At 39.4% G+C, this 57,049-nt stretch overlaps 1 protein-coding gene across 3 annotated transcripts; it reads right to left on the bottom strand.

Moving 5' to 3' along the window:
* Nucleotides 1-6,765: 6,765 nt before the first annotated feature.
* On the bottom strand, nucleotides 6,766-46,268 carry zmiz2 (zinc finger, MIZ-type containing 2). Of its 3 annotated transcripts, none has more exons than XM_032569809.1 (20): nucleotides 45,757-46,268; nucleotides 33,338-33,439; nucleotides 32,390-32,507; nucleotides 30,925-31,127; nucleotides 28,349-28,511; nucleotides 25,602-25,820; nucleotides 25,266-25,478; nucleotides 24,899-24,982; nucleotides 24,560-24,737; nucleotides 22,034-22,175; nucleotides 21,209-21,287; nucleotides 18,563-18,694; nucleotides 18,338-18,443; nucleotides 16,160-16,317; nucleotides 16,001-16,068; nucleotides 15,850-15,918; nucleotides 12,882-13,123; nucleotides 12,660-12,781; nucleotides 11,818-12,021; nucleotides 6,766-10,208 (listed from the first exon to the last, which is right to left on the bottom strand). In XM_032569809.1, exons 2-20 carry the CDS (start codon nucleotides 33,385-33,387, stop codon nucleotides 10,101-10,103), a joined length of 2,658 nt encoding a protein of 885 aa, XP_032425700.1. In that variant the 5' UTR covers nucleotides 33,388-33,439; nucleotides 45,757-46,268; the 3' UTR covers nucleotides 6,766-10,100. The 3 variants fall into 3 exon arrangements, with proteins under 3 accessions (XP_032425700.1, XP_032425701.1, XP_032425702.1); XM_032569810.1 differs by having other exon boundaries at nucleotides 46,190-46,263; XM_032569811.1 differs by lacking the exon at nucleotides 45,757-46,268 and adding an exon at nucleotides 38,222-38,244.
* Between the last annotated feature and the right edge of the window lie 10,781 nt (nucleotides 46,269-57,049).

Raw genomic sequence — 57,049 nt, 5'->3', positions numbered from 1 at the left:
TAAACCTGTCACAGACACATAACCGCGCACTAAGTAAGAATGACCGAAATAAAACTCAGGAAATATTAACACAGGAAAGCTAAAGCTGCTGTGGCGGCAGTGCCCAGCTATGGTCCAACACTTAGCCCTCCTGGGTGCATTTTTTTCACTCATATGTATTATGGATTCTTTAATTAAAGATGAGTTGTTCAAGTTCATGTGTGTATCAGACAAATTAGTCATCAGAGTCACTAAAGCCCTTAAACTCAAAAAGGTTGGTGACCTATTTTACCAACCTTTTTGGCAGGGAGACACTTGAGTTTAAATGTCTTATTCAATACCACTACAGTGGTGTTGTGATGTATCTGATAAGTCAGATCAGATGTAATGTCCAATCAGTAACTGTTATCCAACAAGGAGATGATTTAAATTAAAGTTTAATTTCTATTGTAGTTTGACTGCTGTATTTTTTAAGCCTATTTAACACAAAATTTATGTCATTCAGCTGTGGTGGGGGAGAGAAAGAAGAGAAGATGATGAAAGAGGAATAATCAGGACAGACAGGGGAAGGCAACAGGTTGGTCTAATGCAGGTGGAAGTGAGGGAGCAACTAGTCCATCTCAAGCACAAATTTTTAAACATTATTTTTAAAAACGGTAAGATCTGTAATTTTTACAACTAATAATGCTTTTTTGACCATATGACTTAGTGGAGAACACCACAGACAAGGGATGAAGGAGACAGACATGAGGTCAGTGATAGAGGAGACAAGTGATGAGATCAGGTAGGCATTAGGAAAGCAACAAAAACCTACATACCATGATGGTTTGAGTTTCTGATGACCATCTTTGATTGTGTTCTTTTTTTGGGAAAATTAGTGCAGGCAGTCATGGTGAGTCAACCACGAGAAAGGAGAATGAGAAACAGAAAGGTGCAGATGAGGGAGAGGAAGAGCAGAGAGGACTAGATGATGAAGAGAGAGAGAAGCACAGAGCTGCGGAGGAGAGAGCCGAGACAAGGCTTTATTCAGAAGAACCATCTGAATGGCCTTTACCACACAAAATGGGGGACACATTTAGGCAGTATATGGTTGTAAATGGTCCACAGAAAGTTTCTGATGGTCCATATCCAAGATCAGAGAAGAATAAGAGGTGTTTTTCCAAAGCATACTGTTTTCGTTTACTGTCTAATGGAGAGAAAGTTGAACGAGATTGGTTACTGTATTCTAAAAATACTAACAGAGTCTATTGTTTTGCATGTAAGCTTTTTGGTGAAGCTAAAGTTCTTGACACATGCCTTGTGGAGAGGTATAATAACTGGCGATGTCTTTCAAAAACCCTGAAGCACCATGAAACCAGTAGTTCTCACATAAATGCTTATCTGACGTGGAAAGAAATGGCATCTCGCTTACGCCTAGGTAAGACTATTGATAGTGAACTGCAGAAAACCATGGCAGCTGAAAAAGCACACTGGAGAAGTGTGTTGACTAGAGTCATCGACTGCATACTTTTCCTTGCAGAGAGAAACTTGCCACTAAGGGGGAAAAATTCTCAGTTAGGAAATCCTAAAAATGGAAATTTTCTGGGAATCCTTGAGCTCATAGCACGATATGATGCAACACTGGCAGAGCATCTTAGAAAGGCTGCCTCCAAACAAACCACTGGATATCTGACATGGTGCACTCAGAATGAATTTTTAGATTCAATATCAGAGTGTGTTTTGAGTAAAATATCTGCCAAGATCAAGTCCTCTAAGTACTTTGCAGTGGAACTGGACTGCACACCTGATATTTCAAAGCAAGAGCAGGCCTCAGTCATCATTCGATATATGGGGGGGCGCCGAAGATATGTTCACATCCACCTCAAAAATATGGAGTTGCGCCCCTGGCTGGCGGAGAAACTGTGCGGCTTGGGAGGCAGAGTGTTGCCTTTCAAAACAGCAACCGCCGTCAGGCGCTCCCGCTCTGCCTCCTCCTGCAACTCCGCCAGCCCCAGGTGCGGAAGTCGCGGGATCCAGTAATCCAGCATGATCACCAAGCGTGTGGCAATGTTCAGGCGGTGACGGGCGGAGTATGGCCTTGCCACCTCCTCGACATAGTCCTTCATTGTTCTTCTTAATACGGCTGGATCCATATTAACAGCGAGCCTCACCGATCGGTTCTGGTTGGGTCCTTCTGTCATGAATTGGTGGATGAGGTGGTGAGGCAGACGCTTGAGACTCGGGTTGAAATGAGAAGATGATGGTTTAATGGTGATAATCCAGAAAGTAACAGTCCAAAACAAGTCCAATAACACAGGCAGCACGACTGAGCGGAAGCCAGGGCTCAACGCCGGTAGCAACTGTTTTACGGCTGGACATACGAAGGACTGAACGCACATTAGACAAGGACCCGACAGAAACGCAGACACACAGGTGGCATTAAATACACGGGAGGGTAATCACAGAAACGAGACACACCTGGGAAACAATCAAGGGGGAGACAGGACAACAGGAGACCCAAAACACAGGAAACTCTAAATAAACACAGAAAAACACAGATCCTGACAAGTCTCTATTGTTCACTTATATATACACTGCTCAAAAAAATAAAGGGAACACTTAAACAGGTGTTTAACACTTAAAGTGTTCCCTTTATTTTTTTGAGCAGTATATTTTACTGAAGCCTGATCCTAATGCTGTGAAGCATTATATTTAGTATCTGGGTTAAGGTGTAGATTAAGTTTAGACTGAGGTTAGGAGTAGTTTTGTGTTCTGGTAATGTCAAGGTTTGGGGTTGTCTAAAGGTGCGTTCACACCAAACGCGTTACGTCAAAAATGTGCCCAAAGCTTCAAGTTCGACGCTTGTCCACTTTGCTGCGTTCACACCAAACGCGTTTTGAGCGTCAGGCGCGTCTGGTTAACAGTCAAAGTCTATGTGGAGGCTCGTCGAAGGCCGTTGCGCGTTTTGAATCGTTTGGAGCGTTTGACGCGTCAAGGTCGCCCAACGGAAAACAACGGCTAGAGCTGACGTGCCCTTGACGCGCCTCCACATAGTCTTTCAATGTACACCAGACGCACCAAATGCTAGTTGTCAAGCATTTGGCATCAAGCGTCTGCATTCAAAGTGCACAAGCGTCGAACTTGAAGCTTCGGAGGCGTTTTTGATGCAAGTAACGTGTTTGGTGTGAACGCACCATTAGAATTCAGGCACTTGACGTTTTGCTCTACACCTATCGTTTTGCCCATCTGGTTTACATTCACAGTCTATATGGAGGCGCGTCAGACGCATCAGCTCTAGCCGCTGTTTTCTGATGGACGCTCCGATAATAGCGTGTTTGGTGTGAACGCACCATTATGGCGCGTTTACCACGAGGCAATAAACCACTTTAAATATACAAGATTACAGTCCTGTTACCACTAAGTTACTGGTATGACTTTCATATGTGTATTGACACATTTCGAGATGAAAAACAGGGCTTGCAAATGTCAGCAGGCTAATAATTTGCTGTGCCAAAATAAGCATCCCTGCTAACATAGGAAGCCTTTCTGCATAATCACACCTATTCTACAAACTACTGGTATGAGTTTCATATCAATAAGATTATACACTGCCTGACCAAAAAAAAAGTCGCCACCAAAAAATGGTCACACTCTTTAATATTTTGTTGGACCGCCTTTAGCTTTGATTACAGCCCGCATTCGCTGTGGCATTGTTTCAATAAGCTTCTGCAGGGTCACAAGATTTATTTCCATCCAGTGTTGCATTAATCTTTCACCAAGATCTTGTATTGATGATGGGAGAGTCTGACCACTGCGCAAAGCCTTCTCCAGCACATCCCAAAGATTCTCAATGGGGTTAAGGTCTGGACTCTGTGGTGGCCAATCCATGTGTGAAAAAGATGTCTCATGCTCCCTGAACCACTCTTTCACAATGTGAGCCCGATGAATCCTGGCATTGTCATCTTGGAATATGCCCGTTCCATTTGGGAAGACAAAATCCATTGATGGAATAACCTGGTCATTCAGTATATTCAGGTAGTCAGCTGACCTCATTCTTTGGGCACACAATGTTGCTGAACCTAGACCTGACCAACTGCAGCAACCCCAGATCATAGCACTGCCCCCACAGGCTTGTACAGTAGGCACTAGGCATGATGGGTGCATCACTTCACCTGCCTCTCTTCTTACCCTGATGCGCCCATCACTCTGAAACAGGGTAAATCTGGACTCATCAGACCACATGACCCTCTTCCATTCCTCCAGAGTCCAATCTTTATGCTCCCTAGCAAACTGAAGCCTTTTTTTCTGGTTAGCCTTACTGATTAGAGGTTTTCTTACGGCTACACAGCTGTTCAATCCCAACCCCTTGAGTTCCCTTCGCATTGTGCGTGTGGAAATGCTTTTGCGTTCACAATTAAACATACTCCTGAGTTCTGCTGTTGTTTTTCTTCGATCTGATTTGACCAAACGTTTAAGTAATCGCCGATCACGATCATTCAGGATTGTTTTCCGACCATATTTCTTCCTGGAAGACGATGGTTCCCCACCATCCTTCCAGTTTTTAATGATGCGTTGGACAGTTCTTAACCCAATTCTAGTAGTTTCTGCAATCTCCTTAGATGTTTTCTCTGCTTGATGCATGCCAATGATTTGACCCTTCTTAAACAGACTAACGTCTTTTCCACGACCACAGGATGTGTCTTTTGCCATGGATGTTTAAGAAATGAGGAGTTACTCATTGCATCAGCTGGGGTTAAATAACTTGTTGCCAGCTGAAAGATAATTGCCTATGCAGTACTTATCCAATAGGAGGCTTGTACCTATTTGCTTAGTTAAATCCAGGTGGCGACTTTTTTTTTGGCCAGGCAGTGTATATTGTAATAATATTAGTATATAACTTATTATTTAGAAGGTGTGAGACTTTTTAATTTTAATTGTCATAATTAAAAGGCCTCACACTTTTAATGTCATCATTATATATATATACAGTATATATATATATATATATGTGTGTGTGTGTGTGTGTGTTATGTGCTTTGGGCACATTCTAATTATTTGAGGTTATTTTTGTCTTTCTAGATTGTTTTGTACTGACTTTAGTTGAAAGACTTTCGTTTAACATACGTTGGAGTTTGGATAATTCCTGTTTGGTTATTAACTTGGTCTCGTTCATTTGTGGCGCTGTTGGACCGCCTAGAAATATTCTGGGTTAACACATGTTTGGAGTCGGCTCTGGCTCTACCGCCCTTCCGCTCGCTCCACCACCGCGGATGCGTCCTGACGCGGTGCGCGCACGTCTTCAGTAGCTGTCGGCCGCAGCTGACGTCTCCAGCCTGCCATGCGGTAGTTTCTGTCAGCCTTTGTTTGCTCGCCATTGTTTCGTTGTGATTTTGGCCTGGTGGGACCGGTTGTCCTGTTTTCGATTCTTTCTTTGCTGTAGATTCTTTTTTGCTAGTTCGGTACTAGTAGGGGCCTCAACGGCCCAGTAAAGGGTTGGCCCCCTGCTGCACCGTTTGGTTCTTTTTGATTGGCTCACCAGGTCCACCTTTCTGTTAATACTTTTGGGACTTTTGTTTGTTCCTTTCCTCACACAAAAATTCAAAAATTGACAAAATTGAGTATTTCTTGACCGCTCCTCAAATTCGTATCTTTCATCAGATTTCAATAAAACTTCTCTACCAAAGATAAATTAGGCTGCTGAATAATATAAAGTCATCCATTTTGGCCATCTTTAATAGTTTCATTGATGTCGGTGGTAGGAAATAGGGATTTTTTGTTTGTTTTTTTAAAATATCTAATTTTAGGGAATTTTTGACTTGCACCAAAATGTTTATTTTTTTATGCATTCCATTGAAACTTCCTTCTTTTATGTCAATTAGGCTGCTTCATCAGATAAAAACATTCATTTATGGCTATCTTCAGTAGTTTTTTTTTATTTTGCTGACTGAAAATAGAGATCATTTTTTAGATTTCTTTTTTTATGGAAAATTCCCAACTACCCACCATCTGAAAAAGTGCCAAAGAAAGTACAGTTTTTCATAAAAGGTGTCCAGAATATATTATTTCAGTATAGATACAGTCACTTCATCATGCTGCCGCCCACATGATGACGCCCTGGGCGGTTGTCCATGCCGCTAGCAGCTATTACTGATAGTCGTTTTTTTTATTACCTGCCTTCATCATTGCTCTCATGAAGTCTTCGCCATTCTTTAGTTTTATGGAAATGGCTTTATACTGGACTCTAGAAAATGTTAGAGAAATCAATCCTCTCCTCTTCATATGTCTGAAAATCAGCCTCTGTTCCCTTTTGCTCTGTCGTGAGCGGTTTGACTGGCAGACCTGTGTCTGTACTGCGCAATTAACAACAACCACTCAAAGACTTTGTCAATATATTTAGTGACTTTACAGGCAAAAAAAACCCCAAAAAAACCTGTGTATCGGCCAAAATCTGAATCGGCAGGTCAAGCTTTATAAAGATCAGCAGCGATCGGCCAGAAAACTGCAATCGTTGTTTCTCCCTAACAGCAACAATTGCTTCTCCAGGGCTCAAGTTAGCTCCACAAAGCGCCGATTCAAAGAGGCGGTTGCACTTCCTGGTGATGATTTGATCAAGTGCTTGTGATTAACAACACAATTTCAGTTGTTTTGGACCAATAGGAACTTGGATTTTGACCATTTTAACTCCACCTTTGTTTAATCAATAATGAAAGTGTTCGGATTAAAAGACTGCCATGAAGAAAGTCCAGCCAAGTGGATCCCAGTCACGCGTGACAAGAAGCGTTTTCAATAAAGATGAAAGATCGAACAGTCTTTGCCAAATAAAGTGACTTTTAATTTAGATTCAGAGGTGGGAGGGGCGGGGGAGACAAAGTAAATGTGGGTACAATGATGATTATGATTAAAAAATAAATAGAAAATAATGGCAATTACAATGTGCTACAAAATATGTGGAGTAGTTTACATATTTAAAAAAGCTTTTTCTTCTTCTTCCTTTCTGGCAAATTTGCAGTTAAATAGTCCATCGTTTCCAAATATAATATCGCTGTTGCTCAAATTGGCAAAGAACATTTTTGCTGTAGTTACCTCGTTAAGGCAACGCTGGACCACAAAGGGTACGGTTGCAAAACTGATCATAGAAAAAAAACAAAACAATAAAAAACAATAAACTTCAGCTTTACAAAGTAGAATTAGGAACCAACCGTTGCATGTTTCACTGCCTGACCTAGTGTCAGATGACTAGTTTCTGTCATACATGCGTCATGTGCCTATGTGTGAAGTTTTTCTTTTTTCTTTTTCTTACAACAGCTTTATAGTTTTCTAACATATAGAATGTATACAGTGCCAACAATGATCCATTATCCAACTAATGACAAAGTTACCATGATTAACAATTCTTTTGATACACACACGTTCTCTAATGAAAACAGCTGATTATACAGTACATAAACCCGCGTCTGGATGGGTTATACATGTCAAACCATTTAAAAACATACAATGGCAGAAAAGGCCATCGCACACACAGCTCTGAAAGCCCCGACAGAGGGAAGGAACGGTGGTGGTGCTGGTGTGGCGGGAGATTTAAAATTTTTTATTTTCCCACAGTGCTGAAGCACGTCGCAGACAGTGAACCTCGGACAACAATGATGCTGCGATTGCACCAAGTGTCATCAGAACTGGTCAGTTTTTGTTGTCTTAGTTGCATCATTTTCTAGTAAATGACATAGAAAGCAAAACCAACAGTGTTAGTGGACTGATTTCATACGTCCTACGATGGAAATTCAAGAATGCAGCTAAGGTGGTTGATGCTGACGGAGACTTTTTGCTTTTCAATTAGGGCCAGTTTTTTCCCCGACTTATTAAAGTCTTCTCACAATGTAAATGTCAGGATAGCAAAAAATAAATAACCGTGATTTTATAGCATTCTCATCGTTTCTTTCTCCAATCAAGGCCAAAAGAATTTGGAAACTACAACAGCATATTTTGGGTCTCAGAATTTTCTAGAAAAATTAGAACATTTCCAAAAATCCCAAAATTATTACTTTTGAAACTCAGAAGCTTTTTCTAGCAAATTTTCTACCTTACAGGCTCAGAAATGTCCTTGTTTTTTCTAAAACATATCTGCGATTAATCCCGACATTTTCTGACTTTTTGGGTGTAAATATACTCCTTTTTCTGTTCTTTCTAAAATGGCCCTAATACATCATCGTGGGAAACTCAACGCTTTTATTTCAATGGGATAAATGCGCAGTTAGCTTTGGATCCACAATGATTTGCGCTTCCGTTTGCTAATATACATATGACTTATTTTATTTATTTTATTAAAAATATTGAATGAATAAGAAAATAGTGAATGATTAATTTAAAAAAAAAAACAACTTTTCTCAAAACATTTGGACCCCATTATTCTAGATCATTTTTTTGCCAGCTTCATCTCAAAGGTTCAGGATTCAGGTGCTGATGGAGGAAGAAGAGGTAGATTGTTGTGTGCGGTGAACGGCTTCTGTCGATTTGGCAGAATGTTTTGGATGTTTACATGCTGCTTCTGCAAGTCAACGACTCGATGCAATGTGCTGGGTTTCCCTAGAAAACATTTTAAACTAATTTGAATAATAAACTGAGCTCACTGCACTGTGTGATAGCTAGGATCAATTTGAACAGATGTGTGGAGGAATTGTCAGAAAAATATATCTTTCAGTACGATACTAACCACTGTTGGCCAAAAGTGGCACTGCACTTCAAGGCACTTTCTTGTTGCTTTCGCTTCTGACACGGATTCTAAATCTGATACACAGTCTGGACAACATGAGCTGCAACTTAACAGCAAATTCTATTTATAGAGATTTTTTGTAAAATTGTACTCAGAGTATAAAATGTATTGACTTAGATCTATTTAAACTAATAATACCAGGAAGTTACTTTTGTGTTGTGTTCAGATTCCCAGTCCTAATTCTTTCTCTCCTTCATTCAGAGAAATGAAGAAATAAATCATTTAAGGATTGACAAAGGGATGATGTTGGTTTTGATTTTTATGTCTTTGATGACATAAAAATATTTTGAAATACCATAAAAAAAAAAACTAAAGATCTTCATACATACAGATGTGACGAGGTTTTTCCCAAGTAGCCATTAATGTTATCTTTAAAAATCGCTGTTTGACCACCAGACTAACTTTGGGCTGTGAGAGGAATAAAAACCAAACAATAGTAAAGTGAGGCTGATAAACAGATACATTTCAGTTATATGTTGTCACAATATTGCTTGACTCTGTATGTGTGAGGACCTTCAATCTTCTAATATAAGTGACATCACATAGCTGTGTTTCCATTACAAATGTGCGCAAAACTTTGTCAATATTCCGCTAATGTCGACAAAAAACTATTTTGCAATTGTGCTGTTTCCCTTCAGTAAAAATCGAAATTAAAATCGCACATCAATAAGTTTGGTCACACAATAACTCATTAAAAAACATGCCAACTACTTCCTGTCGTCTTCTTCTTTGTGGTTGGCGCCAGAGGCAACATCCAGTTGTTGATCCATGAGGCTGGTGTGATGCGGGAAAAGTGTTTTGCTAAGTAAACTGTTATCCATATGACCAAAAACCAAACCATCAAAGCGGCAAAACGCTTTATCACGAAATTAGTTTTCAAAATTGGTGTTTATATTCAAAATGTCAAACGGCGCAATTACATGGTCACTGGAAACACAGCTACTGTGTCACACTGAGCAGATTTCTTTTGTAGTTTGGTTGCACTGATGTCTTCGACTTACAGATGGGAACCTGCTCCTTTCCACTAAATATTTCAAATGCGTATGGCAACATGAAGCAGCTACAGTAAAGTTAATGTGGGCATCCTTCAGTTTCCATCATCTTCCTCATACACACCTCCTGCCCCCCCAAACCTTCCCTCCCCAGTCTGAGGCTTGTGCTTGAAATGCTGGCCTGTGGAGTCGGTGCCTGTTAGGCTCTTTTTGTACTTCACTCACCATGTTCCTTCATGCACCTCCACACTGCACTGAAAGGACCTCAGAGTACAGTAGGACACTTAAAAGACAAAAGACGAACAAAAACACTGGTATGCACGCACACGCTGAAGTGGGTGCAGACGGGGAGCCGGGCGGCGCTCTTCGGCTCAGTCCACAAGTCAGTTGTTTTCGAACAGCGCCAGCAGGTCGTCGTTGCTGTTGTTCGGGAGGTCGGGGGGGCCCAGGTACGACAGCAGCTCGTCCGGGTTGGTCAGCTCGGGAAGAAGCTGCAGGGCAGACAGAAACAGTGTGAGTTGCTGAGGGTTCTGTACATTAAGTACAACTATTTCTGTTTTTCATGGCTTTGCTGCTCCAAAGAAAGAAAATAAACTGATTTAAACTGCAAGCTGCCTTTTTGCACAAAGAAAACACGTACCTGCTGTGTTCCCACGGGCCTTAGAATTGCGCAAATTGGAATTGCAAAAATAAATCTGCTTAATGGAAACAGGCCAATTTAAAAAAAATACTTCTCATATTTCAAAACAAAAGGTTTTTGTGGTGTTTTAGAGCTGTATCGAAGTCGGTGTATTTCGAAAAACTACAGTGGAAACGCTTGTGATTTTCTCATCACACGAGTCATGTGATCAACAACCGGGCATTTCTATTGGCAAAAAACACAAAGAGGACAACAGGAAGTAGTTGAAGAATCATGGCATGGCATGCCTTTTAATGACATCCCATCAACAAACTTACTCACGTGTGATTTTAATTGTGTTTCTCATTTAATGGAAACTGACAGAATATTGACAAAGTTTTGCACACATTTTTAATGGAAATTCAGCTACTGAGATCACATGCACAAACATGTCATAACCTACTTTTACTGCCGAGCCTGAATCATTCAAATACCTCACGCCCAGATGTACAGAAATACCTTAATGCTGAAGTAAAACTCAAGGCCACATTGTGAATTTAACAGGAGGCATCACTCATAATTTTTAATAACCACGACTGCACAAACTGATTCCAGTCTATAATTACCAGCTGCCTCTCCAGGATGTCAGGTATTGTCAATAAGATATAGAACTTTATTTCAGTTATTTAAATCAAAAAAATTAAACTTACATACTATGTGAATTCAGTGGGAAGCCGCGCTAACCCTAAAGCACTGGTCATAAATATTAGTTACCTTAACACTAAAGCGCTACATAAGCATGGCGTTTTGTAGAAACTAATGCTGAAGTGCTAAGTACAACTTATGTCAATGATGAAACATGTACAAAATCATAGTACATCACTGCACCAGAGTCAAATTTGGCATTACACACGTACTTGTGCACTTGCAGTACAGGAAGTGATTCTTTGGAAATAACTTTTCACTAAGAGTTTCAGTTTTATAGCTCTTGAGTATTGCTAACTCTGTTGCTGCCAGTATTTCTAACTCTGTTGCTAAATTTTGACTAATTGACCGCAGTAGGACTTCGATCAGAAAGCATGCAGGACAACAGTAGATTAGAAACTGCTTTAAAATTAAGCTAAGCATGCTAAGCATTTTCAAAGTTAGCGTTTCATAATGCAGTATATATAATATGAGTTTCCCTTTTTTACATGAAATGACTGGAATAAATGATGTTTTCAATGGAGGTCTCTGGTTTGTTTGAGGTAAAAAAGCTACTAAAATATGGACTGTTGTACCTCGTTATTAATTAGAAAACAACATATTAGCTGAAAGATTTTGTTACTGCAAAACAAACCTGGATCATCATCTTGCCGCCATGTTTCACAGGTCATCTCATCTGACCAAAGAACTGTTCTTCACAGTATTTTTCTTAAAAGCCTTCCCAAACAAGTTGCTCACTGTTTGTTTTTCCTTGTTCTTGTCTGACTGTTACTCACATCCAGAGCGTGATCGCCCCCCTCCCCTGCAGGGCCTCCCAGACTGAAGGAGCCTTCACCCTGCAGCCGTGAGTTCTGTGTGGCTGAGCTCCTCTGTGCTAGCGGGCTGCTAGCCTCGCCAAGACTCTGGTTGTTGTGGACCCCCGATACGTGCTGCTGGAGGATGCTGCCATGCGAGTGCTCCATTCCTCCAGAGTGGGCCGCCTGAAAGCAATTATAATATATTTTTTTTGCAATTAACTATACATTCTATAGGTTTTCTCCTACAATTATGTATGTGATATTTGAGGCCTAGTAGACATGTAAGTGGATATCTGGGAAAACAAATTCATTTTTATGAGTTTTAGCCTTCCATCCACTAGAAAACTCAGTTTAATATCACTAAAAACATTAATTTATAAAAACTCAGACTAAAGTTCAGATTTGAGAAAACTGTATTTCTGTTTGTGTGTCTACATGGGAAAGCTGACAGAGTCCCATGCATTACAGTCTAACTTTCTGATCAACATCGCCTTGTGTTTTATCAAGTGTGTATTCTAATGCGTTATTTAAAAGTAGTTCAACCTCAATATCTGTCCACACAAATGGACCTCCTGGCACCATGTTTAATTTCTAACAGAAAATTGTGGTTGTTTTGAAGCAATCTGATTGGCTGACAGGTTTTAGCTTTACTCTACACTGCCCCCTGTGGGTTTGGCATGTTTAAAGCAACTCCCAGGTTCATGTGGATGAAAAGTTTTCTGAAACCGATTCTGTGTGTTCGATATTAGGTTTTTAAACAATGTGGTGTAGATATTGGTTTGTGTAAAGAGCTGGCTGCCTTTGGCTTTAATATGTCTAACCTGCTCAGACTGGTAGGGGAGGGGGGGCGGCGGACCGGAGGAGGTGTACTCTCCGAGTGTTGGGGTCCCAGGAGTGTTGGGGAAGTCTGTAAATCCTGTTTGTCCGGAGAATCCCTGGCTTCCTGCAAGAGCAAAACAAACCAGGCACAACTTCAGTTCAGCATACCGTATGTCAGGGGTTTCTAAATATTTTAATCACTGGGGCCAAAATCGTCGAGCTACCTGGCCGGCTGTAGTCAGGGGTGTTCCTGCCCCCTGCACTCAGACTCTGGTATGGGGACGAAGCGGGCCCCAGGGCCGCGATCATTTCCATCACATTCGGCAGGACCATGTGACTCGGACTGACAGTGCGGCAGCGCTTTAGGACCGGACCGTCGGGCTCCTCCTTTATGTGGAGGTCGGGTTTGATCGGCACGGGCCTCCAGCCGCACACTGGGTCGATGGTGATCTCCTCGTAATCAGAACTGAGAGAGGGGAAACAGAACCGCAACATTAGGATACAAAGCTCTTAACCAGTGGTGTATAAACATTCGTTTGTGCTGAGGACCAAAATCAAGTTGAAAGGAATTGAGGGGCCAAAATAGCTTTCTTCCAGGTTAAAAACGCAAAAAGATTATTGTGAATTTTTTGTCTTTTACTCATGATGGTGTATTAGAGTCACTGTAGATAGGGAGAAAAAAATGGGTACTTTTCTAGAAAAGAAACTCGAAAGTTTTCAACTTTTGAAACTCTGAAAGTTCCAAGTTTTTTCTAGTAAATTTCTGAGATTAATCTAAAAATTTCTGTTTTTTAACTTTTTTCTATCCACAATGGCCCTAATACAACATCGTATTTCAGGGCCGGCCCAAGCCTCCATGGGGCCCTAAGCGAAATGTGTTTTTGGGGCCCCATAGTTCTGCTAACAATGTAGACTGGCTGCAATCAGCAGTTCGATCATTATCTCATTCACACACCTGCTATAAACTTATTGCATCTCTGGCAGTGCTGTTTACATTATATTCATGTATAATAAGATACATTTATTGGCCAACTGATTTATCGACCAGTTAATTTCTGGGCACTGATTTCCTTCATTTCGGGGGATCGGTAATCAGCTGATACTTACATGTGAAGCCCATCTTATCTTCTAATCTGATCTTCGTCAGCAAAGGTTTATAAATCAGCCTCTGTCCTTTTCTGCTCTACAGTGAGAGGTTTGACTGACAGACCGACCCACCAGGTCAAGTCTGAACGTTTACAGTTAACAATATTCACCCCACTGTTACCAACCAACTCAGCGACTTTTTTGCTATATTTAGCGACATTTCAGACAAAAAGATTGATATCGGCCAAAATCAAAATAGGCAGGTCAGGAGTTTTAAAGATCGGTAACCAGGGATTGGCCAGAAAACTGCAATCAGTGCAGCCCTACTTAAGATGGAATACATACACACATATTCATGACATTCTATGATTAAATTAATTTCTCTTAAGCGTAACTCACTTGGTGTAAAAATGTAATTTACACCAGGTCCCTGAGAATATGGACCGGTACCGGTACCGGGTTGATTCTGAGCCTTCAAATGATTTTAACAGAAGTTTCATATAACTTAGAAGTTGATGTAAAAACATTGTTTGTTTTAGCCACAAAATGATCAGCAGCAAACAACATATCACCAACTACAGCTTAGAACAGCACAGTGATACATTGCAGTAGCCATGTAGGCTGATGTAAAAACATTTTGCTAGACAATGTCAAACATCAAGAAGTTTTAATTATTGTTATCAAATGTTATGAGACACACAGTTTTGAAGCCAAAAATATACAGAGCCAAGTAGGAGAATCAACTAATTTCAAGTTAAAACTCAGCTTCACACTAAGATGCTAGCATAAATGTTTAGCTGTTGAACTGAACCGTTCAAGGTGGCGCCATTTCTACCAAAGGTTTGGTCTTCTGAACCAGACGTGCTCCAACTCTTCAACACGCTGTCAGCTCCCGGTCAGAAAGACGCATTTAGCTCAGTGTCCATGAAATGATATTGAGAAATAATTTTTTATAAATTGATTTTAGTTGCCTTTGCGATGAACTCTTTGAGTAAAATCTATAATTCACACCAGTCAAGGGTGTGAATTATAATCTGTCAAATGACCGACGGCTTCAAATTTTTCCATCATTTAAAAAAATAACCGGTCAAATGCGGGAAATATTCCGTTAACGCGACCTTTGCACGGCAGCTCAAATTACCAGTGAAGCGTGTGGTACCTACTGTGGCCACCAGGGGGCCCCAAGAGCAATTTTTTTTCTTTTTGTCCATAAATAATTTCTACACACATCATCAAATATATATTATTGTAAAAACAAATCATTTCATGATGAAATTGTGTGTTTTTTGTTATTATAATGACATAGAAATCGTTACTAAAAAAAATAAATAAATGAGCTCCACTGAGGGGGCCCCTTAGTGGCCCTGGGGCCCTATGCGGCTGCTTAGTTTGCTTTGCCTTGGGCCAGCCCTGTCGTATTTACATGCACCACAATAAATTAAACATGTAATATTTTACATTTGACTTAGTTTTCAACAGGTAAACATTAAGTCAAATGTTTACCTGGTTAACCTTTAACATTTTGGACTTATTTTCTGTTTTGTAGGTCTTTAAAATGGTTTTGGTTTATTTTCAGCAACGGAAATAAGAATTTTCTTCTAAAAATTGTTGCTGTATTTAGTGGAACACGGTAATAAATGACTGGATGTTTGTGGCACCAATTATTGTGAAGTTCTTTTTATTGAACTTAACATTTTCCATTTAAGAAGATATAAACACGGCACGGAAAAAATCATCCCAAAAAATTACAAAAGGTGTCAGAGGGCCCAAATGGCCCCCAGGGCCGCACTTTGAAAACCCCTGCTCTAAACTCAAAACCCTCAGGACCCTGTTGACTTGCTGTGTTTGAGATCAGCTTAACAATTTGACATTGATTTATTTACAGAATCATCACAGACATGCTCACTGATTCAGGTTTCAGTATTTTGTTAATCTTAAGACTTTTAATTTGAAAAGCCTCTAAATTCCAGCTCCACCTATTCACCATTTCAGTTCTCAGTCTGTTATTCACTCCACATAATTTTTACGTGGGTTAAAAAGTTTCACTTTGTTCTAAAACAAGTGGTTCACAATTATGTGCTATATATATATTTTTTTTTAACTTACTTCTGTATGTAGACCAGAATCCCCAGCATGTACTGGTCGACCTCCAGGCCTTCTAGCAAAGCTGTTTTACTGCAAACGAGAGGAGCAGCTAGTTGGTTAAGTTTCATGTCGGTAAAAGTGGCTTTGACAGAAAAGTTGCCTCTGCACGTACTTGCACACAGGACACCGCCACGTCCCTCTTTCACAGTTCAGTTGTAAATAAGACTCCAGGTCAAAACACTTGAAGAAGAAAAAAAAACATGGCCGCTCCGTGTTAAGTCGTGATTTGAAGTAGTCATGGTGTGTGATGCTGGACGGTGTGTGACCTCACCTGTATGTGCCTGCAGTCGTGGCCTCTGGCTGGCAGCTGGATTCGTCTGAATGTGATCGGACACTTGAGGGAGACTTTGATTGCCGTCTGCTCCACTCCGTCCTCTCCGTTTAGACCGGGCGTCCCGGGGATGGTGCCGCTACTGAAGTTTCGCTTTACTGGAACAAAAGCACAGCGGCAATGACATTTGACTACGTTGTTGCTCAGGAAACAGTCCACCAGTGTGATCGCTCGACGACAACGAGCGATCACACTGGTGACCGGAATCGGATGATTCATAGCTTGACTGACCTTAACCAGCGTTGATTAATCAATAATATCAGATGATAAACTCCACAGAGTTGTACAGAGACTGCTTCTACATGTACAAACTGTTATAAATGTGGTTCGTATAGTAAAAGTGTTTTGAGGACAAGAAAAGCTCCATCTAACTTCAATTGGTTTCCCTTCTCAGAAAGGAACATTTTGAAGGCTTCTTCCTTCATATCTCTTTTATTATTTTTAAAGAGAAATCTGAAGCTGCCAAATCGGTTTTGGGAGGACAGATCGGAAATTGGCCAAAAAGTTAGGATCGGTGCACCCAAGTTGAAACAAAAATTGAGTCCCTGCCCCTAAACACCCATTTGACTTTTTCTTTGCCTGACGAAAACTAGAACTACTTGTCTGAATGAAGAGCGATACACAGAAGAAAACAGATGGAGTTTCTTTCCTGTCAGAAAATTAGCTACTGAGGGAACACTCCAGGAAAAAAATGCTTAATTAGAGATTAGGTCTTCTATAGGTCTACTATAAGCTGCATAAAAACCAAAAATAGCTACACAGACATAAAATACATTTTAAAAAATCCCAAAAATCCCATTAAAGCCCTCACTAACTTCCTTCACCTTATTTCAATTCTACAGAAAGAATTGAATCTGTAATTTTTTACAAGCCCACCGCTGATGTGCGGAATCAGATGAAAATATTGTGCAGAAATGAAAACATTGTTGCAAAAACAAAGAAAATCAATTAAATCTTGATATGCGAAGAATTTGTGGAATTTCCGTAACACTTTTTCTTCTTGTGGTATTGTGTCACCATGGTTACGTGAGACAGATGGTCCCGGATGCTTGTGAGAGATGAGCAGAGACGGCAAAAGCCTGTTCCTGTTTCCAGAGTTCCTCAACAACATCAGGTGGATTCTGTGGCGGCCCACCAGGGACCGGACACGTCTCACTGGGACGACTGCAACTCCCATTAGGAAACAGTCCACAGCTGCTCCACTGGTGGCGTCCTCATTGTCCCACGCCGCTCCTCTTCTCTGCTCACTGCAGTCAAACTGAAAAGCACATCTGGTCTTCTCCGAATAGTTCAAACTCTGTCGGACCGGTCTGTTCTTTGGATCTTCCTCCATAGCTCGTAAGAACTTTGATAAAAAGTGGTAAAGAACCAACTAATGCAGCTGTCCAAACTTTTTTAGTTTTATTTGCTCAACAATAAAAAAAGTTTAGGAAATATGTATATTATTAAAGATCCAAAATATTAAAAGGGCTTACTAAAAGAAAAACAGACATTTTCAAAAATTTTGGGGGTCACTGGTTGTTCGTACTATTCTTGTGATCAGGGGCCGAACAAAATCAACTAATGGCCCCGGGGCCACACCTTGGACACCTCTGAACGAATGTTTTTAAGATAACAAATGCAGGTTTGAACAATTCTTCAGCTTTTTGATGGAGTCATTTTAATTTTCACAAAACAACGACTCTAAAAGAACTACTGAATTTTTTTAAACTGTTTTTTTAAACTTTGTAGGGAAAAAAATTTACTTCAATTTTAAGAGCTCACATTGTACAGACATTAAGTATATATAAATAAACTTTAGAGGAAACAGAATAAAGAATTTTTCATGGCATTCTCCACAAACATCAACATCACATAGACGAAAATGAATCCATCCACTTTATTGTAAAAATGTTGAGTCTCTCTTTATTCTTAAAATGTAAAAAGAAAAAAAATAATGGTCCTTTAAAAATGAGAACAGATTTTTTGCAGGAGGTATTAATCAAAGTGTAGACGCAGTCTTCTGTCACTAAATCATATAACATTTGTGGCTCTAAAGTTTTATTCAGCTGCACTGAGGGCAAAATGGCTGCTTGGATTATAAAGGTTGCAGACCAAACATAGTTTAAGTTTACTCACTCTTGGTAATGCAGTGCTCAGCTGGCAGCAGCCTCTTCTTCATCAGGCCCTGCAGGACGGACCTGACCGACGGCCGGTGGACCAACTGCAGCACAAACAGGTGAGACTGTGGACAAAGACACAGGAGGGGACAAATTCACCGTGGGATTCTGCATCACTGTGATCCGTGATGTATTTAGTGGAGCGTCGCTGCGGCGACAGGACGGGTGAGGCATCTGGACTTACGCAGCAGCATGCCGTCACGGTGATCTGCACGGTGTTGCGTCCCGGTTGACACACTTGCTTTAGGTACAGGGGCTTGTGGGAAGTCTTGTTGTCCCCTCTCTCGATGGACAGAGGAGTTGCATTAACACTGACCTGGGACAGAAAGTTCAGAAAAAACAATCAACAGTACAAATCTGGTGCTTTTTAAGCATGTCCCAATGTAACTTTTACACTTACGATGTGATACAGATAACTGAGCTTTGAGTATTGACAGATACCAATATTCATAAGATATCAGCAGGAATCATACACACTTTTATTGCTTATTTTGTAGTGTGTAATGTTAGAGCAGGCTTGATCAATTGATATTACTAAATAAAGAGAACAATAGTCAACAACAACAGGTATGAGAACAAACTCATTTATTATTAACCAATGTGACTGCGTGGGATACAAATGCAGACTGAGGTAATCCGACACTCGATTCTGGCTGATATAGGACCACTGTCCGATACCACTGGTGCTTTTAAATTCTCAAAACTGCTGACCCCTGTAATTGAAACGGCTCTGTGTCCATGGTTACATACCCAACGCGCTAAAGGTTCAAAGTGTCACAATCTCTGATGGCACGTTTCTTTTTCTCCAACATCATCACTCTTCCACAAATTCACCTCCTTGGATTCAAACGTAAAAATGCATCAATAACTTTTTTTTTTTTTGCCACAAACTGAGCTTTACGTAGTTGGACCTGCTAAAATGTTCAGCTCATGAAGAAATGAGAAAGAAAATCAGGCAGGCTGCTGGTACTGAAACTGATGGCCAAAATATAAAAAGTTGAATAAATTTATTAGACATCTTCAATATATATTCACAAAGGCACATATTGAGACCATAAAAACACCATAAATCCCAGATCTTGAAAATCGATGTTAAAACAACTCGCTAATAAGTGACGTCATCTCAGCTTCTAATATAAAGCACCAGCATGGCTACAAAAACCTGAACACTGCTTATTACACTGCTCTATGTACTAAAAATCTGAAAAGGCGCTGGAAGAGATGAAAGAAAAGGAAGTGACTTTATAGAAGGTGATATTCCAATTGCCATGTTTATTAATCATATCACCATCACATGATTTTATATTATCCAACCATCGATACTGTATTGATAGAAAATCAGCTATAAAACTAATCTCTACATGCTTATAGGAATTCGGGAATTTATATGCCACTATTGCATTACATGCAATAATATGCACTTTTCTGCAAAAATGGGTCAAGAGACATTTTCTTTTCATGCTGCTGTTGCAACAGTTTCCTCTGAGACAGTCATTAATAAAGTGTCATGGAATAACAAAATAAGTATCTGTTCAATTTTAAAGGTGACAACAAAATAAAATAAAAAAAACTTACAATAAAGCCGCTGTACTGATGTTGGCTGACCTGTATTTTGGTACAGTAAGTGATAACGGAAGCTGTCCCTACCAGTGGCTGTCTGCTGCCGTTAGCTCTGATGTCAAATGAATAAAATATGCATAAGATAGGCAAAGAGCTGTTAATATTTTTCGAGATTTATGGTAGTGAGCAAATTGCTGATTTTATCCTTTTAATTATCCATGTACAAATATTGATTGTTGCAGATTTGAAATGGGTATAATAAGAGATTAAAACTGTACTTTTCTGATGTTATCAGTTTAAATTAGATTAATGGGCTAAGTAGGCTGCAAGCAAATGAACCATTCTTAGGAAGCAGTTTTAAATGGTCCCAGGAATTATAGCCATAAACCATAATATTGTGGCTTTGAGACTATTTTCAAGTAATATAAAGATAGTGAAATAAGAGTGGAAGTATGTCCTCTCAAAGATCAATAAACTTTAATTTATAAAGAACAACTAACACTGAAACTGGAAAACATTTTGACTATTCAAAATTTTAAAAAAATAAATAAATAAAAAGATGGAAATAAAACCCAAACATAACCGAAATCATTAACGAAATGGATTATGACGTCTCCATAAACAGCATTGCTGTAAAAAAAAAAATTATCATTAGATTCAGAGAGGTAAGAGACGCAAGACTGCCAGTTAGGACTTTTGTGATAATGGAGCTCATTTTCATTTATGATGTGATTAATTGATTTATTGCTTATTGCCAAAGGCTTATTAGTTGTAGGAAGACAAAATATTCAAAAATAAGTAAATGAGCTCTTTATTAAATGGTTTCTGTGTTTTTGCAGTTTCAGAACCAAAAGCTGTTATTAGACATGTCGGCCTCAATGTTTTCTTCCTGTAAGGCAGCTGCACTGCAACATGGCGGTCATAAAGAGCTGCAGCACCGCTGTCCCAACATTTCCACTGAGTCAAGTTCAGTCATGCTAATTTAATCAGACAGTTAAAGGTCAAACACAACTTCACTGAGATAGCTTGGCCTCAATCAGCTGAGTAGATGAATAAGAAAATAAGTTTTATTCTAAGGAGTCCACTTTGAAGACTTCTTTGTGGCACATAAATGATACTTTATCATCACAGTAAATAGACAAATAGCTTATCTCAAATATATGAGATCAATACAAAACGTCTACATCAGTGGGTCAGTTTGGATCCTTGAACATGAGATGAATCCATCTGAGAGCTAGATCCAGTGAAAAAGGCTGAGGGTGCTGCTTACCTGCACAGAGGCGGGCCAGTTAGTGTTCATCTGCCTGTCTTCATGGTGGTAACATTTGAACTGCAGCTCCAGATCTGGTCTGTAGGGAGAGACACAACACAGCGGTCAAACAGACCCATGGTGGGGTTTCCTGTGCATCTGGGTCTGTTTCCTGTGTTAGATAAACAGCTTAACTTTATGTGTATTTAATCAAATTCACGATACTATAAAGTATATGCAAACACATACAGATGAATGCCGTATGGGGAAGTGGAGGATGTTTTCTGATGGATCTGGGCTTTAACTAGTTACAGTCATGTAGCTCTCATCAGATTCAGTATCTGTAAAGCAACTCGTTTCAGTTGTAAAGCTATACTGTATATGTGCAAGCAGGAAGAATGATAAGCGTAAATTCAAGAAGCCAGAATGTTGTAAACCAAATCAAAAGTGGTTTCAATGTTCGCTTAAATATGTCAACACGTATGCAGCCGAATTATTGCAGCTTTTTCTTTTTTTACCTTTGTTAGTTCAGTTTTCAGTTCTTCAGAATAATAGTCACATTATACATGGAAAAAGTTCTGAAATTACTTTTATAAAAGTTTCTTTTTTTGCATCACAAAAACATGGAATTTGAATAGTGATGTAGACGCTCCGACATCCCTTGTACATGACCTGAAACAACCACCAGGTGTCACACTAGAGCAGCAAAGTCACAGTGGAAAACGGAAACCCAACTCGAAAGCTTTCAATCATTTCTTTGATCAAGAGAACCAGACTCAAGTCTCTGTCTTTCTTTTTGTCGTCCCTGGAGATCTCATATGAACTATTTTATTTATATCTTCTCACCTCATCACCAGTGTTTTGTAGACCGAGTCTCGGAGCTGGAACGCGTGGTTGCTGACAGCCAGGTTGTGCTCCAATCGGAACGGCTCCAACACCACGCCGTCTCGGACGGGGAAGGTCAGACGCAGGTCGTCGCTAGGGTTACCTTCAAAGGCAAACATAATTTAATGCTGGAATCAGTAACTAAGTTCAAACTTTAGACAACTTCTATATCAACAAACTGCAAACAGATGCAACCAATAAAACTAATCAACTAAGGCTGAGTTCACGCTGCAGCCTGAAGTGACCCAATTCCGATTTTTTTGAGGTAATGCGACCTGTATCTGATCTTTTCATGACAGTCTGGACAACACAGGTCAGATTCTTTTCGAATGCGACCCAGGCCACTTGAGTATCTGATAGGCATCCGATTCAAATGCGACCTAACGTTCAGGTCGCATTCATCCAACCTGAACGTCACTCGTACCGACAAATGTCACTATTCTGCGACCTGATACGCGCAAGCAGGAAGAAAACAACAACCATGACGGACTATAATGAGGATTAAGTTGTTAATATGCTGGTTCCGGTCGGACAACAACTTCAAATGTGTAAGCTAGGCGCCACCGTTAGCATCCATGTTTACTTCCGCAAACACTGAGCACTTCTTCTTTTTATGGCGGTTGGCAGAACACTGAGAACGCGGTTATTGTGCCCTCTACTGCGCATCCGGGACACTTTCAGGTCATTTGGCCGTTCACACTGCAGAACACATACAGGTCGCATATATTTAGAAGTGTGAACGGCCACGGCAAAAAAATCCCATTGGACAAATAAATCAGAATTGGGTCACTTCAAGCCGCAGTGTGAACACAGCCTTAACGATCAGCAGCAAATACAGTTGAAACCAGAAGTTTGCATACAGTGGATAAAAAGGCACTGCCTGAAGTTAAATCCGACCTCTTCATCGCTTAAAGAGACAGTAATAATTATTTTAGTAATTTATTTTGAAGACATTAATAAATCAATCTCTGGCATGTTCTCTCTCATTATTATGGCATTTAGCAAATAGAAATAATTTTGGTAATTCTAACTGATCTCAAAAAGAAAAATTTAGTCTCATTCAACTTCAGACAGAAAAACCGTTTCAACTGTATGAGAACTTCCATGAAAGTGGTTTCATACTATGAAGAATTCAACTGTGTGTCAATGCAGTGACAAAGAGGAAGTAACTGTTGTTGCCCATCAATCTAGGAAAGGAAAGCAGCTTCCCAACAATTTAAAGTCTGTCATTCTGCTTCAGGAGGTTATTCCTAAAGTGGAAAACATTTCAGACAATTCCCAGCAGTCGATGTCACATTAAGTTCACCCCACAGATGAAACAGTGCTCTACCTGGAGAAAATACTAACATCCATTGGACCTTAAATTGCACGGGCTCTGTTGGTGTTACAGACTAAAGATTGCAACGATGCAATTCAAAAAAGAAAGCAAGAGGTTCCAGTCGAACAACAACCGACCGGAACAGTTGTTGTTCGACTGGAGTTAAGAAGGCTCCCAAGAGCAGGAGAACATTGACACATGGTTGGCTTAGGTTGATGTTTATTGAACAGAAAGATTAAATGTGATGTTTGGCCATAAGCCACAATATGCTGGAGAAAAATCTGATTAAAAAGAAATCAAATGCATCTTGGAGCATTATGGCCAAGCATCGGACTTGGACCCTGCAGTCTTTGAGTCAACCATGACCTCTTTATGTATTCTTGAGGTGAATGTGATAACATCTCTCTGTTTCCTCCTGTTTTGCTGAAGTTGGATCTTGACACACTGATCTAAATCCTGAAAAAGTGTCGCATGTCTGCAAATCTTAATGTACTTAGGGAACACTGTGAACACAATTCTTTCATAACAATGTGAGACACTGATGATGTCACGCAAAATATGACCACCAGGAGTCACCGCAGCTGATGGTGCTTCAACAAAATCCTTACACAGCATTTTGGCTCTATTTAGTCCTCCAGGGATGATATATATGCTTTTTACATATTTGTTTACATATTTGTTAAAATTGTCACTATGTCTTGACAGGAGAATATGAGACAAGAAATCTGGAAAGTAATCCTCTGCCTTCTCCATTTGGCCCCACTGCCATCTGTAGAAATACACCACTCAGTGTCAGAAACAACCAATGAGAGCCAGGAGGAGGGTCTTAGCGCTGTCAACCATGCTTTTATGCAAGCTGCTCACACCCTGTCCCTTGCTCTTTGTTAACAGCTCCTCCCCCACAGCAGAGCCTGCCATGAATGCTAAGGCTAGTTAGCATGGCCACAGATGATGGTGGATAAACAGTGTCTTGTATTGTTAGATTGTTTCTCCTCCATTACATTTTTTTTAGATGATCTGTCTCACAGATTTAACAAATATGTTAAAAAATATATTTTTATAAGTTACATGCTGCATCTTTAATATCTCATGGCTTCTTGATCATCTGAGGTTGTATTGTTCTAATTCTAAGCTGAAAGAGAGTGTGGCAACATGTAACCCTGACCGACCTGTAGAGGGCTGCTGGGTGCTGATGTTGGCTTTGGAGTCCAGCGGAAGGTAGGGTGGCTTGGTGTCCTGGCCTGGGGAGAGGTAGGGGGGTATGGAGCTCCCTGGTGTCATCGGCGGGGTGGGGTTCCCTCCCATCGGGGAGCTGGGGTACCCGGGTATCACTGCACCTCGACCTGGCTGAGAAACAGAGATGAAAACAAAGTTAGAACTTCAATTTATTTTTTTTTTCCACATTGAAAGTTTTCCATGCTTGGCTCCGCTTGTAGATGTATTTAGGTTAGAGTCTAACAGAAGGCAATAACTGTTGTAACAAGTTGAAGGAGTCTTAAAGGACTTACCCCATTGACTGCAGCCTGTGTAAAGGCGTTGTAGCCCCCTGCTGCTCCAGATGGTAGACTGCCCTGGCCATTGAAAGGCTCTGACTGGAAGCCACAGGTAGGAAGCACAATGTTCAGATAATTCCTCACCTATCTTTACTCAAAGAAGTTCAGCAGGAACGCTGAGAAGAAATCCACACAGGATTCCTCAACGATTCTCAAACATTTATTCAGGTTAAATTTTGAATATAATATAATTTGAAATATCAAAGGCAGGAGATCTGAATTTTGAATTGAAGGCTTTGTGATTTACTTGTTTGACAAGTTTTCAAATGTATTCAGCTTTAAACAAAATCCCATACTAGTCAACCACAGTAAATCTGATCACCTTATAAAACTGTGGAGGATTGGGCTGGCTGGCACCAGGAGGGAACTGTGTTGGGTTGTGGGTTCCAGATGTGTACGGCCCCATGTGAGGCATCCGACTGGACGGGTAAGAGGGTGACGGCGCGCATCTCTGCTGCGGACCACTGGGGTACTGCAGAGGCTGGTTGGAATACCCAGAGATCCCTCCGGAGTTGTACTGTTGCCCCGGAAACCCCTGGGAAAATTGACGACAGTTAATGAACCGCATAGGTTCGGCCGCAGTTGGAGTCCTAAATGTCTATAATGATTGAAAAAAAAAATTCAAAAACTCAAAAGTGAAGTTCAAACCTCCACTGACCTCTGAATGGAAAGGTCGCTTGAGGCCCTGCTGTCCGCCCGAGAAGCCGGTGTGCTGGGGCATCCTCTGGGCCTGCGCGGGGTGAGAGGGATACAGCCCACCTGTGGAAGGTGGAAGTCCAGGCCTCAAAGGGACCATCCCGCCATGGTTCATCCCCGGGGGCCCGCGGGGCCCAGAATGAGACAGGAACTGGTTGCTGTAAGGGGATGCTCCACCCATCTGACCGGGGGAAGAGGGAAATAAAACAGGAGGCGTAAAAACAAAGCCTGCTGGTTCTTTTCCGCAGCCTGGTCGGCTTGTAGAGAACAGGGAGGGAAAGTTACTGATAAACTAATGACGCCAAGTTACAAGGAGGTCAGGAAAATGTTTTGATAACTTCTACCAACAAAAAGTCAGTTATCGGGACATCTGCAATCATGGGCTGTCTGGTTGCTAGGAGATGAAAAAGCAAGGTTTCTGCAGAGTTCAGCTGGTTAAGTTTATGATCACTAGAATTCACATTTAAAACCTACATGAGTTCTGGAAAATGACTTTAGTTAACTGAATAACTTCCCTACTCAGTAACTTAAAGGTGCCTGAGACAGCTAAGAATAATTTCATAATTTATCTTTACCTCTGCGTGTGAGTTAATTTGCACTTAAAGCTGCAGTGGGTAACTTTTATAAAAATATATTTTTATACATTTGTTTAAACTGTCACTATGTCCTGATAGCATGAGACAGATCATCTGTGAAAAAAAAAACAAGTTCCTCTGCCTTCTCCCTGTCGTCCTACTGCCATCTGCAGAAATACTCTGCTTGGTCAGAAACAACCAATCACAGCCAGGGGGAGGGTCTTAGTGCTGTGAATCACCTTAGTTAGCCTTTTGAGTTAACTAGCTGGTTGGGGTGTGACCCCAAAATCTAAAAGTCAAAATATAAATTTTTTTCTGAAACACTGAATGTTGGGTTTTCATTATCTGTAAGGTTCAATCATCAACTTGAAACCACTCCAGGGGTCACAAATTTGTAAATATTTTCCCCCTTTTTTTTATAATTGCAAAACACTATGATTTTTTTATTTTCACCTGCTAAATAACAATAAACTCAACTCATAAATATTTTAACAAAATGAACAAATAAATCGGATTTCAGTAGACGAGGAATGCATAAATTATTGTAGAGTTTAAACCAAAAAACGGGTATTGCAGGTTTGCCATATAAAAAAAAAATAGCTACAAAACATATCATAATTTTTTTGATTTTCTAGATTTTTTTGTCTGTTCAGCAACAAAAACAGGATGTGGCCCAATTTTGCTTTATTATGCTAAGATTATGCAACGGGCATGTCAAAGTCTGCATTTTAGTACAAACCACGGGATATTTTTGGTCTCCTCTACTAATAAATAATATTAAATTGAAAACAAAAACATGGATGAATACTTCATGTTGGTAGTACGGTCACAGTAACAAATTTTGCTGGATAATAAATTGTCCCAGAAGTTAAAATTGTTGTTTTCAAACCATTTTCAAGTAAGTTCCTTAAGAACCTTAAGTTCATAGAATTTAAGGTTCATAGAACTTTAAATTCTATGAACCTTTGACGCAGGACTAGAAGACATTTTAAATAGCCAAAATAAGAAAAACAAAAAAAACAACAACAAATAAATTCATTCTGAAGTCTCTGTAAACAGAATTGTTGTTCAATTCAAGAGAGCAAAACATCAGACTGAAGACTTTTGTCATCCAGATTTTGGAAGAAAGAGAAAGAGAAAGGACAAAATAAAAAAAGAATAAATCATCATAAATTAATTTATCTATTGTTTATTGTGACAGGCTATCTGCTGCATCTTACATTGTCCATTTTAAGATTTTACTTGAATCTCTTTTTGAACGATGTGGCATAAGTGAAAACTTCAAATTTAGGCTATTCTTGAATTGTGATCAAGGCTCGCTCAAAATGGTTCAGAGAGCCACAAATGGGCCCTGGGCCGCACTTTGGACACCAAAGCAGTCCTAGCTCTTGCTATTGCAGACACTAATATTGACATTTGTGAATTGGTCTAACTTTTCATTTGGTAAGTGAATCTGTAACTAAATACCGAAGCAGCAAACATGGACAAAACAAACAAAAAAAAAGAGCAAACATGAAATTCTAGGACCAGAATTGCCTTGCAACCACAGATTCAGTTCTTTCTGCATCTCAGCCAGATGTTCGGTGTTTTCAGCAGCTTTTTCAGCCAGAGGGAGAGATCTGGCAGAGAATCTGCTGGAACGTGGATTCCACCATCCACGGAGTGAATCTTCCCGAGACGTGTGGAGGGGGTGTTTTGAATAACTAATACATACATTTAAATGTCTGCACTCTGCTTACATTTCATTCCAGCAGTTGCAGCTCACAGCGCTGGTGATTCGGTCTGTTCAGCTTTGACAGTGACTCATACATAGTGTTTAAGTTTGAATGGCAAGCCAGTATCTAATTATGCAACGTCTCTGCTGGTAATCAGAAGCATGTGTCCTGGACTTGATGTGAGCATGAAGCAGAAAAACAGCTTCTGATTTCCAGCCCTGCAGCTAAAATGTTCCAACTAAAGAGCAGAGTCAGAACCGAGACGTTTGGAAACTTTCACAACCAACATCCTGGCTTGTGTTTGTGTGTGTGTGTGTGTGTGTGTGTGTGGGTGTGTGTGTGGAGCTCTTAGAAACACTTATTGTTCCAAGAAGTAGGGGTGTGTGTGTGTGTTTTTTTTTCTTTTCTGAGACGTTTACCTGACCGTAGCTCAGCTCTTGGTTCTGTTTCTCCTGTATTGCTGCGACCGTTGCCGTGGCGGTGGCAGTGGCTGTGGCGGCGGCGACGGCGGCAGCTGCAGCCTGAGTGAAGTCGGAGGGAGCGCGGACGCCCAGGCCCGCGCCTCCGCCGTTGCCAGAGTAACTGTGGCGAGAGGGGAAAGTCGCAGAGATGAGTGGGCCGCGGTCTTAGTCAGCCGAGTCAATGAGTGTGTGAGGTGTCGTCACGGCGGTGGGTGACAGCGGCCACGCTGGCATATGTTGGTGTGGAACCCCGCCGCAGCAGAACAACAGCTCATGACATGCAGCATTAAAACATTACAGCTGCAAATACCTGCTCAAATCAGCACACTTAATCTCAGGGATGAAGTAAAAGAGATGCAACAGCCCAGCTGCACAGTTTGCTCACCTTTAAAGCTGCAGTATGTAACTTTTCACATTTTTTTCCTTTGCATATTTGTTTAAACTGTCACTATGTTGTGACACCATGGTATGAGACAGATAATGTACAAAAATAATCTACCTTCTTCCAATGCTAACTAAAACAACCAATCAAACCCAGGAGGAGGGTCTTAGCGCTGTCAATCACCCTCTATTTAGTGCTTCTCACACCCACTTTCTCTCTGCTATGCCAAAGCTAGCAGAGTCTGTCCAATGATGGCAGATAAGCAGTTTTCTTGTAACGGTAAGCTGTTTCTCTGCCATTAGCACATTGAGCAGCGAGTACATTAGGATGATTGACAGCAGCAAGACCCTCCTTCTGGCTACAACTAGTTGTTCTTGGTCGGAGCTGTGCATTTATTCAGATAGCTTTAGTAAATCAGGAGGAGATACATTTTTTCACAGATAATCTGTCACATTTTTCTGTTTCCATCAACCGTTTCTAAAGTGATGCTTCAAAATGCATATAAAATGTTGATGGAAACACGGCTGCTGACCAGGATGCTAAGGTAAAAAATGAGATTTTCGGCGTAATTTGAGCTGGTTTGGGTCTGGACGATGTAGAGAGACTGTACGCAAAGGAAAGGTCAAAGATCAAACTAAGTATAATTCAACTTTGGATAACACTGAGATATTTTACAGTAGTGCAAAGTAGAGCACTTCAGCCAGAAGGCTCTACTGTTGGGAAACTACAGGGAAACCAGACTGGACATGTGATTTGTTTCCCCACAGAACAAATGTCCTCAAATTTACATTCAGTCTGAGAATATGCTAATGCAATGTAAGAAAAATATATATATATTTCAAAGATGTTTTGCCCATCTTTATGAGGGGTTGCAACAAATTTGCCTGCATCTGTAAAAATCTCCATTTTGTCATGAAAACACTGAGAGAAGAAACTGGAACTCAGAAGACAGTCGGGTAGAGAAGGATCAAAGAAAGAAAAAAAAAATCAAAGGATAACTGACAACAACACGGAGGAGCTCCATGAAAGAGCTTTCAGACAATATTAACGCCTGCTCTGTGTTGTTCTCCTCCAGGGACGACGGAACAAAGCAGTGCAACTTGCTATTAAAGATGTGTTTAAAAATAAAGGTTGACAAAAAGGCAGCAGCTAATCTTATAAGAAATCGTTTTAAAAGAAGCCTGTTATTCTGAAACACGGTTTTAAAAAAAAAAAATCAAAGAGATGGAGGTCTATGTCTTTTTGAGCTTCACAGAGAAATGCCGTTAAACGCAGCTTAAAGCTTTTAGACATGCAAAACAGGAACACGTATCAATAGATCCTTTATGGTAAAGCTTTGGAAACAAGAAGTGGTTATAAACTGTATAATTTCTGTCATGTGACAACCACAAACTGCAATATATTTGAATAAATTTTATGTAATGGACCAAAAGAAAGTTTGGGCATAATTGTGAAATGGAAGAATATAGATTTTTAATTCCAAAAAAGAAAAAGAAATAAGATAAAATCTGAAAAGTGTGGCGTGCCTTTATATTTAGGCCCCTTTAATAAAGACTGAGGAATACAGCAGAAAGGTCAAGTTGCGAGAAGAAATCCATTGTTTAAAAAAATCTTCATGAGTACTGCACCTTTCTGAATTTTATGTTTAAAATAAAAAGCTAAATAATTCCCCACTTTATGGTTGTGAGTCACATAAAATCTCCCCAAATTTATCAAAGATTCTAGTTGTACTGGAACAAAAAGTGACAACAAGGCATAAAGAGTTTAAATATTTTTGTAAGGCGGTGTATAAAAAGCTACATAGGCATAAAAACTCAGAGTGTTTTCATGCCTATGGTAATAACTAGCAAATAAATTTAATAACTTTATATTGGATGTTACTAGTACAACAGCACAGATTTTACATACTGTTAATGATTATCAAATGAATAAAATTACATTAAATGTTCCAATATAAGACCTTTCGGATAACATCAGATGATTTATTAATCTCTTCAAACAACGGCCTGAAGTCGAGGTTTTCAAACATCCTTCATACATCCCTATAAAACACTGAAAGAGCCACGGCTCCCCTGTCATATTTACTATTTCTGACACTTAATATTCAGTCAACGAAGTGAAGCCTCTTGTTTTCCTGAAGAAAGCAGCTTACCTTCCTCCATAGGCTGAAGCCGGGTTGTAGGCGGTGCTGGGTCGTCCGTACATGACCGGCTGGCCGTAGCCTTTAGACACGCCGTCCCCGTACGACTGCTGGCCCATGAACTGGGAGCCCATGCTGCCTCCCATCCCTGGGCTGCCAACTGGCATTATGTGACCACCAGAACTCTCGCCGGGGCCCATGGGTGATCCAAACACCTGCAGGTGAAATGGAGGAGGGGTGCATTATGGCCCTGGAGATCTGAGGTTGTGGATTTCAAAGAGGTAAAGAAAGTTCAAAAGCAGGTGATTGACAAGAAGTTCACAAAGAGAGAGTCCACTCTGAGGTTAGACTTAAACTTTAAAAGTAAACCTGACATAAACTGTAAATAAAGTTAATTTACTTACAGAGTAAAATTAAGAATAAAATTCAGGGTTCCTGTATGATTTTAATGTCAGAATTTCCAAACTTATATTTTCGGGTTCTCAGTCCCTTATCTTCCTTTTAAAATGTAAAATCCTGTCCTCCATACAGGAAGGAAAAATACAAGAAAGGAAGAAAAGAAGGAAGTCATCACAACATGGCTCCTCTACTAACCCTAAAACAAAGTTTTTACCAGCGCTGCATTGAGATGTAGCTCAGCAGATGCACAGTTCCACCAGATGTTTGCTAATTGTTGCTGGCTAGTCTGAAGGAGCTGAGTGGGGGAGTTGCAGAAACTTATTAGCTTGGAAACTGCAGCTCTAAGGAGGAGCTTCGTCCTCAAAGGCAAAGCTAAGTCCAACCAGGAGTTTTGCACAACTGAATGGTTGCCATGGAGATTAAAGGATTTCCCAAACATGCATTAAAGAATCTAAGTAACATTCCAGGTATGTTTTTGATGAGGGAATAATATTATAGCATGATGTAAAGCTAAAAAAAAGTTGATTTCTACATAATACCGCCCCTTTAATAAGAGTAATAGTTTAGCTTCCACATCTTGACTCTCCATGTTTTTTTGCAATCCAGATATTTCCAGTCATAAAAAACATGGACATTTGACATGTGAAAGCTAAAGTAGTGCCACCCATCTCTTTACAACTGCTGTTGGAAAGTTGTTTTAAATTCAAAGTAACACATACATTATTTTAAGTATTTGTGTCAATATTGTGACACAATTACTCAAGGTTATCATACTTCATAAATGTCAATAAATCTGATAGTATGCTAAATTTCTATTGACCTTTAGACTTCCAGTCTAGAAATTCACTAGAAATGTGTCACTGAGGAAATGTTTTAAACCAAAAGAGGTAGACAAAAAAGATCTGTTTGTCAAAGAATCAAATTAGCAAAGAATTCTCCACACAAATTCCTTAAGTATCGTTCTGAGACATACTGGTGACTTTAGGTTTAAATATTAACAAGAAAACGCACTAAATAAAGCATGTATTAGTCAACACAAGACGAGAACAATGTCCCCGGGTAGTGAGTCATGTGTTACCTGGCTGTGTGTGGGATTGGTCACGCCCCACACTGTGGTTACTACAGAGAGAGATCTTGCGTGTTGATTGGTGCCTGGTTGCCAGGAGACTGGCTCATTTAGGAAGGGGCCGTCAGTGCTGCAGAGGGATAAGAAGGAATGGTTCAGGGGAGGCAGAAAGAGAGAGAGAGAGAGAGAGAGAGCATTCATCCAGATAGCATAATCGCAATAAAAGCATCACAGACGGCGTTCCGTGGTTTCCTCCTGAAAACAAGGAGGCTTTAACTCCCTGTAAGAGTTCATCTGCTGTTCTTACTCAGAGAAACTCAGCTGAGTGTAAAGGTCACAAACAAATGTTCGCTTTGGGGAGCTAAAGATTAACCTGAGCACAGTTTATTCATCTGACAGTTGAGGTTAGCCTCAGTTTCCTCCTTCTGAACCATTTCCTCAACAGGAAGCTACCGCAGCAGCATGGCTGTCACACCGCATCTCTCACTGTCTGCAATACCTAATGGTTTTGGCAAGAAACCTGAAAAAGTAGGGCGATGTTGTGTGAATACAAACACATCTGCATTAAAAAAAAAAAAAAATTAATCAGCAACTGATTGCATTGCTTTTGTTACTGTTAGCATAGAAGTGCAAACTTTAAAATATATATTTTTTTATTGCTGCAGAATAACACCAGACTGATTTATGAAACATTCAAACGTTATTTTAATAAAGTTGTTCAGTAGGAAACAAGGAAACTACTGGTGCACCGATTGCAGTTTTCTAAATAATTTCCAGATCAGTTTCCTCCTAGTGGTCTAAGGTGACATGTGAGTTGAATAATTCGTTCAAGTTTGATCCTTGTGCAGCTCCATCATCAAGTGGCACTGTTGCTTAAATGAGACAGTCACAGAGATACACCACATCATCTACCTGGGCTTAATGTCAGCACAGTGTGTGTGTGTGTGTGTGTGTGGGTACCTTTGTGGAATGGGAGGAAGGGAGGGTTTCATGGAGTTAAGGGGGTTCATCGGATGAATGGTGGGATCATTAGAGAGCCCCCACTGTCCTCAAGCATCAGCCCTGGGAGACGGGAAAGGAAAAAATAAAAAACATGCACATAAACAGACAAACCCTCACAGCTCATTTGCTGCACGGCAACCATTTATCATCACTATAGCCCACACTGTGTGCACAAAAGACATAGCGACCTCCCACTCTGTGCCACTCACTTTAATCTGTGTGTGTGTGGACTGCGCACTTCAAAAACGTTAGCCTATCACTGTCTGCTGCAGCTCGGATACCTCTGGAAGAGGGAGGGGGGGAGGGGGTACGAGCTAAATTTAGCTTGCTGATTTCAAAAGGAATTTAAGAGAACAGAGATGAGACGAGGCGAGCTCTTCTCTCGCCTCACCGACGTACAAGCAGTGACTCAGGAGCGCGCGCCGCTCTCTCCCGCCGCTGACTAGAGTCATGTTCTGGACCTTTTATACGTTAATAAAAGGTCAACGTCTTCCTACGTCATTCCCGGGAACACCCAGGACACACGAAACCACTCTGACTCTGTTCAATACTCTGATCAATAGGTAGCTGATTAGCCACATGTTCAAAGTGTTTTCACTAAATTCACATCATTTCTCTGTTTGAACTTAATGAAATGGATTTTAGTTAAACATCTGGAAGGATGCTTCGGATCCTGAAGTAGATTTAAAGTAGACACAAGAAAAAAAAAGAAAGGAGGCACGCCAGAGGTGCAACACTTTCCTGAGTTGTGAACTTTTAAAGATTATGTGAGAAAATCTGCATTTTACTGAAATTGACTTCAGAACTCTTCTGACAAAACTTAACCAATACAAGCTGGTCCAAAGCACTGATAGTCTGGACTTGGACTGTCTTTTTCCTGCAGTATCATTCTCACGCCACTCAAGGACAGAAATTTTGTTTTGGACCCTGGGTGGACTGATAAGAAGCCCAAGATTTCCTTAATTTTTAAAGATTGGTTGATACAAAAAAAGAAAACATTTATCCATCGATCTTATCTAAAGTTAATCAGCCACTAGCCGTGTTTCCATCAACATTTTTTCTGCGCATTTTGATGTATCGCATTAGAAAAGACTGACGGAAACTGCAAGATTTGAAATAACTTTCTCAATTTTGCTAAAATGTTTTCATGCTCGCTTGAAGTGTTTTTTGCTTTTCTGAAAACGAGTTAATATGCAAAAAGGGTTTGTCAAATAAGTCCGAACCTTCAGCATGTGAGGGAAGACTGTCAGCCTTTAGTGGCCGGCTCCAGCCTGGGGTGGGAGCGACTGAATGGTCCCCATCTACTAGTGGGTCTGTGCCTTACCAGAGGCATGAAAAGGCAGAAAATTCAAATTCCAAAGACTCTTTCCATTTTTCTGGGATGTGTGGTCCAGGCTACTTTGCACCCTCTACTTCCTGCTTATAACGGCCAGGTATAGCGTCAGCATCTGACAAAACCAGGATTCGCCTAGGCCAGACATGATAAGTTTTGCTGGACAATAAATTGTCTGAGTAATTATTGAGATAAACTATAATATTATGCAAAGAAAACTGCCCTTCAGAAATATTTAACAAAAAACAAAAAACACAACATAAAAAAATCAATATCGGCCAAAAAGTAGTAATCAGTATCAGCCAAATTTGCCAATATCAGCCTTATCTGAACAGATCAACTTGTTCCATGTGGTTTCTGTTTCCCGTATATGCCTGCCGATCAGCAATGAACAGGATTTTGTGTGAACTTGCTTCAACAATGGATTTTTCTTTTGCCAGAAATGATCTTTGACAAAGGTACTTCTGAATCCACCAAAGAAAGAAGGGATTAAAACAATTTATGCATCCAAACATGTGCCCTTACCCTTGATCTGAACTCAAACACGATGGAGTCACAGAACTCAAAAAAGTGGAAGGATTCAGTTCTGATTAATTTAATCCCAAAAAAAAGGATCAGAATGGCTGATCATCAATCAGAGCTTATCAAAACAAAACAAAGAAAAAAAAAACAGACAGATTATGATTATAGGTCAGATGATTTGTACATCACAAGTTGACCAAATTTTCAGAAGGTCAAGACACACCTGGAAATATATATATAACCATCAAGCAGCAAACATTTGCTCTATCTAGATTTTTGACAGTAAACTGATCATCTTCAGATTTTCTGACTCAGACAAAACAAGAAGTTTCATGATGTTAGCTTAACAGGCTGTATAGATCTTCACTATCCCAGTGACCTCATCAATGGCTCTGGTTTACATCAGTCAATAAAACAGAAACATGCGAGAACAGATGGGTGGTATTATGGAGGCCATTATTGGTGGAGTCTTTAGAATATGAATGACGTTCCATACGCATTCATTATTTGCAAACTTTATGATGTAGAGCTTATTTGTGGTAGTCTATGATTTCAGCATTTGGTGGCTGTTTATTCTCCTTTATCTAATTAAAAAAGATTCATAAATACAATTTGGGGGGATTTTTGCTTAAATGTGAAGTCATAAATAAGACTTGATGCATTAGATAGAATAAGTAATGCATCAGCTTAGTTCTAAGTTCAGCCCAAACAAGATAAGAATGTGTTCATTTCTGTTCACTACCCAAACTTTCTGAGCATGATTTACATACCCAGTTCACACTCAAATATTGTTTTGTTCTAACAGAGTTACATTTATAGAAAAATATTCATCTTATTCCTTGTGTTGCAACTTGCAGCATGGTAACAGTAACTGCAGTAAAGCAGTTTGTTCTTGTGTTGTGATCGACTACATTTCTTCTTTTTGCCTGTTTCAAAAATCACACTCTTATGGGCATGCCTTTTGTCCAAACCAGACTTTAGTCACTGTGATATTGCACACATTGACATAGCGATCATGGCTACAATTCACTATCTTGTGCAAATCTAATTCTTATCTAAATTATTTTTGTATTTGCCTTAAATTTAGTGGAGATTCAGGCATCAGCAACAAATTTTGTGTAATTTCCTGACCTCATGGATACCTGCACAGCTGTTTGAATCACGTCTCTGAAATTTATAGACAACGATAAATAAAAACTCTTATTATGACAGGTTTTTTACAGTAAGTGGTAAACAACGAATACAGTAAATGCCCACCACTATTTCAGTGCATGCTCTTCTCTAATAACGAGTCCAATCCATGAAACAACCAATACAAGTTCTAGTTCAAAGACAGTTTGTGTTTAAAGAGTCTTGCTTGAGAGATGCTGTTCACATTTTGACACCAAGATGACACCTAGCCATCAATCATCCATACCTGGCCAGTACTAAGCTTCAAACAGGATTTTCTAGGGAGGGAGTTTCCACAGAGCTTATATGTTAAGTCATCAAACAGTAGCAACAAAGAGACGGTCACATTCTATGCTGATGACAACTTCATTGCAACCAATGTCGTGCAGAACTATAGTGAATGCCACTTAACTCCACACACATTTAAGGAACTCAGAAGCAAGTAGATGCAACAGTTTATGGGGAATGTGTAAGATTACTGGCAAAGATAAAATGACTTGGATCAAATCCAAGCCATATGCAGGACGTGTGAAACTGAAAGGAAATCTCTCAAAACAACAGGAACTTTTTACACATTTTGACTAAAAATGTGGTAGTAAAAACAGATCTGTCTTTAAACCCAAAGCGCATCAAGCTAACAATGCTAACAATCCCTAGCTCAGAAAATTCAGTCCAAATACTAACATAAAAGACCTGGGACCATCAAAAGTCGAGTAGAATCAGGACTTTTGTGTCATCCATTGATTCATTATCATATCAAAGCCTTGTGAATAGCAATCAAACGCAGCTGCCAAGTGCCTGAGGACTCCTTAGGATCCACCTGTGTGTAATTTAACTTAACCAACATTGTGTAATAAAACATTATGCACTTACAGAGCTTTGTTCAATCTATCACCCTAGAATGGCTATCACCAAGACTTTAATTTGTGATTAAAGTCTGACAATGTGACTGAAGTGGCCTATTCAGGCAATGTGTTTACTGTGCCCACTTCACTTCACAGCTCTTCATTTTTGATAAGATCCTGGTTCTGTTCAGAATTCCTCAGTATCTAAAGTGCTGTACAGCCATAACTGACTCAAAGATGGCCTCGGTTATACCTGCAAGTTCACACATCTAGACCCGATGATGATGCTGATATAATGTACATCCCTATTTATGGTCTTTATTTAGAGCGGAGAAAGATACACATGGAAAAAAGTCTCATCTACAGATTACAGAAAAAAGTTTCCCATTACTGCCTGTTTTTCAAACAGGTAGTAATTATTTTATAATAAAAAGTTTGAGAGTTACTGCAGCTGTACTGTGTAGTTGGCTTGCCACTGGAGAAAACACAATATGGACATCTAAAGGAATGATTAAGGTCTTAATTAGGTTTTTATAAACCAGCTTATTAAATATTACACCTGCATCTTCAGCTCCATATGTTCCCTCTTTTTCTTCATCCCTGCGCCATGCTGCTCCTCCGCCTTTACCTAACAAGTTCCTTCATCTGAGGGTTACCAAGTGGCATGCTAATTCCCCAACATCAGAGCCCCGACATCCTCCAACCCCCTCCCTGTTTTTTTTCACTGCCACTTTCCTTTTTGTACTTTGCAGATTTGGGTCAGACATCATGAATCTTGTGTAAAAAGACAGAGAGGGAGGGGTGCTGCTCCTTAGATCACATGATCGCCACTCGCAAATTCCCTCCTATTGAGTACCTTGGAACTTCCATCACAGCTGAGCGGTGAAACCACACAAAGGGAGGACGAGACGTGTGAGACGTGTGTGGCTGCATCAGATGTTCAAAAGCGAGCACATGAGGCGCAGACTGTACCTGTGGAGGACCCATTGCGACACTCCGTTCTTTCTCTCTCTCTTTTGCCTCCTTTGACCACGGCATCTTGACATTTTCTTTACCCTCGACTCTTCCTCTTCACATCGCTCCTCGCTGTCGGATTCTCTTCTCGTTCTTTCCCTCTCGGCTCTCAGATCTTGCCGTCAGCTGAATCGCTCAATCAAACCCTCAAACTGCTCTGCTGCCGCTGGTTTACAAGGACCACATACAGTCATATGTGCAACAGCAAATGAAGCGGTTACAGTGCCTTTCAAAAGGCACTCGTACCACTTAAAGGGTTCCGCGTTTCATTTTACGTTGCAACCACAATCGTCATCCTATATTTGAAATGAGATTTTATGTCTCAGAGTAACACAAAACTGTGCAAACCCGTGAAGATGGAGGAAAATGGCACATTTAAAAAACACATTCCCAGATCAAATCTAAACCAGTTTACTATCAAATGTCGCCTAATTAGAACGAAGGATCCACCTGTGTGTAATTTAACTTAACCAAGATTGTGTAATAAAACATTATGCTCTTACAGAGCTTTGTTCAATCCATCACCCTAGAATGGAAAGAGTATGACACAACTGCACATGACTGTCAACTGAAGATTAATAGGTCAGGCGAGGAGAGCATTAATCAGAGGAGCAGGCAAGAGGCCCCACTCAGGTGGGTTAATGTTTCAACAGGATCACTATTAAGTCATGCACAATGGGGCTGCAACCAACTATTATTTTAGTTATCGATTATTCTCTATCGATTATTCTGACAATCGGTAAATCGGATAAAACAATTGGCACACTGCGGATTTTTTTTATTTAAATCTTCTTTATGTAACATTGGAAATACATTACAAGATGAAAATAAACAAATATTTCATATCCTTTTTTTTAAATAAGAAAATAAACATTCCATTGACTAAAATGTAATAACAGTACAGGTGTGCGATACTGGATATTTTGGTATCAATCCGATACCAAGTAAGTACAGCACCAGTATTGCCAATACCAATACCGATTTTGATACGTTTCATTCAGGTTTGAAATATCATCAAGCTTCTGACCTCTAGGTTTTTGTGTTTCTTTCTTTAGAATTGTTTTTTTAAACCTAGAACAGAAGTTGGACAAAGTTTATAGGTGTCAGAACAACAAAATCTTTTTGAGGTAGGGCCGAAAAACTACAATTCCAAAGATAAAATAAAAATTCAAGAGAGAATCTGATCTTACCATGCTAGTATCGATCTAATACTGATGCCAACTTGTTAGCAATATTATTGGCATGCTGGAGTGATCTGCCCACCTCTAAATAAAAACATTCTTTTTGTGAACGCTTTATCATTTCTCTCAAAGAATGCATCTGCAGGTAAAAAAAGCTTCAAACATCAAAATGTGAAAAGCTCAGATAGTTCTGCTAGACTTAACATCAAAACAGTGTAGGACTGATTACTTTTTCAATTAACCAATTAATAATTGAATAGCAAAAGGTCCTTGATAGGAGATTTATTTATCTACAGAATTTAAACCAGGTGAAGCTGATAATCCTCTTAATGCAACATTGGAAATGCATTACAAAATGCAAATAAAAACTTGATGAATCTTGGGTAAAACATATACAAAACGTTTTGTTTTGGGGGTTTCTTATGAAAAGTTTACAAATTTCTGGTACAATTTTTGGTTTAATTACTGCTCTGATCATGTTGTTCTGTCAGCAAATGTAATTGTTTTGAGCCTGTGTACTCCAGTTAGCAATAAATCAATTACTAAATGAATTAATGATCATTTCAATAAGGAATCATAATGATTAATCTGATTTTTTTTTTTTTAAAGCTGTATGTGTCTTTTTGTGCGCTGTATTTAAACTTCTGAATTGAACTGAAATCAAGTGTTCAAGTTGAAGTAAAGACACGAGTCATTGGTGTGAAAGTCCAAGTCAAGTCCAAAGTCTTTTATGATATTCTGAAGTTAAGTAAGGTCTTTAAATTTGTGACTAAAATCTGGCTTGTTTCTCAACCGCATGATTCAAGTCCACACCTCTGGTATACATACATTAATAATACAATTTTATTTACAGCATAAAGTATAGAAAATATAAAATAGTAGAATTGTGACCAATTAAAGTCTACCTTAGGCTTTGGTTTCTTAGTGCCATCATCTCACGATCAGTTTAGAAAAAAAATCTTTGAAAAATACACAATGTCAGACTTTGTATCTAACAGAGCCCTCCACTGGGTAAGGACTAGTGGACAAAACATTAAGATAAACATCCTAAAATCTAAATCCATGTTTAGATTATAGGATCAAATCTAAACATGCATTGCATCCTATCATACCACTAATAAGCCAGTGGAAATACTAGTGGTATTTCCTTCTTCACAGAAACAGCTAAACTGTTGTCAGAGGTGCAGAAACCTCCAATGGAAATAGGAAATGTCATCCATTCAAGTAATCTTGTGTTGCAGTCTTAAACTTGCAAAGCTAAGCTTAAATTTAAAAAAAACTCACCTACTGCATTACTCTGACAGATCCACCTAACAGTTATTTTTACTTTGCTATTTATACTTTCTGACAGATTTCCCAATTCTAAGAAAGGTGAACAAAAATGCCTACGTTTCCACACCAGAAATGGACGCCACCCAATGTTTTCTTTGGCTTCACCAATAGCCAGAGGTAAAGAGTCAACACTAGAACAACTTACAGAACATAAATGTTTTTTTAAAAAGCAGCCAAGTTACTTCCCTTACTAACTTTCTCAAAACTGAGTTAGTACAACTCTTTACAATATCACTAATCAGGAAGAGTATCAGTTGCATTTCTACTGAATATTAGAAAGCTTGACTTGCATAGTTTGTGCTAAAAGAAAAGTTGGGAAAATAAAGGTTAGCCATTTCTAAACTGCAGGTTTGAAAAAAAAATAAATCATTCAACACAAAGGACAGCCTTCCCTAGCTGACCTACTCTGCTCTCGTCTTTTAAAAGCATTAATGAAGAGCCTCTAGTGATTTGAATAGCTAATCTTTTAACGTCAACTGTCCAAATCCCCCCAGTCCTTCCCAAACAAAAAACAAAACAAAAACAACAACAAAATTAATAAGTTGTAATTTAACCATATTTACGTGAATTACTTATAGATTTTGGATAAAAACTCTTGCCCTTGAAATATCATAAATACCACCTTAATGCATCTACGAATAAAATGAATTAGCACTGCAAATAATGATTATTTTAGTAATCGATTATTCTAGAAATTATTTTGATGATTAATCAATTATTCAGATAAAAATATAAGCACATTTTGCAGATTTTTTGATTAACCACTTAAGCTTTTAGTAATTAATTATTCTGACAATTAATGGATAAAAAATTGCCATCTTCTGCAGACTTTTCAGTTAAACGCTTAAGTTTTATTTTATACAATGCTAGAAATACATAAAAAATGCAAATAAACAACCCATTCAGTTTCTGTTTTAAATTTTAAAAAATTATATTTTGTTGCGTAAAATACAGTAGCATAGCATTCCTTTATGTGTGCTTGATCATTTCTAGCAAAAAGAATGCAGCTGCAGCTAAAACAATGCTTCGAACATCGAAGCTCAGCCCTTTCTGCTCGACTCTACATCAATTCAGCGTAGGGCGAACGATCTGTCTAATGTTTTTCTCAATTAGTAAATGAACAGCAACAGGAGCTTAATAGGAGATTTTTTTACTGAATTTCAGCCTGGTGAAGGTAAAACTTTTTCACTTGAGGAATTCTGGGTAGAACACATTTACAGACAAGGAAGGGTTTTTTTTCTCGTAAGCAGGAAATGTACAAATGTTTGTACAGTTTTGGCTTAATTACTGCTCTGAGTGTGTTGTTCTTTCAGAAAATTGCAAGTTTTTGAGCTTGCATACTCCAGTTAACTAAATTAGTTAATTATTTCAATCGTCGATTCATCACAATTAATACGATTAATCATTTAACAATTTCATTAATCGTTTAATGAAATAATCGTTCATTATTCTTAAATATTCATGGGATATTTAAGAAATTCTCCTGCCCAGAGGTTAATACATGGATTTGGTGAATAATACAAACACAGAACCTTTACTGTACAACTGTCTTTCTTTTGAAATGTTACTTGAACTAGACCTTTCCTTCTGTCACTCTGTATTAGATCTGCACAGTACATTAAAATACTCCCGCCAACCATTTGACAGTTAGCATATCATCACTTTCCTTTCCAGATCTAGATTCCTGTTTTCCACATTTCTGAGGGGAGTATGATTTTTTGTCAAAACTGACCTAAAGTAACAGAGCCTGGCCTCGTGCCAAGTCAACATGTTTTTGTGCCCATGATACGTCCAGGAAGCCACGGCCAGAGAGGAAAAACAGGCAGTGGCTCCCTCACCTCAGAGACACACTCCGACTCAAAAACAACAACAAGTCATGCTTGTTCAAATAACAGCTTTGAACCATCTTGTGTCCCATATAAGTCATTTCTGTGTCCTATTGGCTGGAGGATAAAATTCAGACCACAACCTGATACCTTATGTTAAAAAAAACAAACAAAAAAACGGCATGTTACTTCAGTAACATCCAATTCAGATCAGATCCAAAATCTCTACACGTTATTGGCTTATTAGCTTAGATAATATGTCAAAAGTTTACCTTTTACCAGTTGAAATCTTGGTATAAGCAATGATTCATGCGAATCCATGATTTTAAAAAGAACATCAAACTATACATTATGTAATAGCACTTTTTTGTATTTTTTATACTGTTTTGTAAAAGTGAAAACATTTGAACTGTTTGTATACAATAGATCTGTGACATCCCAGTCGAACATTTCCCTTGGCAACCAAGGAGTGCCTCAGAGCTCTACTCTTGGGCCACTACTCTTTATCATTGCCATGATCCCACTTTGTCAAATCCCAACATGTCATTCATATGCTGAGAGCATACAAACTTACATCCGCACCTGATCACACTTACTGATCAACTCTTCACATGGTATAAGAGTCTAACTGTTTGTAAGTCTCCCTAACCTTAAAAACAGTAAAACACACACTAGACGGCAAGGTTGAAGATTTCCTCTTGGAAATAGATTGCTGCTAGATTTGTCCATCTTCCATCTTCTGCTTTGAGTCACATTTTAAACCCTTCACAGAATCTGCTCTCTCTCACCTTAAATATGTCTCAAGAATATTGTCATGTCTCACTGATCCTGGGTCACTGCAAAATGGTCTTGTTTTGGTCTTAGGATATCCAGAAAAGCACTAGAAAGGTCCCATATGTACAATGCCTATAAAACGTAATCACTCCGTTGGATGTTTTGCACTATTTGTTGCTTTTATAAATCAGTCATGATCAGCAAAATATGGCTTCAGCGACAATAAGATTCACAAAGAATTCTTTAATATCAAATTGAAATCTGATTTCTCCTAAATGACAATGAAGCAAAAATATTTTACATAAAATATGCTGCCACCACCGTGCCTCACAGTGGGGATGGTGTGTTTGTGGTGATGTGCAGCGTTTGTTATCCCCCAAACATAGCATCTTATCTGATGGTCGAAAAGCTCCATTTTGGTCTCATCAGACCAAAGAACTTTCTTCCACTTGACCGTGGAGGCATGTTGTCTTCGTGCTCTCATGGTAACCAGGATCAATGGATCTTTCAGATGCAGGCTTTTTTATATTAAGATTACTTGAGACACACTCGCTGTACTCAGGTGAGCTCCGTTCCATTCATTGTGAGATGACTATCACCAATTGGCTGGACCTCTGTCAAATTAGGTCAGTCACTTCGAAGGGGGGTGGATATTATGTTACATATTTTTACTTGATTGTCATAATTTTGTAGAAATCAATTTTCACTTTGACATTAAAGAGGCTTTTTGTCATTTTTTTTGTCACATAATAAAGAAAAATTTTGTTGATGGTTGATTTGTAAAAGCAATAAAAGGGTAAAACATCCAAGGGGTGAATACTTTTACAGTATAAATACTATGAATATAGATACTTGTTTTCCCGTGTTGCTCTGCATTAAATCATGGGAAACACATTATAACTTGATGAAGTTCTCCTTGAATGCGTTATTTCTGACAATGACTGTACCCATGCACATGAATGACAATATTATTTAATTCAGTTTAAGTATCCAGTTCCAATAAAATTCATATCTGGTTTATATGTAAAGAATAAATTACTTAAATTCAGTCGTATGCCACTAAGGGTATTAATTATGCAGTCACAACCAGAAATGACCTCTGCAACCAAATCAGTACAATGAACACAAGGCTTCATCTGTGGACTGTAAGAGTTAGCTAGCTTTGTGTCTGTTGTCGGCATTGAAATGACTCAAGCTAACTATGTGGAAAATGATGCCGCCACCACCAGATTAGTAGCAGCATCATGCTGTGGGGATGCTTCTCTCCAGCTGGGACAATTAAGCTGAAAAAGTATAGAGTCATTCTGGAAGACAATATGTCAATAGCTGAAGAAGACTTGAGATTGGGCGAAATTGATGTCCGCATGCACCAGTTGTCAAATCTGACTAAGCTTGAGTTAATTTGCAGAAGAATAGTTCAAGTAAAAATTTAATTCTTTAAATGTGAAAACAAGTAGAGACACCCCCTCCCCAAAGATTTGTCACTGTCATTGCAGCAAAAAGTGTTTCTTTTTTTTTGTTTTGCTTGTTTGTTTGTTGCTTTACATACGATTGAATCAGGAGGATGAATACATGTCCACTCCACACTTTTCAGATATTTATTTGTATTCAGAATTATATGCTGGCTTATGCAAAACCTATCCAAACAAAGCGTGAGATTGTAATGTGGCAAAATGTGAAAAAGTTCAAAGGGCGCAAATACTTTTGCAAGGAAGATTGTTATATAAATGCATCACAGTAAAGGTCAGCCAACAAATGTAGCACGACACTGAATTTTTTCCCTCCAAATATCTCTTCAGAGAAAGACCTCTCTACTGTGCTATGTACATATACACTATATATATATATATATATATATATATATGTACATCCATTTTCTTACACCCTTGTCCCTAGTGGGGTCGGGAGGTGCTGGTGCCCATCTCCAGCTAACGTTTGTATATATATATATATATATATATACAAACGTATATATATATATATATGTCTCCCGTTTACAGCGTGTTTTGTTTTCTCTGCAGCTGCCTTCTCCCAAAATAACCCAATCATTCCACAGCAGGTAATTCTTCCCAAACAGGTTTAATGATCTAATATGACAGCAATATTAATGTGACACATATTACTGCTCATTATCTCAGCGCCAGACGTTTTCAGTAAGCTGCAGCCCTTTCTGCAAACATGAACACCCTGATTTGTAAACGCATCTTGAAGAGTGTCACAGGAAAAACATGCAGCAGAGCAGAACAAAGCATTTCAGCAGTGTGCAGCACAGAGTGGATGAGACCAGCCTCTCTCTGTCTGCGTCCGCGTGTGTTCTGTGCGCGCGTGTTCCCCTCCGTCACTAAAACAGAGAATAGCAGCTGTTTTGCTTCAACCTTACCTTATCGGGCTGCTCGGGGGATAAAGCGCAGACGCTCCGGGTGATGGAGCTCCGCCGTTTAAAAAAAAAAATTAAAAAAAAATACCCAAGCACAAACGTGAAGAAATAGGCGCAGGTAGTCCCGTTTTGAAGGAAATGGAAGAAGGCGCTGCGCTGGCAGCCTCTCGTCGCTTTAAGTTTGGGTTATGTGTCGCTGTGTTAAGTGCCAGCAGAGGACTGGAATAGGAGAGCTGTCTGTGGAGGGGCTTTAACACGCTGCTGGCTGAGCCGCTGGCTGCCACCCTGAGCTAACTGAGAGCTACTTAACTCACACCGTTAACTTTGTGTAACACCGTGGAACGCTCCTTTGTGCGGCGTCACTAAGCGCGAGCGACATTGTAACGAACGCTAGCTAACGGTTAGCACACTGCCTGTTCGCTGCCCCGGAGCTTACCGTGGGTATGCTTCAGCTGGCAGACAATGAAGCTGCTTTATACTATACAGTTATGTTAGCTTAGCTAAACGGAGATAAAGCTAGCGGTGCGTTCAATGACCTTTTAGAACTCGTATTTTTGTCAACTGACACTAAAATATAAATATTTAAACAAGGATACAGTTGCGTCTGTGTTAATGTATTTAAGTAATCGAAAAAAAATAAGTGAAATATGTAGGTATGTGTATATTGCGGTGATTGTGGAGATAATGAAACGTGAAAATTATTTATCACAAATTAAAATATTGCATTAGATTTTTTTAAAAAAAGAGATTGGGGGGCTTCTTAAAAGTTTGTTTATGTACTGTACACATTTCATTCAATATTACTTGGCCCGGGCTCCTTTTGCATTAATTACTCCACCAGACAATATTAACAATAATAATAATATCACATTTATTTGCATAGCGCTTTTCTTTTCATAGACACTTTACAAGAATCAAGTAAAATTGCAAACAGAACACTAGATCATCAAACAAAATCATAAAAGGAGAACACTTAAATACACACCTCGTTAAAAAAACAGTCATACATTAAAAACTCTTCTGCTAAGGGGTTTTTAGATGTGATGAATAATCAGTCCGTGTCTGCTGAGGTATCATGGAAACCCAGGTTACTTTCAGCTCAGCAGTATTGTTGACTCATATCTTCCTCTGGAAGCTCTGGTAATAATTCTTCCTCCTTCAACTGCTTGTTTGAAAGGGAGGGGAAATAGCCGATGCGTCTGTGTATTACTTTATTTCAGTAGGGTAGGGTGTAATATTTCTTCACGAACTGCTTGTATAAAGTCAACTTTTCTTTTCTTTTTTTTTTACTCCGAACCATAATTTCAGGCGTGGGAGGGGACAGGAAAAGGAGATGTCCGACGGTCATTGAACGCAGCATTATCTCTTCGTGTCGCAGTCAGGTTACAGAGAGAAGGACCGATGTGACCACTATAGCTCAGCGGTACAGAATGCTTCTGGTCTCTTTAAACTGCACTCTTTACGTTTACAAATGTGCAACTACCATCGCGATATTTTTGTGCCACTTCTTTTTTTTCCCCAATAAAAACAAACAAACAAACAAAAAACAAATTAAATATGCATTACATATTTATATACAAAAAAAGCAAGAATAATCCAGAGCTTTAATCCTAATTTTCCCACACAGGCTGTTGCAGTTAGTGCTTGCTTTCGCAGGTCATAACCTGGCAGCTCAGTGTGCCTTTCCTCATTGCTCAATAGCCCTCTATAATATATTCATGAGCTCACAGGGCTAATGTCTCCCACAGAGAAAAGGATGTTTCCCCTCCCTCCTCCTGAAGCCTACTGAGTGAATGACTGCAGATTAGAGCAGATCATTTTCGAGAAAAAGCAAAAGAAAAAAAAAGGAGGAGGAGCATGACGTCACCTGCAGCTGATCACCATGTATGGAGGTTGGGGAGGGGGGGGCAGGAGGAGGGGATGGCATGGATCATGCAGCATGGCCCTGTGATTTCCCTTTACCTGCAACACACATGTGACAGAAGTACACACACTCTGACAGGAGGCAGCATCCCTTAAAGCCAGCGTGGGCCCAATGGGAGACGAAGCCGGAGCCGGGGCCAGAGACGGAGCTCGGGCTGGGGCCGGGGCCGGGGCCCAGACCAGAGCCAGGGCCGGAGTTATTAGATTCGTCTGCAGTATCTTGCCACAGGGCAGTGCAGCGTGGCGAATAAACAGTCCAACCTGCCTGTGTTTTTCAGACCTCTGTTGCCCTGGAAACAGGTTCCCGAGATTTCCCATTTCTTCATTTTTTTTCTTCTTCTCTATCCATCTCTCCTCCTCCTCCTCCTCCTCCCCAGCATCACCACCACCACCACCTCTACACTCCACGCGCTGCGGCTGCCTCGCTGCTTCCTCCCCCAGCGACCTGCCGCATCACGTACAATTCCAATCTGCTGCAGTGTTTTCACAATGTCACAGGACCAGAGGCGACACGGCCACGCAGGAGCAGCGGCCGAGGAACGCTGACCCCTCCGCTCACTCCGATCGGAGTCTGAGCGGCCATCACTGCTGCAGCAGCCTGACTTCCACAGGCAGAGAAAGGAGAAGGGAGGAAGGGAGGGCTGGAGAGACAAAGAGGGAAAACAAAGCAGGTTCAGATTGGTTTCTGGTTTTTATGGCGGCGCAGATGCAGAATGCTCCTCTGAAATGAATCATGCAGATGGATGTAAACGGTGAGGTGAAAAGGATCCCCCCCCCCCCCCCCCCCCTTGACTCTCCTTTTGGAGATGTCACCTCAATCAAATGTTCAGAACATAAAACGATAAACCTGAGTAAAATCCAAATGGCAGTTCTCAAATGATCATTTCGGTTATCAGTGAAAAGACCACAACTTTCCAAACCAACCTGGTTGTATGTGGAAAAGTAATTGACAAACTTAACCTAGAAACGGGCGACAATGCTCCAATCAAGATAACAGACATCGAGTTTGTTATTGTTTCAGTTCTCCCACTTAGACTTTTTTTTTTTTTTTTGAACATGTTTAAGGTCAAGCCACAATGTCTCACTAGGGTTTAAATCTGGACTCGGACTAGGCCACTTCAGAAGTTTCCTTTAGTTTTCTTGACATTAACATAAAAGTCAAGCTTATCTGCGTTGGCATATTTCAGCAACAGACAGTTCAAAATGCTTTACGCCATAAAAACATAAAAACCTATTAGGAGACAAGCAAAAAACATTACATTTTGTCAAATACCATCATCAAAATCATCAAGCAAACCCCCCCTAATCTTGGAAAAGTCTAGAATTGTCCCCCCAAAAAAATCATTGAAAAAACATTTGCATTTAAATAATATCAATATGAAAAAGCAAAAGAAACAAAGAACAAACTAAATCTACCATTTATCTCAGAAAGAAAATAAGAATAAATTTTTAGGCCCCCCCTACCATCATTAGAACAATGGTTCAGTCCAACTTGTAGGAGGAGCAACAGCAGCGCTGAACGGTACAGGAGCTAGCTGTTAGCTGTTAGCTGTGGCTCTGCAGCACAAACATAAAACCCTCCAGTAAGTAAATACTTAAAGCAAAAGACATGTAAGCTTTTTATTTACTTTCACTGCTCAATAAGAAGAAACACATTAACAATAAAGATCAAACTGCAGTTTGTTGTTTCATTACTTTGGCTGAATCATGATAAACTGCCTCATTAGCAAAACTGCTACACTGCTTTCATAGACTTAAGCTTTTTTGTCAAAGGTAGCAAACATCTCATTCACATTTAGGTCTTCAACTTTTATATAATTAGAAGAGTTTGAAACGGGAGGAAGAGGCTGACGAGTGGCAGACAGCTCAGAGTCTGGGAGCCAAGAACAGAAGAGAGAATAGATGGAAGAAACAGAAAATTATGCCTTTATTTCTCACTGTCTTCAATGTAGAGCCTTTTAAAACCACAAAATAAAATCTGAATATTTTTCTATATAAACCCTTGTGCTTTAAATGTTATGTTTAAGTTATAATACACCCAGATATTCATTTCTATCTACTTGTTGCAGAGGTGGGGACTCGAGTCACATGACTTGGACTCGAGTCAGACTCGAGTCGTTAAAATGACGACTTGAGACTTGACTTGAAAAAATGCTCAAAGACTCGGACTTGACTTTGACTTTCATGCCATTGACTTGGGACTTGACTCGACTTGAAGCTGTTTACTTGAAAAGACTTGATATTTTTTACTCAAAGTCTTAAAATTTAAAACACATTATTTATAAAGTGGCGTCATTAATTAATTTCACTCATTCCATATCAATATGCGCAGACCGTCACTATGTTTTTCCTCTCTCCTTATGTATGTATGTGTACGTAGCTGCAGCACAACCAATCAAATTAACAGGATTTGGACGTTTAAAAAAACGCAGCAAAGCTACAGAGCTCAGGGAACGAAATACGAAATAACCGCTCGAATATGCTTCCGCGAGTAATTTCTTTTGGCTACGTAGGTTATGAACTTTCGACTAAAAAACGAACTGCAACTTGTAAAACATGCAAGAAGAGAATATCGGATGGAGATGCCACGACGTCCAACTTTGTCCGGCATTTGAAGCTTCACAAAGATCGGTAGGTGGCACTTTTCTTTTGCTGTAAGATAGTTGACTTTAGCTAACTTCGTGTTAGCATGTGTACTCCGGGTTAAATTTGTGATGATTTACCATAAATCCGGTCCTTCAAATGCCTCCACAAATAATGTGCACCGTGTTAGCTCAGGAAGCCGGTGGATAGTGAGCGGGGCTCCGGAACAGAAAGCAGATTCTGGACCTGAACACAGGGAACAGAGTCTCTCTGTCCCATCATGATGATGAGCCGGGTCTAGTATCATCTAAGGATGGTTGGTGTATTTGAAGACATCTACGTTGGGAAATTATATTGACAATATATTGTTTACTGCAGTCAGTGCATTAAGTCAACTGTTTTTGACTTAATGCACTGACCGGCGTGACTGTCACATGTCGCACAGAACCCATTTCCAAGTAGTATAGCTTTGCTGGGAAAAAAAAAAAAAGACCAGATACAGTGACTGTCCCAAATAAATTTTGTGTTTAGAATATCTGTCCCATATTTATGGAGGACTGAAACTAACATACTTAGAAATAAAAGCAGAAAAATAAATGCACCAGACCTTCCTGAGTTTACTTGTGATAACTTCATTTATACTTATTTCATTTTTTGAAAACTATGATTGTTGTAGTGTTGATGTTTATTTATGAATAGAAGGAGTAAACTGAAGTCAAATGTAATTCATGAAAGGCTGTAATTTATTTTCTGACATCTGTTTACTTCTGACAGATTTGAAGAATACCAGATGAATAAGAGGATCACAAATGAACCTCAAATACATATTTTAAAAAGAACAAATGGTCTAATATTTGAATTTTATGTATAATTGCAAATTATAAAAAATAAATAAATAAAAACGACTCGAAATGACTTGAAATTAAAGGTTCCTGACTTGAGACTTGACTCGACTTTTGCCTGTCTTGACTTGAGACTTGACTCGGACTTGAGGACAGAGACTTGAGACTTACTTGAGACTTGCAACACAGTGACTTGGTCACACCTCTGACTTGTTGGTTCTCAGTCATCCAGGACATGGCAAAACTATCCATCCATCCATCCATCCTTGTTCTGTTCACCCTTTGTCCCTAATGGGGTCGGGAGGGTTGCTGCTGCCTATCTCCAGCTACGTTCCAGGCGAGAGGCGGGGTCACCCTGGACAGGTCGCCAGTCTGTCGCAGGGCAACACAGAGACATACAGGACAAACAACCATGCACACACACACTCACACCTAGAGAGAATTTAGAGAGACCAATTAACCTGACAGTCATGTTTTTGGACTGTGGGAGGAAGCCGGAGTACCCGGAGAGAACCCACGCATGCACAGGGAGAACATGCAAACTCCGTGCAGAAAGACCCCAGCTGGGAATCAAACCCAGTGCTACCAACTGCGCCACTGTGCAGCCCATGGCAAAACTAAAAAAGGCTTAAAAATAAAACAACTGAAGTTATAATTTAAATAGCCCATAACTTGTATTGGGGGCCATTACAATAAATTAATGTTTATGAGGAATTTTATTAAGAGCAGTTACTCATTAAAGCTTTTTTATTTAGAACCTTAAATGTTTGTAAAGGTGTAGCAGAGATTAGATCAGTCAGACTGAACAAAACTCGCATAGAAGCAACATTTGAATTTTTGTTTTACTTCTCAGTAGTTTGTTGATATGCATTACTAGTCTTTTTTGGTCCTGCAGCTTGAATGTCGTTTAAAAACTTTTAAACCATATTTTATGTTACATTTCACTGTAACTTCACCGACCCCCCCAGAATTGCTCTTAAGAAATATTCCTGTATATGGTCCCCCCCCCCCAGTAATGAGATGGGATTTACGCCCTTGTGTGTGCTGCTTCAGTTCATTGAGCCTGCTGCCTAACCCAAGGTCACTTCAACTGCTGGCCAAACATTCTCCTTAAGGATTTTGTTGGTAGTGAGCAGAATTTATAGTCCATCAGTTAAAGTCTTGAAGAAGCAAAGCCGCCCCAGACCGTCATACTCCCACCACTTATTATTTTTGGAATGGTATTAGTTTTAGCTCATGCTTAACATGCTTTTACTTTCATCTTGTCAGGCCACAGAATATTTTCTCTAAAGTCCTGGGGACCACCAAAGTGTTTTTGGTCAACTTGAGACCCGTCTTTGTGTTCTTCCTGGTCAGCGGTGGCTTTGACCTTGAAATTCTACGATGGGAAAAACTTTAGTCAAGTCTTTTTCTTGTTGTTCATTCACTGACCTTCATTCAAGCCAGCAGTGTTTTGGCTGTTCTTGGTTTTCTTTTAATCTGTTCAGTGAATTGTTGATGTACTCCTCCTGGAGTGATTCCAGTAGGCCGGGTACGGCTTTTTCTAGATAGGTGGTTCACTGTGGTTCACTGCAGGCCAGGGCTGCAACTATAGATCATTATGGTAATCGATTAATCTGATGATTCATTGGGTAAAGAAAATTGGCCCATTCGCAGATTTTTCAACCACTTATCCTTATTTTACAAACTATTGGAAACACATTTAAATAATACAAATAAATGATTTAACTCCTTTTTTTTAATGATAAAATTAACATTTTGTGGCATATAATGCAAATACAGTAGTAATTTAGTGAATGCCTGATCATTCAAACTGTACAGTTTTGGCTTTTCTAGTGCTCTGACTATGTTGTTCTTTGTGGAAATGACATTGTATTTTGTTTGTTTGTTTCGATTACCAAAGTAGTTAACGATTATTTGAATAATCGAATCATCACGATTAATCCAAATAATTGTTTCAGAGCAACTGGAGACTATGTGTGACTTTTTTTCTCATCTGTTTTTGAATTTCTATTTATACTCTGTTACATTTTGAGATCTTTAGCCTGCTTCATGTTGTCAGGCAGGCTCTGTCTATGTCATATTTTTTTTCTTTTACTCTTTAAGGGCTTTAATTAGGCCCGTGGGGAAATGTAACTCACTTGTTTTAAAATTGTGGTTAATCACTTTTCATTAATGATGTAACTAGAGGGGCAGTCATATTTTCACACAGTGCCATGTTGGATCAGATTGCTATATTTTCCCCTAATAAAGAAAATAATCAAACTTTTTGGTATTTAGACAGATTATCTTTGCTGATATTTAAATTTGTTTGATGATACAAACTGTTTAAGTGAGCCAAAAAAACAAAAAAAAAAACCCTGAATAAATCAGTTTTTTCCCCCCACAGCACTATATTTCATAATTATGTTTTCCTGAACAGTCAAAGCAAATAAAGTGCCACATGGAAGAGGAGTGAGGAGAACTTAGCATGTTGCCCGTCTCTTCTGACTTTCAGTCCTTTTTAAGTCATCCTTGTGTTTCTGCAGTGTTATGTGTGCATTCCTTTGTAGTGACTTCTCTTTGGCAGCCAGCAGAACATTCCAGGGAAATGGCTGACCTAGAATAACACTTACACACAAACACACACGCACACACACACACACACACACCCACACACACACACACACACACAGAGAGAGAGACAGAGAGTCGGGATGACTGAGGCAGTGAGGTCCTCCGCCCTCTCGCTGGCCGGACTCACTGAAACCGCTGTTTACCGTTCATGTGGAAAACACAGCCACGCCGCGCTGTGTGGATGCAGCTGGGGCAAAATCTCACATGACTGTTATCACAAGAACACATGACGGCGTTCGCCCTCCAGCTCTGCTGACCATGTCCTCCGGCCCTGCAGGACCTTCTCAGGCGGGATAAGCAGGCATTTTCCATGATGCAAGCCTGGACTGGGCTGTCCCGGAAAACAAAGTTTTTTAAAAAAAAAACTGAAACGTATAGTTTTTTGATCATGAAGATTTTTTTTTTTTTAAGAATCAAAAGAAAAGCTTACGTTGCCTCGCAAAAGTATTCCTCCCCTCCCCCCCACTCCATTTAGTCATCGTGTAACCACACGCTTCAGTGCATTTTGTTACATATTTATGGAACAGGCTCACACATCCAGGGATTTCTCTCCATGTTTATGTGGGTACTTCCTGGGTACTCCCTCCCACAGCCCAGAAACACACGACTGTTACTGAAAATGTCCCTTTTTTTGAGTGAGTGTGTACATGCATGATTGTTCTGTGTGTCTCTGTGTTGCCTGGCGACCTGTCCAGGGTCAAAGTGTAGCCTACATGTCCAGTGGCTGCTGGAATTGACATCCCTGAAATTGGACACTTGGTATAGATGGATAACTGGTAGATAAATGGGTGTATGGGCCAATACAAAGTATAGTTGAAGGATAATATATATATATATTTTTTTACTAATTTAAATCTGAAATGTGTGGCATGATTGTAAAGTAGTACATAACTGAAAACTACCCCATCAGCCACTGTTCCAGTCAATAAAGGCCTCTCCTGACATCTCTTTTCTCAGCTCCATTCACACCACCTGTGTGTCCCTCCACTCACACAGGTGGTGTGAACACTAAACTGTTCACATAGTCTAACAGAGATTTGTTTCCACCTCCCCTCTTTGAAGCAATTAGTGCCAATTCAGATAAATTCTTGTTGCTCTGCTGTCGCCTCTGTTCTGATTTCTCTGAAATATACACCGGAGTTTAAATGAAATTGACCTCACATAACTGCATTTATCCCAAAATCCTGAACAGTGACGCCGGAAAACTACATCTACCAGATGTAAAAAATACTAACTTGTTAGGACATCCAAACTAACAGGGGGCCCTCAAATACACTTTAATTCGCACACAAATCAGATCAGTTTTTCTTTAATTCCCTATTTTTTGTTGTTCAAAATTTTTTTTTTTTACATTGTTAGCATTGGGACAATATTTGTATGAGGGTCAAAAATGTAGGTCTTTTTTTATTGCTCAATAGTGAAAATATTCTTCACCAAACTGCAGAAATAGAGAGAAAACAAGCTAATTAAAACTGTCAACATCAGGAAAAATCATTAGCTTTCCCTAGATTTATTTTGGTTACTTTTGGAGAGCAAAGTGAGTCATGTTGGATACTTGGTGGAAACTTTCCATCCTTTACTCAGGCAATATTACCAGCTTACCTCTAAAAACCAAAGAATATATTTAATAGAAAAATGTGAATTTTTTTCAAACCGTGAAATTCATTCCAAAAGTTAGAAAAGGTGATGACAACAATTTAGTTAGAATAATATTCAGATTTTTCTTTCCAGTTATAGAGTGTAAAGCAAGTAGAATACATCTTTAAGATTTTTCTTACTGTCCATCTTAATAATCAAATAATAAAGAAAATGTTTTTTGAAAAAAAGAAGAGTTGGAAAAGTTTTAAAAGTGGCTCTGTTTCTGAAATAACAGTGCAGATGTATTACAACATCTCTTAGTTTTGACTTAGTTCACAAAATGTGGAGTCCCACAGGGATATATTTTTAGAATCCCCTCTGTTGGATGTTATCAAACATCCTCTAGGTTCCGTCTTCTGCAACCTATTTTAGGAAATTCTAACGGAAATAAAAATAGCAATAAAAATCCTAAGCCATTTAATCCAGGCGTCTCCACACCAGTCAGGAGTTTCTTAAAGGTAGTTCAGGAAGTGAAATATTAACTGGTAAATTGTATCTGGACAAAGTGGTTTGAGGTGCAGCAGATTGTTCCTGAAGAGGTTTGTGGTGAGTCCAGATTTATGAACCTAATGCGCAAGAAGACAATGGTTCTCAGTACATGGAGATCTAGATTAATGCAATGTTTACAGAACAATCTGGTGAAGCGAGAGCTTCTCACTGGTCGTCTTGCACTGGAATGTTTGCCTTCCATATTTAGATCCTTCTACTAGTTTCCAGTAAATGCAGAACATTTTTGAAATAGTAACCTTTTGTTTTTAAGGCTTTACACAGGTTTCCTTCCATCTTTTCACTATTGTACCATGATGAGGCTTCGATTTGTAAGCAACATGTCTTCACATATTTCTTTGCCTGAAAAATGTCAACATACCCATTGTACATTTTTTGCTGCTATTCAGAACTTTAAAATTGTATCTCGCTGACAATTAATTAAAAGTATTAATCCCATAACATTATGTAAATGTGCACCTCAGACACATTTGTATTTATTTTATGCTTCAGATGTACAGTATATTATAATTTTGAATATTTTGATATCTTTTTTATGCAAAGGTTGGCTATTACATTAATAAAATGTTAGGTGGTAACTAAAAAAAATAACTAAAGTAATTGAATGTCAAAGGGTGAAAATGTGAGTGTATAAGATTCGGTTTAAATTAAAAGCTTATCTCTTATAATACAAAGGTGATATTGTGAAAAACCTGGCCTTAACTTACATATTCTGGCTCACTGCTGCCATCCTCTGGTGAAAAGCAAACTCAGCAAACCCAGTGAAATCTTTATGTTGTGTCTAAAAGAACATATTAAATGCATATAGGTGTTTTCATTGTTTTTTGTTTTTATTATTTACTCTATGATTATGATTAATTGCAAGGATAATATGTCTAGTTCTTGAACAGAAACAAACTAACTTACCTTTAATGTATTTCACATCTGATAATTCATGGTGTACCATGCTTGTTTGACTAAGACAAACAAAATAAAGATGTACATCTTTCAAGGATTATTCCGGCCTAAATCTGTACTAAATTCATCTAGTATGGTTGTGTGTGTTTTATTAGTAAATTCAGTAGCTTGTTGTCCATTTCTCTGGGCAGTTTTTATAAGATGGAGGTCAAAATTTAAAGAGTTTGACAACAATTTTCTAATAAGTCATCTCTGCATTTTCACTCATTTCCCTTGATATCACATTCTTA

The sequence above is a fragment of the Xiphophorus hellerii genome, chromosome 8 (assembly GCF_003331165.1).
Source record: "Xiphophorus hellerii strain 12219 chromosome 8, Xiphophorus_hellerii-4.1, whole genome shotgun sequence".
Classification (NCBI taxonomy): Eukaryota; Metazoa; Chordata; class Actinopteri; order Cyprinodontiformes; family Poeciliidae; genus Xiphophorus; species Xiphophorus hellerii.
The sequence above is the reverse complement of the archived record's forward strand: the minus strand, read 5'-3'. Positions and strand labels throughout refer to the sequence as shown.

Coding starts and splice junctions, on each gene's coding strand:
- zmiz2 (XM_032569809.1), bottom strand. CDS start 33,387: ATGAACCCCCTTAACTCCATGAAACCCTCCCTTCCTCCCATTCCACAA. Junction 18,695..21,208: donor ACTGGCCCGCCTCTGTGCAG/GTAAGCAGCACC, acceptor TTTCTGTCCCAG/GTCAGTGTTAATGCAACTCC. Junction 10,209..11,817: donor GGGGCGATCACGCTCTGGAT/GTGAGTAACAGT, acceptor TCTGCCCTGCAG/CTTCTTCCCGAGCTGACCAA.